Raw genomic sequence first — 72,089 nt, forward strand, 5'->3', positions numbered from 1 at the left:
AAAAATGATTTTAACTTATAATTATATATTTTAATGGTTATGTTACTATATAATTGGTTGTAGTTGCTTCGAAAAAGAATGTGGCATCCTTTAGCTTGGACCCGGCGTTTGGGTCGGACAAGGGGTGTTACACACCATGTATTTTAGCAAAAGAAAAGGGGAGGATCAGTAGAATTTAACAAAGAACTTCAAGGACTTTAAAATGAAAGAATGAAAATTTTATAAAATTGGAAAATACGTTTGACGAAGTTGGCAACTTGAATATTGAAGCAAAAGCCCATTCCCCCCAAATACTAGGCGCTTTTTTATGCTTAAAAATATTTTAATAAAAACCTTAAACAGGTCTACAAGTGATTGATTTGCCCATGATCAACCACCCAAGCGAGCAAGTTATGGACAAGTTGAATCGTACAAATTACTCTACTCTTGGAAACTAAACATTTGGTAGATCATGAAATAAGTATTGAGACTTCAGTTTTTCTTTCGTGATAATATGAACTCAAAACCCATGTTCCTTTCCATTTAATGGAACCATTAAAGCATATAGTATATGATAGATAATTAGATATTAGATAAGACATGGAAGATACAAAATATAAAAACGTGAACCAAATAATTGAATTTACTTTTAATTTAATAAAACTAGTATATTTATATATAGTCACCTATTAGAATAAAAAATAAAATAAACCCTGAGAACTTCTATCTCATCAATGTTAGTTTGTACGTCTCAAAATTCAAACTAAAAAAACCAAACTCTTAAACAGTCACCACATAAAGGTTTTGCTATAAGTATCGATATGATTACTAATAAATTTGGTTTAATTTACAATTTACAAAGACAAATATTGGTATAAACAAACATTAACTATTAGATTAGATTTTGATTTCAAATAAAAAATTCATAAAAAATAGAAGTTAAACAATCCTAGTAAACAATAGAACAAAATCTTAATATAGTATTATGAGATGTTAAAGGATCAATTTTAGTTCATAAGAAAAGCACTTCTCTTACATACACTTGTTATATATATATATCAATCTTTTAATAAAAAAGATAACAAGTAATAAGAAACTATTAAAAAGCAAAAGTGAATGATGGCATGCCAAGATCTTGTTGTTGTTGCATTTGTTTTCATGGTTGTTGTGGTATTTGCTGTCGAATTGTCACCTTCACCAGTCTCTTCCAAGGCATCTTCACCTTCGGTGTCGCCATCTGCTTCTTCTTTAGCTTTTTCACCCAAGTCCCCTTCCATTAAGTCACCGACACAATCCTCCAATAACTCCTCTTTTTCACAATAAAAATCCGACGAATGAGCATCCAAGTCATCTCATCCTAGAGCCCCAAAGAGCTCTTCAAGCTCATCTTCCCCTAGCCCTAGTCAAAGTGACAAACCTAACGCCAACAAAGGATACTTTTCTGAGTTTGAGTCTCCTAAGGAGGTCTCATCCCCTCCTTCACCAACTGCCAATGATGAAGTTTTTGACTCCCCTTCTCCTAGCCCTAAAAGCACAGGTGATGTTGTTGATAGTGATAGCTCTGCACTAGCACCAACACCCTCTAATTCCATTAAAATCAAGGCCACCATTTGCATTGTCAATGTTGTAACTATTTTCGAATTCTTCCTCTTTTAAGTTTCACATGTATAAGTCCATGGAAGGCCTTGAGATGTGCTTTCTAGATACCTTTAATTTTTTTAAAAAAAGCCATATTTATATGTTAATTAATATTGTACTCTTGAGGCCTGAAATGAAATTTATAATTTACTTTTTTTAATTAATGTACTAATCGTGAATCAAAACCCATTACATTTGGTATCAGATAAGTGCTAAACACTAATTAAGCTTGTTTAAGAATTTTCAAAGTTAAGCTCGAACTTGAGGTAGATAAAGCTTGTGCGTAATCAAGCTCAAGCTTAGCCTAATAATTAAGTTTAGGGTTAATAATATATATTAAAGATGAAAACATAATTTAATAATATAAAAACATTTAAAACATGTATTAAAAATGAAAGGCTCAATAAGGCTCATGAGTTGTTCGAGCAAGTATTTCTAAGCTTGAATTTTACTCAATCAATAGCTAAAGCTCAGCTCGTTAATTACCGAATCAAGTTCAAGTTTTTTTAGTCAAATTCATTGTAATGAATGCTATGTTTGAAGATGTTTGTAACACTCTAGGCAAATCCCACATTGGCAAAGCACGAGAGAGACATTTGCTATATAAAGGGGTAACAACACTTATGTGGTAAGAGGCCTTTTAGGGGTGAATGAGCGCTCCCGAGAACAAAACTGTGAGGGCCATGTGCCTTGCCTATTCTATACTAGTTGAATGCATGTATACGTTTACTTAAGTTGATCGAATATGTCTATTGGCTTGTTTGCTATAAACGAATATGTGTAATCTGCTAATGTACACTACTGTATTGCTTTCTCATATCTTGAATGCATGATTACATGCTTGTTGTTCTGACTTTTTGAACATATGAAAAACATACATGTGTTACTAATTTATAGATCCATGCCGCTGCACTGTACGATAGTTGTTTCTATCAAGCATGATCATGCTACATACATGACATATTATATTGCGTTGCATGGGGATTGAGATTGATTGGTGACGGAGGAGTGTCCTGGAGTATTGGTGGTATATCCATAATATTGTTGTCAATATACTACACCCCGGAGTATTATAGGAGTTATTGGATATTGGTTGCTTGACCATATCATTGGTAGCATCGTCTACATCTTATTGGCAACTTGTCTACATTATTAGCAGTTTACTGTAATTTACTGGCAGTTTATCTACAGTTTTGGTGGCTCGTCCACGTTACTAACAACTTACTTGAAAACTGTTATTGTTGGTTTATCCACACTGGGCTACGACTCCTAATTATTTTGGTGATTTGGTAGATAGGTTCTGGGGAACTTGTGGTGTATAACAGATGGATGGGTAGGACCTTTTGCATTGTCATTCAGAAGCATGCATACGAATTGTGGCATGGGATTGGTTTTTGGGTATATTTAGTTATTGTAAGCATGAACAGAAAGAATTGGATAAGTTAAATAATTGACTCAATTAATAATTGGTCATTAAAGTTAGTAATTACGATTTTAGAAACTAATTGTGAATACTTATTTTTCAACTGTGAAACTGGATTTTTTTGGCAACTCAGAACAGCAATTAATGATCAAATATGTAATATGTTTTTAAATTTAATGAAAATATTTTTAATTTGAATTTTAATTGAACTTGGAAAAATTACATTTATGTAAAAAAATATAAAGATATGCCTAATAGGGTTTCTTGAAAAATAAGCGAATGTTTTGAAAACAAGTTTATGAGAGTCTGCTTGTTTCTTTTGGGCCATTTCGGTGGCGGATATGACCTTCAAAATCTAGTCTTAACTTTTGGGCTAGGGTGGGGAGGTTATATTAGAAAATAAATGGAATGGTAAGTTGAATTAGATGGTGAATTGAATATGATATAGATTTGGCGATATACATGTAATGTTATTGATTGGATATGTTTTTGGTATCCTAATACCTTGTTCTATATTATGTATACATGTTTTGGCATAGGTGACTGTGAATCATAAAAGTGTAAATTGGTTGGTTTGTTTGGAAACCTGAAATAGCTATAAAATGACTCAAATTTTACTAAAAATAGAGCCCACGACCAAACGACTAATCATCCCCATCGAAACTTTAGCCGACATGAGTCACGTCGTGACTTCGAGTGGACCACGACATGACAAACTATTTGGCGATGTCACGACGTCAGCCATGAGATTTTGACACCTTACATTTTGGTCTTCTTTTATGTTTGGGTCAACAAAAAAGCTTTCTTAAACCCAATTAAGTCTCAGATTTGATTATGTATCATAATGCAAATATGTTTAATTTATATTTGTATATTTGAATGATTGTGATTCTGGATAATTGACGATTCTGGATAATTGACTATAGTTTCTCCAGCAACGAATGTGACATCCTATAGCTCGGACCCAACAACCGGGTCAAGCGAGGGGTGTTACACAATGGGTATTTTAGCAAAAGAAAATGGGAGGATGAGTAGATTTTAACAAAGAGCTTCAATGGCTTTAGAATGGAAGAAGGAATAAATTTTAAAATAGGAAAATAGGTCTAACCAAGTTGGCAACTTGAATATTGAAGGTAAAGCCCATTTTCCCCCCAAATACTAGCCGCTCTTTTAGGCTTAGAGATATTTAAGAAAAAAACCTTAAACTGGTCTACAAGTGATCGATTCGCCCATGATCAACCATACAAGCAAGAAAGTTATAGATAAGTTTAACCATACAAATCACTCTAATCATGGAAACTCAACATTTGAGATATCATGAAAAAAACCTTAAACTCGTGTTTCTTTCCATTTAATCGAATCATTGAAGCATATAGAATATGATAGATAATTAGATATTAGATAAGACATGGAAGATACAAAATATAACAAATCAACCGAATAACTGAATTTACTTATAATTTAAAATTTTAGTTGTATTTATTTATATTTTGAATTTAAATTTAATATATATCATAATTTAAATAGTTTTAAATATATTTTATAAAATTATGAAATGATAATTTCATATGTGATAATAAAACTAGTATATTTATATATAGTCACCAATTAAAAAAAAGATAAACCTTGAGAATTTCTATCTCATCAGTATTACTTTGTACGTCTCAAAATTCAAACTTAAAAATAAAACTCTTAAACAATAACCACATAAAGGTTTTGTTATAAGTATCAATATGGTTACTACTAATTAGAAGTAACCATTAAATTAGATTTTGATTCCAAAGAAAAAAATCATAACAAATAGAAGTTAAACAACCCTAATAAAAAATAGAACAAAACCTTAATATAGTATTATGAGATATTAAAGGTTCAATTTTAGTTCATAAGAAAAGAACTTCTCTTACATACACATATTATATATATATATCAATCTTTTAATAAAAAAAGATAACAAGTAATAAGAAAATATTAAAAAGAAAAAGTGAAGGATGGCATGTCAAGATCTTGTTGTTGTTGTTGTTGCACTTGTTTTCATGGTTGTTGTTGGGGCATTTGCTGTCGAATCGTCACCTTCACCAGTCCCTTCCAAGGCATTTTCACCTTCGAAGTCACCATCTCCTTCTTCTCCGGCTTCTTCCCCCAAGTCCCCCTCCATTAAGTCACCGTCACAAGACTCCAATGGCTCATCTTTTTCACCATTAAAATCCCACGAAGGAGCACCCAAGTCATCTCATCCTGGTGCCCCAAAGAGCTCTTCAAGCTCCTCTTCTCCTAATCCTAGTCAAAGCGACAACCCTAACGCCAATAAAGGATACTATTCTGAAGTTGAGTCTCCTGAGGAAGTCTCATCCCCTCCTTCACCAACTACCAATGATGAAGTTTCTTACTCCCCTACTCCTAGCCCTGAAAGCACGGGTGATGTTGTCGATAGTGAGACCCTTGCACCAGCACCCTCTCATGCTATTGAAATAAAGGCCACCACTTGCATTGTTGGTGTTGTAACTGTTGTCGGATTTTTCCTCTTTTAAGTTCCACATGCATAAGTTCGTGGAAGGCCTTGAGATATGATTTCTAGTTACCTTTAATTTTTATTAAAAAAATTCGTATTTATATACTAATTAAAATTGTAGTTTTGAGGCCTGAAATAAAATTTATAATATATATTTTAATTAATGTACTAATAGTGAATGAAAACCTGTTAACATCTGGCATCAAATAAGTTTTAATCACTGATTAAGCTTGTTTAAGAATTTTCATACTTAAGTCGAACTTGAGGTAGATAAAGCTTGTCCATATTCAAGCTCAAGCTTAGCCTAATAACTAAGTTTAGGGTTAATAATATATATTAAAGATAATAACATATTTTAATAATATAAAAACATTTAAAATATATTTTAAAAATGAAAGGCTCGATAAGGCTCACGAGCTATTCAAGCAAGTATTTCTAAGCTTGAATTTTATTTGATCGATAGCTAAAGCTCAGCTCGATAGATACCAAATCAAGTTGAAGTTTTTTTAGTCAAATTCTTTGAAGTGAATGGTATGTTTGAAGATATTTGTAACACCTTAGGCAAATCCCATATCGGCAAAGCACGGGAGAGACCTTGGCTATATAAAGGGGTAACAAAACTTATGAGGTAAAAGGGCTTTTAGGGTTGAATGGGCGCTCTCGTGAACAAAGCCATTAAGGCCATGTGCCTTGCCTATTCTATGCTAGTCGAATGCATGTATGTGTTTATTTAAGTTGATCGAATGTGTCTATTGGCTTGTTTGCTATAAACAAATATGTGTAATCTGCTACTGTACGCTATTGTATTACTTTATGATGTTCTAAATGTGTGATTACATGCTTGTTGTTCTGCTTTTTGAATGTTTGACAAACATACTTGTGTTACTAATTTATTGATCGCATGTTATAACATGCCACTTCACAGTATGGTAGTTGCTTCTATCAAGCATGATCATGTTACTTACATGACATATTATATTGCATTGCATAGGGAAAGGAATTGATTGGTGATGGAGGAGTTCAGTGGAGTATTTGCGGTATATCTGCAATATTGTTGTTAGTATACTACACCCGGAGTAATGTAGGAGTTATTGGATATTTGTGGCTTGAGCACATCATTGGCATCATCGTCTGCATCTTATTGGTAGCTTGTCTACATTATTAGTGGTTTACTGCAATTTACTGGCAGTTTATCTGCATTTTTTGTGGGTCATCCATGTTACTGATAGCTTGTTTGCAAATTGTTAATGTTGGTTTATGCACACTAAGCTATGGCTCCTAATTATTTTGGTGATTTGGTAGTCTGGTTCTGGGGAACTCGTGGTGTGTAACGAATGGATGGGTAGAACCTTTTGCATTGTCATTCTCAAGCATTCATATGCATAACTATTGGAAGCACCATGAAACTATGAATTTTGTGTACTACTGTAATTATCGATAATCTATGAACTTTTGTGCTCAATTGTTAAGCGAGTTTCTTGCATGATTTGTAAGTTCTACATACTCTGTTCACTTTTGATTAAGACTCACACTGGGTTTTTTAAGCTCATCCTATTAGTTTAGCATTTCTCAGGTAGTCTGTAAGGTTAGAGCTTGGATTTGGCAATTTAGAGGTCTCGTCTTAATTTTATTAAATAAAATATTTAATTTTATATTTTTATTATTTGGTTTGTAATAATTTATATATGAATTGTGGCATTGGATTAGGTTTTGGGGTGTATTTAGTTATTGCATGCATGAACGCAAAGAATTGGATAAGTTAAATAATTGACTCAATTAATAATTGGTCATTAAATTTAGTAATAATTTGTCATTAAATTTAGTAATTATGGTTTTAGAAACTAATTGTGAATAATGATTTTTCACCTGCAAAACTGGATTTTTTCTGGAAACTTAAGATAACAATTAATGATCAAATATGTAATATGTTTTTAAATTTAATGAAAATCATTTTAATTTGAATATTAATGGAACTTGGCAAAATTAATTTTATTTAAAAAAATAAAGAGATGCCCAGTAGGGTTTCTTGAAAAATAAGAGAATGTTTTGAAAACAAGTTTATGAGAGTCTGTTTATTTCTTTTGGGCCATTTCGGGGGTTGCTATGACCTTAAAATTCTAGTCTTAACTTCTGGGATAGGTTCAGAAGGTTATATTAGAAAATAAATGGAATGGTAAGTTGAATTAAATGGTGGATCGAATATGATATAGATTTGGCTATATACATGTAGTGTTATTGATTGGATATGTTTTTGGTATCCTAATACCTTGTTCTATATAATGTATACATGTTTTGGCATAGGTGACTATGAATCATAAAATGTAAATTGGTTGGTTTGTTTGGAAACTTGAAATAGCTATAAAATGATACAAAATTTACCAAAAATAGAGCCCACGTCCCAAGGACTAATCATCATAATCGCAACATCAGCCGACATGAGTCATGTCACGACGTCGAGTGGACTAAAGTCACGACGTGACAAACTTTTTGGCGATGTCACAACGTCGGCCATGAAATTTTGAAACTTTACGTTTTGGTCTTTTTTTAAGTTCGGGTCGACAAAAAAACTTTCGTATACCTGATTAAGACTCAGATTTGATTATGTATCATAATGCAAAAATGTTTAATTTATAATTGTATATTTGAATGATTATGTTTCTGTATAATTGACTATAGTTTCTCCGGCAACGAATGTGGCATCCTATAGCTCGGACCTAGCGATCGGGTCAAGCGAAGGGTGTTACACAATAGGTATTTTAGCAAAAGAAAAGGGGATGACGAGTAGATTTTAACACAGAGCTTCAAGGGCTTTAGAATGAAAGAAGGAATAAATTTTAAAATAGGAAAATAGGTCTAACCAAGTTCGCAACTTGAATATTAAAGCTAAATCCCATTTCCTCCCCAAATACCAGGCGCTCTTTTAGGATTAGAGATAAACAGGTCTACAAGTGATCTATTCGCCCATAATCAACAATACAAGCAAGCAAGTTATAGATAAGTCCAACCATACAAATCACTCTAATCATGGAAACTCAACATTGGAGAGATCATGAAATAAGCATTGAGACTTCGACTTTTCTTTCATGATAATATGAACTCAAAGCTCGTGTTTCTTTCCATTTAATGGAACCATTAAAGCATATAGAATATGATACATAATTAGATATTAGATAAGACATGGAAGATACAAAATATAACAAGTCAACCGAATTACTGAATTTACTTATAATTTAAAATTTTAGTTGTATATATTTATATTTTAAATTTAAATTTAAATTTAAATTTAATTTATATTATAATATAAATAGTTTTCAATATATTTTATGAAATTATCAGATGATAATTTCATATGTGATAATAAAACTTGTATACTTATATATAGTCACTTATTAACATAAAAAAGAAGATAAACCTTGAGAATTTCTATCTCAGCAATATTACTTTGTACGTCTCAAAATTCAAACGTAAAAATCAAACTCTTAAACAAAAACCACATAAAGGTTTTGTTATAAGTATCAATATGATTAATAACAAATTTTTTAATTCACTATTTTAAAATAACAATGCAAGTATAAACAAACATTAACTATTCAATTAGATTTTGATTCCAAAGAAAAAAATCATAACAAATAGAAGTTAAACAAGCCTAATAAAAAATAGAACAAAACCTTAATATAGTATTGTGAGATGTTAAAGGTTCAATTTTAGTTCATAAGAAAATCACTTGTCTTACATACACATATTATATATATATATATCAATCTTTTCATAAAAAAAGATAACAAGTAATAAGAAAGTATTAAAAAGAAAAAGTGAAAGATGGCATGCCAAGATCTTGTTGTTGTTGTTGCACTTGTTTTCATGGTTGTTGTTGGGGCATTTGCTGTCGAATCGTCACCTTCACCAGTCCCTTCCAAGGCATCTTCACCTTCGAAGTCACCATCTCATTCTTCTCTGGCTTCATCCCCCAAGTCCCCCTCCATTAAGTCACCGTCACAAGACTCCAATGGCTCATCTTTTTCACCATCAAAATCCCACGAAGGAGCACCCAAGTCATCTCATCCTGGTGCCCCAATGAGCTCTTCAAGCTCCTCTTCCCCTAATCCTAGTCAAAGCGACAACCCTAACGCCAACAAAGGATACTCTTCTGAGGTTGAGCCTCCTATGGAGGTCTCATCCCCTCCTTCACCAACCGCCAATGATGAAGTTTCTCACTCCCCTACTCCTAGCCCTGAAAGCACGAGTGATGTTGTCGATAGTGAGACCCTTGCACCAGCACCCTCTAATGCCAATGAAATAAAGGCCACCACTTGGATTGTCAGTGTTGTAACTCTTGTCGGACTCTTCCTCTTTTAAGCTTCACATGCATAAGTTCATGGAAGGCCTTGAGATGTGCTTTCTAGTTACCTTTAATTTTTATTATAAAAATGTCCTATTTATATGCTAATTAAAATTGTACTTTTGAGGCCTGGAATAAAATTTATAATATATATTTTTTAATTAATGTACTAATAGTGAATCAAAACCTGTAAATATCTAGCATTAAATAAGTTCGAAGCACTGATTAAGCTTGTTTAAGAATTTTCATGCTTAAGGTCTAACTTGAGGTAGTTAAAGCTTGTCCGTATTCAAGCTCAAGCTTAGCCTAATAATTAAGTTTAGGTTAATAATATATACTAAAGATGATAACATATTTTAATAATATAAAAACATTTAAAATATATATTAAAAATAAAAGTCTCGATAAGGCTCATGAGCTATTCAAGCAAGTATTTTGTAATAGCCTAATTTTAAGGGTTAGTCAAGACAGTGGTTTTTGGACCAAAATATGAGGTCAAAATAATTATTTTATTATTTTATTAATGTTTACAGTATCATAGAATGTTCGTGTAAAAATTTCGTAAAGAGATTTTATCGTTTAAGTGTTTAATTGGTAAAAAGGACTAAATCGCTTAAAGCATAAAAATTGAGTTCTAATAGCTAAAAGTGTTTAAATTCTCTAGAATTTAAAGGAGGAAGTCCTTATGTGTTAATTAGTCCAATTATGAGATAGTGGCTGAAAATGGTTTGGTAATGTGGTAAATTGAATTGATTTTTAAGGTTAAATTTGTAATATGGAAATTAAGTAAAGTAAAAATAAAATAAACAAAGGTGTCATCTTCCACCCATTATATTTCCACCAAAAAATGAGAAATAAAACACCATGGATATGGCTTCAAAGGTTTGGCCATCTTAAGATTAAATTGTAAGTTCATTTTTGACTCGGTTTTTAATAATTTCTACGTTTTTTAGATCATTTCTTCGAAATCTAGCTAGCCCGTATCTCTGATTTCAAAACTGTTAAAGATTTTGATAGTTGTCATTGTTGAATATATGTTTTATTTGAAGTTTGATGATGAAATATGAAATTTTGATGATAGTTTTACATGTTCGGTAAAGTGATTTTGAGTAAAAATGTCAATTTTGGACTAAATTATGAAAAATGATAAATCGTGTGGTAAAAGTGTGAATAAATGAAAAATATTGGCTTTTATGGAAATAATAAAAATTCAGCTAGCTTGGGTTTGTGTTTAATTTTATGAAATTGTGATTTTATGTGACAAGGACTGAATTGCAAAAATGTTAAAGTATAGGGGCAAAAGTGTAAAATTGCCATAATGTGTAAATTGTGTTAAATTGAGTGAATTAGTGATTAAATAAGGTAATTTTTTATTATATAGATTGAGAAAAACAAGATTTGGACCTAGAAATGGGACAAAAACTATGTATTGGATTAGTCGACCTAATTCGTCGTTTCAACGAACGAGGTAAGTTCATATGTTAAATAATGTTCTTAAATTGTGTTCTAAATGTCCATTTATCTTTGAATTGATATGGATATTGATTGGATGAGTACAAGCATGAAATGAAAAAGTTACGACATTTGAAAGTCCCGGACGAACATTTGGAATAGCTTAGGATACTAAGATGTGATTACGTGTAAGACCATGTCTGGGACATTGGCATTCTTACGTGATTCATGTAAGACCATGTATGGGACATTGGCATCGATACGAGATTCGTGTAAGACCATGTCTAGGATGTTGGCAGCGGTATGAAATTCGTGTAAGACCATAGTTGGCTATTGGCATTGATATGTGATAACATGTAAGACCATATCTGGGATATGGCATTGTGCGAGTTATACGAGATTTTTGAGTATCCTTAGCAATTCTTAATGGTTCAACGGGGAAATTCAAGACGAGAATAAAAGTGTAAACGAAATAAGTGGTACAGGTATGTACGATACTCATACGTATATTGAATGAAAGAAGATTGATAAATAGATGTGAGCTTGAGTATATTAAATGGAAATGTTTGAGTTTATGTAAGTGTTTGATTTATATAAATGCTTATTGAGGATATCGAATTTCACATTATGAGTAAGTGGATAGTTATGAGAAATCCATATAGTTGGTTTATGTGGCATGTATAGGCTAGTTGGTTTATGAAATGTATAAGTGACCTTTGGCTATTTATGCATATGTGTTTGATATGTATTTAGCCATGAGATTTGGCTTAATAGTGATGTAAAGTTTAATGTGTATAAGTTGTGTTCATATTTGTTTGGTATGCAAATTTCCTAGTGAAATGGTATATCTTGGTATGTTTGATTATGGTTCAAATGGCTCAATAGACATTTGGTAAGTGACATGTATATGTTTGGTTATTTGTGGCTTGACCATGAATGCAAATGTAGTGGCAATGTGGCTTAAGAAATGGTATGTTTAAATATGAATTTGAAATGATACTTTGGTATGCCTTGGTTTGGTTTTAGACTGAATGATTCGGTTGGATATTTAGTTTGAATTTAAGGCATGTGATAAATGCAATTGATAGTAAGTGGTGAATGATGAATCATGTGGAGTTGGAGTGCTTTGAGCTAGTTGATGGGCATTTGATGAGTAGTAAGGAAATGGATATACAATTGCATGAAATGTACATGAAATGGTCATTTTTCGTTGCCTATTAGATGTTAAATTGATGCCGAAATGATGTGGTTTAGGTATGCATGTGAAAGGTGAGAAATGTGGCTTAAACTAAGTCTATTTTTGTGCCACATGGTCTGAGCACACGGACGTGTGACTCGACCGTGTGACCTCTGTTACTTAGAAAATTTTTACAAGTTTCAGATATTTTTATATGTGATCAGTTTAGTCCCGAACCTTCTCTAATGTTTGTTTAAGGTATCGTAGACCTCTAAAAGGGAAAATATGTGTGTGATTGAATGATTATGTATCATAATGCAAAAATGTTTAATTTATAATTGTATATTTGAATGATTATGTTTCTGTATAATTGACTATAGTTTCTCCGGCAATGAATGTGGCATCCTATAGCTCGGACCTAGTGATCGGGTCAAGCGACGTGTGTTACACAATGGGTATTTTAGCAAAAGAAAAGGGGATGATGAGTAGATTTTAACAAAGAGCTTCAAGGGCTTTAGAATGAAAGAAGGAATAAATTTTAAAATAGGAAAATAGGTCTAACCAAGTTCGCAACTTGAATATTAAAGCTAAATCCCATTTCCTCCCCAAACACTAGGTGCTCTTTTAGGATTAGAGATATTTAAGAAAAAAACCTTAAACAGGTCTACAAGTGATCTATTCGCCCATAATCAACAATATAAGCAAGCAAGTTATAGATAAGTCCAACCATACAAATCACTCTAATCATGGAAACTCAACATTGGAGAGATCATGAAATAAGCATTGAGACTTCGGCTTTTCTTTCGTGATAATATGAACTCAAAGCTCGTGTTTCTGTCCATTTAATGGAACCATTAAAGCATATAGAATATGATACATAATTAGATATTAGGTAAGACATGGAAGATACAAAATATAACAAGTCAACCGAATTACTGAATTTACTTATAATTTAAAATTTTAGTTGTATATATTTATATTTTGAATTTAAATTTAATTTATATTATAATATAAATAGTTTTAAATGTATTTTATGAAATTATCAAATGATAATTTCATATGTGATAATAAAACTTGTATACTTATATATAGTCACCTATTAAAATAAAAAAGAAGATAAACCTTGAGAATTTCTATCTTATCAATATTACTTTGTACGTCTCAAAATTCAAATGTAAAAATCAAACTCTTAAACAATAACCAAATAAAGGTTTTGTTATAAGTATCAATATGATTACTAACAATTTTTTTAATTCACTATTTTAAAATAAAAATGCAAGTATAAACAAACATTAACTATTCAATTAGATTTTGATTCCAAAGAAAAAAATCATAACAAATAGAAGTTAAACAAGCCTAATAAAAAATAGAACAAAACCTTAATATAGTATTGTGAGATGTTAAAGGTTCAATTTTAGTTCATAAGAAAATCACTTCTCTTACATGCACATATTATATATATATATCAATCTTTTAATAAACAAAGATAACAAGTTATAAGAAAATATTAAAAAGAAAAAGTGAAAGATGGCATGCCAAGATCTTGTTGTTGTTGTTGCACTTGTTTTCATGGTTGTTGTTGGGGCATTTGCTGTCGAATCGTCACCTTCACCAGTCCCGTCCAAGGAATCTTCACCTTCGAAGTCACTATCTCCTTCTTCTCTGGCTTCATCCCCCAAGTCCCCCTCCATTAAGTCACCGTCACAAGACTCCAATGGCTCATCTTTTTCACCATCAAAATCCCACGAAGGAGCACCCAAGTCATCTCATCCTGGTGCCTCAATGAGCTCTTCAAGCTCCTCTTCCCCTAATCCTAGTCAAAGCGACAACCCTAACTCCAACAAAGGATACTCTTTTGAGGTTGAGTCTCCTATGGAGGTCTCATCCCCTCCTTCACCAACCGCCAATGATGAAGTTTCTCACTCCCCTACTCCTAGCCCTGAAAGCACGAGTGATGTTGTCGATAGTGAGACCCTTGCACCAGCACCCTCTAATGCCAATGAAATAAAGGCCACCACTTGTATTGTCAGTGTTGTAACTCTTGTCGGACTCTTCCTCTTTTAAGCTTCACATGCATAAGTTCATGGAAGGCCTTGAGATGTGCTTTCTAGTTACCTTTAATTTTTATTATAAAAATGTCCTATTTATATGCTAATTAAAATTGTACTTTTGAGGCCTGGAATAAAATTTATAATATATATTTTTTAATTAATGTACTAATAGTGAATCAAAACCTGTTAATATCTGGCATTAAATAAGTTCGAAGCACTGATTAATCTTGTTTAAGAATTTTCATACTTAAGGTCTAACTTGAGGTAGTTAAAGCTTGTCCGTATTCAAGCTCAAGCTTAGCCTAATAATTAAGTTTAGGTTAATAATATATACTAAAGATGATAACATATTTTAATAATATAAAAACATTTAAAATATATATTAAAAATAAAAGTCTCGATAAGGCTCACGAGCTATTCAAGCAAGTATTTTGTAATAGCCTAATTTTAGGGTTAGTCAAGACAGTGGTTTTTGGACCACAATATGAGGTCAAAATAATTATTTTATTATTTTATTAATGTTTACAGTATCATAGAATGTTCGTGTAAAAATTTCGTAAAGAGATTTTATCGTTTAAGTGTTTAATTGGTAAAAAGGACTAAATCGCTTAAAGCGTAAAAATTGAGTTCTAATAGCTAAAAGTGTTTAAATTCTCTAGAATTTAAAGGAGGAAGTCCTTATGTGTTAATTAGTCCAATTATGAGATAGTGGCTGAAAATGGTTTGGTAATGTGGTAAATTGAATTGATTTTTAAGGTTAAATTTGTAATATGGTAATTAAGTAAAGTAAAAATAAAATAAACAAAGGTGTCATCTTCCACCCATTATTTTCCACCAAAAAATGAGAAAGAAAACACCATGGATATGGCTTCAAAGGTTTGGCCATCTTAAGATTAAATTGTAAGTTCATTTTTGACTCGGTTTTTAATAATTTCTACGTTTTTTAGATCATTGCTTCGTAATCTAGCTAGCCCGTACCTTTGATTTCAAAACTGTTAAAGATTTTGATAGTTGTCATTGTTGAATATATGTTTTATTTGAAGTTTGATGATGAAATATGAAATTTTGATGATAGTTTTACATGTTCGGTGAAGTGATTTTGAGTAAAAATGTCAATTTTGGACTAAATTAAGAAAAATGATAAATCGTGTGCTAAAAGTGTGAATAAATGAAAAATGTTGGCTTTTATGGAAATAATAAAAATTCAGCTAGCTTGGGTTTGTGTTTAATTTTATGAAATTGTGATTTTATGTGACAAGGACTGAATTGCAAAAATGTGAAAGTTTCGGGGCAAAAGTGTAAAATTGTCGTAATGTGTAAATTGTGTTAAATTGAGTGAATTAGTGATTAAATAAGGTAATTTTTTTAATATATAGATTGAGAAAAACAAGATTTGGACCTAGAAATAGGACAAAAACTATGTATTGGATTAGTCGACCTAATTCGTCGTTTCAACGAACGAGGTAAGTTCATATGTTAAATAATGTTCTTAAATTGTGTTCTAAATGTCCATTTATCATTGAATTTATATGAATATTGATTGGATGAGTACGAGCATGAATCAAAAAAGTTACGACGTTTGAAAGTCCCGTACGAACATTTGGAATAGCTTAGGATACTAAGATGTGATTACGTGTAAGACCATGTCTGGGAAATTGGCATTGTTACGTGATTCGTGTAAGACCATGTATGGGACATTGGCATCGATACGATATTCGTGTCAGACCATGTCTGGGATGTTGGCATTGATATGAAATTCGTTTAAGACCATAGTTGGCTATTGGCATTGATATGTGATAACATGTAAGACCATATCTGGGATATGGCATTGTGCGAGTTATACGAGATTTTTAAGTATCCTTAGCAATTCTTAATGGTTCAACGGGGAAATTCAAGACGAGAATAAAAGTGTAAACGAAATAAGTGGTACAGGTATGTACGATACTCATACGTATATTGAATGAAAGAAGATTGATAAATAGATGTGAGCTCGTGTATATTACATGGAAATGTTTGAGTTTATGTAAGTGTTTGATTTATATAAATGCTTATTGAGGATATCGAATTTCACATTATGAGTAAGTGGATAGTTATGAGAAATCCATATAGTTGGTTTATGTGGCATGTATAGGCTAGTTTGTTTATGAAGTGTATAAGTGACCTTTGGCTATTTATGCATATGTGTTTGATATGTATTTAGCCATGAGATTTGGCTTAATAGTGATGTAAAGTTTAATGTGTATAAGTTGTGTTCATATTAGTTTGGTATGTAAATTTCCTTGTGAAATGGTATATCTTGGTATGTTTGATTATGGTTCAAATAGCTCAATAGACATTTGGTAAGTGACATGTATATGTTTGGTTATTTGTGGCTTGACCATGAATGCAAATGTAGTGGCAATGTGGCTTAAGAAATGGTATGTTTAAATATGAATTTGAAATGATACTTTGGTATGCCTTGGTTTGGTTTTAGACTGAATGATTCGGTTGGATATTTAGTTTGAATTTAAGGCATGTGATAAATGCAATTGATAGTAAGTGGTGAATGATGAATCATGTGGAGTTGGAATGCTTTGAGCTAGTTTATGGGCATTTGATGAGTAGTAAGGAAATGGATATACAATTGTATGAAATGTACATGAAATGGTCATTTTTTGTTGCCTATTAGATGTTAAATTGATGCCGAAATGATGTGGTTTAGGTATGCATGTGAAAGGTGAGAAATGTGGCTTAAACTAAGTCTATTTTTGTGCCACATGGTCTGAGCACACGGACGTGTGACTCGACCGTGTGACCTCTGTTACTTAGAAAATTTTGATGATGAAATATGAAATTTTGATGATAGTTTTACATGTTCGGTAAAGTGATTTTGAGTAAAAATGTCAATTTTGGACTAAATTAAGAAAAATGATAAATCGTGTGGTAAAAGTGTGAATAAATTAAAAATGTGGGCTGTTATGGAAATAATAAAAATTTGGCTAGCTTGGGTTTGTGTTTAATTTTATGAAATTGTGATTTTATGTGACAAGGACTGAATTGCAAAAATGTGAAAGTATAGGGTCAAAAGTGTAAAATTGCCCTAATGTGTAAATTGTGTTAAATTGAGTGAATTAGTGATTAAATAAGGTAATTTTTTTATTATATAGACTGAGAAAAACAAGATTTGGACCTAGAAACATGACAAAAACTATGTATTGGATTAGTTGACCTAATTCGTCGTTTCAACGAACGAGGTAAGTTCATATGTTAAATAATGTTCTTAAATTGTGTTCTAAATGTTCATTTATAATTGAATTGATATGAATATTGATTGGATGAGTACGAGCATAAATCGAAAAAGTTACGACGTTCGAAAGTCCCGTACGAACATTAGGAATAGCTTAGGATACTGAGATGTGATTACGTGTAAGACCATGTCTGGGACATTGGCATTCTTACGTGATTCGTGTAAGACCATGTCTGGGATGTTGGCATCGGTATGAAATTTGTGTAAGACCATAGTTGGCTATTGGCATTGATATGTGATCACATGTAAGACCTTATCTGGGATATGGCATTGTGCGAGTTTTACGAGATTTTTGAGTATCCTTAGCAATTCTTAATGGTTCAACGGGGAAATTCAAGACGAGAATAAAAGTGTAAACGAAATAAGTGGTACAGGTATGTACGATACTCATACGTATATTGAATGAAAGAAGATTGATAAATAGATGTGAGCTCGTGTATATTACATGGAAATGTTTGAGTTTATGTAAGTGTTTGATTTATATAAATGCTTATTGAGGATATCGAATTTCACATTATGAGTAAGTGGATAGTTATGAGAAATCCATATAGTTGGTTTATGTGGCATGTATAGGCTAGTTGGTTTATGAAGTGTATAAGTGACCTTTGGCTATTTACGCATATGTGTTTGATATGTATTTAGCCATGAGATTTGGCTTAATAGTGATGTAAAGTTTAATGTGTATAAGTTGTGTTCATATTAGTTTGGTATGTAAATTTCCTTGTGAAATGGTATATCTTGGTATGTTTGATTATGGTTCAAATAGCTCAATAGACATTTGGTAAGTGACATGTATATGTTTGGTTATTTATGGCTTGACCATGAATGCAAATGTGGTGGCAATGTGGCTTAAGAAATGGTATGTTTAAATATGAATTTGAAATGATACTTTGGTATGCCTTGGTTTGGTTTTAGACTGAATGATTCGGTTGGATATTTAGTTTGCATTTAAGGCATGTGATAAATGCAATTGATAGTAAGTGGTGAATGATGAATCATGTGGAGTTGGAATGCTTTGAGCTAGTTTATGGGCATTTGATGAGTAGTAAGGAAATGGATATACAATTGTATGAAATGTACATGAAATGGCCATTTTTCGTTGCCTATTAGATGTTAAATTGATGTCGAAATGATGTGGTTTAGGTATGCATGTGAAAGGTGAGAAATGTGGCTTAAACTAAGTCTATTTTCGTGCCACATGGTCTGAGCACACGGGCGTGTGACTCGACCGTGTGACCTCTGTTACTTAGAAAATTTTTACAAGTTTCAGATATTTTTATATGTGATCAGTTTAGTCTCGAACCTTCTCTAATGTTTGTTTAAGGTATCGTAGACCTCAAAAAGGGAAAATATGTGTGTGATTGAATGATTATGTATCATAATGCAAAAATGTTTAATTTATAATTGTATATTTGAATGATTATGTTTCTGTATAATTGACTATAGTTTCTCCGGCAACGAATGTGGCATCTTATAGCTCGGACCTAGCGATCGGGTCAAGCGAAGGGTGTTACACAATGGGTATTTTAGCAAAAGAAAAGGGGATGATGAGTAGATTTTAACAAAGAGCTTCAAGGGCTTTAGAATGAAAGAAGGAATAAATTTTAAAATAGGAAAATAGGTCTAACCAAGTTCGCAACTTGAATATTAAAGCTAAATCCCATTTCCTCCCCAAATACTAGGCGCTCTATTAGGATTAGAGATATTTAAGAAAAAAACCTTAAACAGGTCTACAAGTGATCTATTCGCCCATAATCAACAACACAAGCAAGCAAGTTATAGATAAGTCCAACCATACAAATCACTCTAATCATGGAAACTCAACATTTGAGAGATCATGAAAAAAGCATTGAGACTTCGACTTTTCTTTCGTGATAATATGAACTCAAAGCTCGTGTTTCTTTCCATTTAATGGAACCATTAAAGCATATAGAATATGATACATAATTAGATATTAGATAAGACATGGAAGATACAAAATATAACAAGTCAACCGAATTACTGAATTTACTTACAATTTAAAATTTTAGTTGTATATATTTATATTTTGAATTTAAATTTAATTTATATTATAATATAAATAGTTTTAAATGTATTTTATGAAATTATCAAATGATAATTTCATATGTGATAATAAAACTTGTATACTTATATATAGTCACCTATTAAAATAAAAAAGAAGATAAACCTTGAGAATTTCTATCTTATCAATATTACTTTGTACGTCTCAAAATTCAAATGTAAAAATCAAACTCTTAAACAATAACCACATAAAGGTTTTGTTATAAGTATCAATATGATTACTAACAATTTTTTTAATTCACTATTTTAAAATAAAAATGCAAGTATAAACAAACATTAACTATTCAATTAGATTTTGATTCCAAAGGAAAAAATCATAACAAATAGAAGTTACACAAGCCTAATAAAAAATAGAACAAAACCTTAATATAGTATTGTGAGATGTTAAAGGTTCAATTTTAGTTCCTAAGAAAATCACTTCTCTTACATCCACATATTATATATATCAATCTTTTAATAAAAAAAGATAACAAGTAATAAGAAAGTATTAAAAAGAAAAAGTGAAAGATGGCATGCCAAGATCTTGTTGTTGTTGTTGCACTTGTTTTCATGGTTGTTGTTGGGGCATTTGCTGTCGAATCGTCACCTTCACCAGTCCCTTCCAAGGCATCTTCACCTTCGAAGTCACCATCTCCTTCTTCTCTGGCTTCATCCCCCAAGTCCCCCTCCATTAAGTCACCGTCGCAAGACTCCAATGGCTCATCTTTTTCACCATCAAAATCCCACGAAGGAGCACCCAAGTCATCTCATCCTGGTGCCCCAATGAGCTCTTCAAGCTCCTCTTCGCCTAATCCTAGTCAAAGCGACAACCCTAACGCCAACAAAGGATACTCTTCTGAGGTTGAGTCTCCTGAGGAGGTCTCATCCCCTCCTTCACCAACTGCCAATGATGAAGTTTCTCACTCCCCTACTCCTAGCCCTGAAAGCACGGGTGATGTTGTCGATAGTGAGACCCTTGCACCAGCACCCTCTAATGCCATTGAAATAAAGTCCACCACTTGTATTGTCAGTGTTGTAACTCTTGTCGGACTCTTCCTCTTTTAAGCTTCACATGCATAAGTTCATGGAAGGCCTTGAGATGTGCTTTCTAGTTACCTTTAATATTTATTAAAAAAAAGTCATATTTATATGCTAATTAAAATTGTACTTTTGAGGCCTGAAATAAAATTTATAATATATATTTTTTAATTAATGTACTAATAGTGAATCAAAACTTGTTAATATCTGGCACTAAATAAGTTCGAAGCACTGATTAAGCTTGTTTAAGAATTTTCATGCTTAAGGTCTAACTTGAGGTAGTTAAAGCTTGTCCGTATTCAAGCTCAAGCTTAGCCTAATAATTAAGTTTAGGTTAATAATATATACTAAAGATGATAACATATTTTAATAATATAAAAACATTTAAAATATATATTAAAACTAAAAGTCTCGATAAGGCTCACGAGCTATTCAGGCAAGTATTTTGTAATAGCCTAATTTTAGGGTTAGTCAAGACAGTGGTTTTTGGACCACAATATGAGGTCAAAATAACTATTTTATTATTTTATTAATGTTTACAGTATGATAGAATGCTCGTGTAAAAATTTCGTGAAGAAATTTTATCGTTTAAGTGTTTAATTGGTAAAAAGGACTAAATCGCTTAAAGCATAAAAATTGAGTTCTAATAGCTAAAAGTGTTTAGATTCTCTAGAATTTAAAGGAGGAAGTCCTTATGTGTTAATTAGTCCAATTATGAGATAGTGGCTGCAAATGGTTTGGTAATGTGGTAAATTGAATTAATTTTTAAGGTTAAATTTGTAATGTGGTAATTACGTAAAGTAAAAATAAATTAAACAAAGGTGTCATCTTCCACCCATTATTTTTCCACCAAAAAATGAGAAAGAAAACACCATGGATATGGCTTCAAAGGTTTGGCCATCTTCAGATTAAATTGTAAGTTCATTTTTGACTCGGTTTTTAATAATTTCTACGTTTTTTAGATCATTGCATCGTAATCTAGTTAGCCTGTACCTCTGATTTCAAAACTGTTAAAGATTTTGATAGTTGTCATTGTTGAATATATGTGTTAATTGATGTTTGACGATGAAATATGAAATTTTGATGATAGTTTTACATGTTCGGTAAAGTGATTTTGAGTAAAAATGTCAATTTTGGACTAAATTAAGAAAAATGATAAATCGTGTCGTAAAAGTGTGAATAAATTAAAAATGTGGGCTGTTATGGAAATAATAAAAAATTGGCTAGCTTGGGTTTGTGTTTAATTTTATGAAATTGTGATTTTATGTGACAAGGACTGAATTGCAAAAATGTGAAAGTATAGGGGAAAAAGTATAAACTACCCTAGTGTGTAAATTGTGTTAAATTGAGTGAATTAGTGATTAAATAAGGTAATTTTGTTTTTATTATATAGCCTGAGAAAAACAATATTTGGACCTAGAAACAGGACAAAAACTATGTATTGGATTAGTCGACCTAATTCGTCGTTTCAAGGAACGAGGTAAGCTCATATGTTAAATAATGTTCTTAAATTGTGTTCTAAATGTTCATTTATCATTGAATTGATATGAATATTGATTGGATGAGTACGAGCATAAATCGAAAAAGTTATGACGTTCGGAAGTCCCGTACGAACATTAGGAATAGCTTAGGATACTAAGATGTGATTACGTGTAAGACCATGTCTGGGACATTGGCATCGCTATGTGATTCGTGTAAGACCATGTATGGGACATTGGCATCGATACGAGATTCGTGTAAGACCATGTCTGGGATGTTGGCATCGGTATGAAATTCGTGTAAGACCATAGTTGGCTATTGGCATTGATATGTGATCACATGTAAGACCATATCTAGGATATGGCATTGTACGAGTTATACGAGATTTTTGAGTATCCTTAGCAATTCTTAATGGTTCAACGGGGAAATTCAAGACGAGAATAAAGGTGTAAACGAAATAAGTGGTACAGGTATGTACGATACTCATACGTATATTGAATGAAAGAAGATTGATAAATAGATGTGAGCTCGTGTATATTACATGGAAATGTTTGAGTTTATGTAAGTGTTTGATTTATATAAATGCTTATTGAGGATATCGAATTTCACATTATGAGTAAGTGGATAGTTATGAGAAATCCATATAGTTGGTTTATGTGGCATGTATAGGCTAGTTGGTTTATGAAGTGTATAAGTGACATTTGACTATTTATGCATATGTGTTTGATTTGTATTTAGCCATGAGATTTGGCTTAATAATGATGTAAAGTTTAATGTGTATAAGTTGTGTTCATATTAGTTTGGTATGTAAATTTCCTTGTGCAATGGTATATCTTGGTATGTTTGATTATGGTTCAAATAGCTCAATAGACATTTGGTAAGTGACATGTATATGTTTGGTTACTTGTCGCTTAACCATGAATGCTAATGTGGTGGCAATGTGGCTGAAGAAATGGTATGTTTAAATATGAATTTGAAATGTACTTTGGTATGCCTTGGTTTGGTTTTAGACTGAATGATTCGATTGGATATTTAGTTTGAATTTGAGGCATGTGATAAATGCAATTGATAGTAAGTGGTGAATGATGAATTATGTGGAGTTGGAATGCTTTGAGCTAGTTTATGGGCATTTGATGAGTAGTAAGGAATTGGATATAAAATTGTATGAAATGTACATGAAATGGTCATTTTTCGTTGCTTATTAGATGTGGAATTGATGCCAAAATGATGTGGTTTACGTATGCATGTGAAAGGTGAGAAATGTGGCTTAAACCAAGTCTATTTTTGTGCCACATGGTCTGAGCACACGGGCGTGTGACTCGACCGTGTGACCTCTGTTACTTAGAAAATTTTTACAAGTTTCAGATATTTTTATATGTGATCAGTTTAGTCCCGAACCTTATCTAATGTATGTTTAAGGTATCGTAGACCTTAAAAAGGGAAAATATGTGTGTGATTGAATGATTATGTATCATAATGCAAAAATGTTTAATTTATAATTGTATATTTGAATGATTATGTTTCTGTATAATTGATTATATTTTCTCCGGCAACGAATATGGCATCCTATAGCTCGGACCTAGCGATCGGGTCAAGCGATGGGTGTTACACAATGGGTATTTTAGCAAAAGAAAAGGGGATGATGAGTAGATTTTAACAAAGAGCTTCAAGGGCTTTAGAATGAAATAAGGAATAAATTTTAAAATAGGAAAATAGGACTAACCAAGTTGGCAACTTGAATATTGAAGCTAAATCCCATTTCCTCCCCAAATACTAGACGCTCATTTAGGCTTAGAGATATTTAAGAAAAAAACCTTAAACAGGTCTACAAGTGATCTATTCGCCCATAATCAATCATACAAGTAAGCAAGTTATAGATAAGTTCAACCATACAAATCACTCTAATCATGGAAACTCAACATTTGAGAGATCATGAAATAAGCACTGAGACTTCGACTTTTCTTTCGTGATAATATGAATTCAAAGCTCGTGTTTCTTTCCATTTAATGGAATCATTAAAGCATATAGAATATGATACATAATTAGATATTAGATAAGACATGGAAGATACAAAATATAACAAGTCAATCGAATTACTGAATTTACTTATAATTTAAAATTTTAGTTGTATATATTTATATTTTGAATCTAAATTTAATTTATATTATAATATAAATAGTTTTAAATGTATTTTATGAAATTATCAAATGATAATTTCATATGTGATAATAAAACTTGTATACATATATATAGTCACCTATTAAAATAAAAAAGAATATAAACCTTGAGAATTTCTATCTTATCAATATTATTTTGTACGTCTCGTAATTCAAACGTAAAAATCAAACTCTTAAACAATAACCACATAAAGGTTTTGTTATAAGTATCAATATGATTACTAAAAATTTTTTTAATTCACTAGTTTAAAAAAAAATGCAAGTATAAACAAACATTAACTACTCAATTAGATTTTGATTCCAAAGAAAAAAATCATAACAAATAGAAGTTAAACAAGCCTAATAAAAAATAGAACAAAACCTTAATATAGTATTGTGAGATGTTAAAGGTTCAATTTTAGTTCATAAGAAAATCACTTCTCTTACATACACATATTATATATATATCAATCTTTTAATAAAAAAAGATAACAAGTCATAAGAAAATATTAAAAATAAAAAGTGAAAGATGGCATGCCAAGATCTTGTTGTTGTTGTTGTTGTTGCACTTGTTTTCATGGTTGTTGTTGGGGCATTTGTTGTCGAATCGTCACCTTCACCAGTCCCTTCCATGGCATCTTCAACTTCGAAGTCAGCATCTCCTTCTTCTCTGCCTTCTTCCCCCAAGTCCCCCTCCATTAAGTCACCATCACAAGACTCCAGTGGCTCATCTTTTTCACCATCAAAATCCCATGAATGAGCACCCAAGTCATCTCCACCTGGTGCCCCAAAGAGCTCTTCAAGCTCCTCTTCCCCTAATCCTAGTCAAAGCGACAACCCTAACGCCAACAAAGGATACTCTTCTAAGGTTGAGTCTCCTGAGGAGGTCTCATCCCCTCCTTCACCAACTGCCAATGATGAAGTTTCTCACTCCCCTACTCCTAGCCCTGAAAGCACGGGTCATGTTGTCGATAGTGAGACCCTTGCACCAGCACCCTCTAATGCCATTGAAATAAATTCCACCACTTGTATTGTCAATGTTGTAACTCTTGTCCAATTCTTCCTCTTTTAAGCTTCACATGCATAAGTTCATGGAAGCCCTTGAGATGTGCTTTCTAGTTACCTTTAATTTTTATTCAAAAAAAGTCCTATTTATATGCTCATTAAAATTGTACTTTTGAGGCCTGAAATAAAATTTATAATATATATTTTTTAATTAATGTACTAATAGTGAATCAAAACCTGTTAATATCTGGCATTAAATAAGTTCGAAGCACTGATTAAGCTTGTTTAAGAATTTTCATGCTTAAGGTCTAACTTGAGGTAGTTAAAGCTTGTCCGTATTCAAGCTCAAGCTTAGCCTAATAATTAAGTTTAGGTTAATAGTATATACTATAGATGATAACATATTTTAATAATATAAAAACATTTAAAATATATATTAAAAATAAAAGTCTCGATAAGGTTCACGAGCTATTCAAGCAAGTATTTTGTAATAGCCTAATTTTAGGGTTAGTCAAAACAGTAGTTTTTGGACCACAATCTAAGGTTAAAATAATTATTTTATTATTTTATTAATGTTTACAGTATGATAGAATGTTCGTGTAAAAATTTCGTAAAGAAATTTTATCGTTTAAGTGTTTAATTGGTAAAAAGGACTAAATCGCGTAAAGCGTAAAAATTGAGTTCTAAAAGCTAAAAGTGTTTAAATTCTCTAGAATTTAAAGGAGTAAGTCCTTATGTGTTAATTATTCCAATTATGAGATAGTGGCTGAAAATGGTTTGGTAATGTGGTAAATTGAATTAATTTTTAAGGTTAAATTTGTAATATGGTAATTAAGTAAAGTAAAAATAAAATAAAAAAAGGTGTCATCTTCCACCCATTATTTTCCCACCAAAAAATGAGAAAGAAAACACAATTGATATGGCTTCAAAGGTTTGGCCGTCTTAAGATTAAATTGTAAGTTCATTTTTGACTCGGTGTTTAATAATTTCTACGTTTTTTAGATCATTGCTTCGTAATCTAGCTAGCCCGTACCTCTGATTTCAAAACTGTTAAAGATTTTGATAGTTCTCATTGTTGAATATATGTGTTAATTGATGTTTGACGATGAAATATGAAATTTTGATGATAGTTTTACATGTTTGGTAAAGTGATTTTGAGTAAAAATGTCAATTTTGGACTAAATTTAGAAAAATGATAAATCGTGTGGTAAAAGTGTGAATAAATGAAAAATGTGGGCTGTTATGGCAATAATAAAAATTCGGCTAGCTTGGGTTTGTGTTTAATTTTATGAAATTGTGATTTTATGTGACAAGGACTAAATTGCAAAAATGTGAAAGTATAGGGAAAAAGTGTAAAATTGCCCTAATGTTGAAATTGTGTTAAATTGAGTGAATTAGTGATTAAATAAGGTAATTTTTTTATTATATAGATTGAGAAAAACAAGATTTGGACCTAGAAACAGGACAAAAACTATGTATTGGATTAGTCGACCTAATTCGTCGTTTCAACGAACGAGGTAAGTTCATATGTTACATAATGTTCTTAAATTGTGTTCTAAATGTCCATTTATCATTGAATTGATATCAATATTTATTGGATGAGTACGAGCATGAATCGAAAAAGTTACGACGTTCGAAAGTCCCGTACGAACATTAGGAATAGCTTAGGATACTGAGATGTGATTACGTGAAACACCGTGCCTGGGCCATTGGCATCGTTATGTGATTCGTGAAAGACCATGTCTGGGACATTGGCATCGATACGAGATTCGTGTAAGACCTTGTCTGGGATGTTGGCATCGGTATGACATTCGTGTAAGACCATAGCTGGCTATTGGCATTGATATGTGATATCATGTAAGACCATATCTGGGATATGGCATTGTGCGAGTTATACGAGATTTCTGCGTATCCTTAGCAATTCTTAATGGTTCAACGGGCAAAGTCAAGATGAGAATAAAAGTGTAAACGAAATAAGTGGTACAGGTATGTACGATACTCTTACGTATATTGAATGAAAGAAGATTGATAAATAGATGTGAGCTCGTGTATATTACATGGAAATGTTTGAGTTTATGTAAGTTTTTGATTTATATAAATGCTTATTGAGGATATCGAATTTCACATTATGAGTAAGTGGATAGTTATGAGAAATCCATATAGTTGGTTTATGTGGCATGTATAGGCTAGTTGGTTTATGAAGTGTATAAGTGACCTTTGGCTATTTATGCATATGTGCTTGATATGTATTTAGCCATGAGATTTGGCTAAAGAATGATGTAAAGTTTAATGTGTATAAGTTGTGTTCATATTAGTTCGCTATGTAAATTTCCTTGTGCAATGGTATATCTTGGTATGTTTGATTATGGTTTAAATAGCTCAATAGACATTTGGTAAGTGACATGTATATGTTTGGTTACTTGTGGCTTGACCATGAATGCAAATATGGTGGCAATGTGGCTTATAAAATGGTATGTTTAAATATGAATTTGTAATGATACTTTGGTATGCCTTGGTTTGGTTTTAGATTGAATGATTTGGTTGGGTATTTAGTTTGAATTTAAGGCATGTGATAAATGTAATTGATAGTAAGTGGTGAATGATGAATTATGTGGAGTTGGAATGCTTTGAGCTACTTTATGGGCATTTGATGAGTAGTAAGGTAATGGATATACAATTGTATGAAATGTACATGAAATGGTCATTTTTCTTTGCCTATTAGATGTGAAATTGATGCCAAAATGATGTGGTTTAGGTATGCATGTGAAAGGTGAGAAATGTGGCTTAAACCAAGTCTATTTTTGTGCTACATGGTCTGAGCACACGGGCGTGTGAATCGACCGTGTGACCTCTGTTACTGTGAAAATTTTTACAAGTTTAAGATATTTTTATATGTGATCAGTTTAGTCCCGAACATTCTCTAATGTATTTTTAAGGTCTCGTAGACCTCAAAAATGGAAAATATGTATGTGATTGAATGATATTTATTAATGTTGGATTATTTCATTGAGAAATGAATATTGAATGTTGTGTTTCGATCGGTGATACCTCGTAACCCTATTCTGACGACAGACATGGGTTAGGGGTGTTACATATTTGTAAGCTTGAATTTTACTCGATTGATAGCTAAAGCTTGGCTCAATAATTACCGAATCAAGTTCAAGATTTTTTAGTCAAATTCATTGTAGTGAATGCTATGTTTGAATATGTTTGTAACACCCTAGGCAGATCTTACACCGACAAAGCACGGGAGATACCTTGGCTATATAAAGGGGTAACAACACTTATGTGGTAAAAGGTCTGTTGGGGGTGAATAGGCACTCTCGAGAACAAAGTCGTGATGGCCATGTCCCATGCCTATTCTATACTAGTCAAATGCATGTATGTGTTTACTTAAGTTGATCGAATGTGTCTATTGCCTTGTTTGCTATAAACGAATATGTGTAATCTGCAAATATACGCTATTGTATTGCTTTCTGATGTTCTAAATATGTTATTGCAAGCTTATTGTTCTTGCTTTTTGAACATTTGACAAACATACATGTGTTACTGATTTATTGATCACATGTTTTTACATGCTATTGCACTGTATTGTAGTTTTTTCTGTCAAGCATGATCATGCTACATACATGATATATTATAGTGCATTGCATGGTGATTGGGATTGATTGGTGATGGAGGAGTTTCGTTGAGTATTGGCAGTATATCTGCAATATTTTTGTTAGTATACTACAGTCGGAGTACTGTAGGAGTTATTGGATATTGGTGGCTTGACCACATCATTGGCAGCACCGTCTGCATTTTATTGGTAGCTTGTCTACATTATTAGCAGTTTACTACAATTTACTGGTAGGTTATCTACATTTTTGGTGGGTCATCCACGTTACTGATATCTTGTTAGCAAACTGTTATTGTTGGTTTATCCACACTAAGCTACAGCTTCTAATTATTTTGGTGATTTTGTAAACGGGTTCTGAGGAACTCGTGGTGTGTAATGGATGGATGGGTAGGACCTTTTGCATTTTCATTCTCAAGCATGCATATGCATAACTATTTGAAGCACCATGAAAGTGTGAATTTTTTTTGTCGAAACCACTTTTTTTTAAAAAAAATTTGAAAAAAACGGGGATCGACTTTGAAAATGAAAATTAGGAAAATGGGAGTCGCCACTGATCCTTTATTGGGGTGTGATCGGCTCACCTCAAAAACGATTTTGGTCTGCAAAATTTGAGAAAAAGGTTCGGGAGTCGGTTACGCACGAGGAAGGGTTAGCACCCTCGTAACGCCCAAAATTGGTACCGAATTGATTGTTTAATGTCTTAATGTCGAAATTTTGAAAAGACTTTAAAATACGATCCTTTGAAAAGAAAATTTGAATAAAGTGAATTGGATGATAAGACTACTTATTTCAAAGAGATAAATCATCACGCTTAAGTTAGAGTACAACATTTTAAATCCTCAAAATTAAGTTTTTCTCTGGACTTTTAAAACCTATGCATTTTGAGAAGGATATCTGATTATTTGGGTCAAATGAGAAAATCAAAACCCAGTAAGTTAGGGCTCGATTTCACAAAATTCCTAAATATCGAATATTGCATTTATTTCTATTTATTAGAAAATCCTCGTCTCGAGAAAATAACATGTCATTCCCGAGAATGAGCTTTTTACTTATATTTTAATTAAAAAGGATATTCGGTCTCTTAGATCCTGAGGAAGATTGGAATCCAGTAAGTTAGTACACAATCTTTTCGAGGATCCCAAATTTCAAGTGTCTCATTATTTTGAAAGACTTTTGTATAAAATGGTTTTGACATTTAAATAATATGAAACGTAACCTTTTAAGCAAATAAAACGCTATAGAATGATGATGTACAACGTGAAATGATAATTCGTAAGCCAAAATATACACTAATGAATACAAACAATCAATTGATACAAACAAACAATACCATATACATAAGAGCAATGGTTACATGTAAATACTAACATTTAAAAGGTAATGAATTAAAAATCAGTAATATATATTAATTTAAATAAGTAATACATTGGGATGAAAAACTTAATATAAATAATATATATATAAGAGTTGAAATAAATTAAGTGTATAATAAAATAAAGTTAAAAAAATAGGCATGCAAAATAATTAAAATAGTTGATAAGACTAAGTAAACGGTACACGTAAACATGTTTTAAATATTGAATATAAATCAATTTAGAGCAAATAGTATAGGTTAATTTTAAGATAAGTAATATGTAAAATAACATAGAATAAAATGACATATAAAGTAACTTAAAATAATAATCCATAAAGCAAGTTAAAATAATCATATACAAATTCAATATAATATATATATATATACATACGGGAAATTTTAAATAAAATAAATCAAAATAAACTAATTTTAAAATAACATATAAAATAAATGGCTTAAACTAAATAATATATAAAAAAAATATGAAAAATAGTATTTAATATTTAGAATTCTATAAAAATTACAGGATAACAAATAGCTAAATAAATTAATAAATAAAGCTTAAACAATTTAATTGGGTGAATAGGGATTAAATTTGAATTTAAAACGAAATTGAGAAAGAAAACATAAAATAAAATAAAATGAGGGGGTCAGAGCACAACGCGCGATTAATATGAGGGCCGAATGGGAAATATTCCCTTCCCTCAGAACACTACGTTTTTGCGCTCGTCAAAATGAAACCAACAAAAAATTACATAGCCAGAATTAAAAATAACAAGGGGGCTGGATCGGGTTTCGGCACAAAAGCAAATGGACTTAGCGTGCAAATATCCCTCCCCCTGCCGAAACGCGCGGATCTAGTCGCATTTGGGTCGGGTCATCGGGTATGGCTCAATACGGCACCGTTTTAGGGCCATTAACTCAGGCCCTAAACGGTGTCATTTTTCCTACTTTAAATAGCCCTTTTTAAACCCTAAAACCAGATACCGGAGGACTCACCCCCTTTCGCCGTTGCACAAGCCCGAACCCTATCCCAAATCCATTTCGAACGGAATCGGTAGGGCTCCGACGGTGCGCTTTCGTGAAGGTAAGAGTCTCCTTCCTCCTCCTCTTTTATTTTTCGTTTCTAAAGCAAGAACAAATCGAAGAAAACCGAAAATAAAAAAATCAAAATAAAAGATCAGACGAAAATCACCTAAACGATATGTTCTTTTCTGTTTTTTGAATTTTTTTGTAATAATTTTTTGTCTGTCCAAATACAAAATGTTTTCTCTCTGATCTTATAGCCGAACATTCAGAATGAGAAAAAATAAATAAATAAACAAAAATACAATATTTGTTCTCTCTGCTGCGTTGCGTTTGTTGCATTGCAGGTACGGGTACGGAGACCTACGTGGAGGTACGGAGGTGGCCGTACAGAGGCATGCGTGGCTGGGGAGAACGGCGCTAGAGGTTGCTGTTGCGGCACTCGTGCTAGGGTTGAATGCCTAGGGTTTCTTTTAGTTGTTGGGCTACGTAGTAATTGGGCCAGGTGTAGTTGGTTTTAGGCTTGGGCTAGGTTAATTTATTTGGGCCACGTTGGGCCCATGTATTTGGATTGTGGACTGTTATTAATATTTTTTGGTTTATATATTTGTGCTTTTGGGCCCGGGCAAATTGGGCCTATTACATTGTCTACTACTGTAATTACCGATAATCTATTAGCTTTTGTGTTCTATTGTTAAACGAGTTTCTTGCACGATTTGTAAGTTCTACATACTCTGTTCACCTATGATTAAGGCTCACACTGGGTTTTTTAAGCTCATTCTATTAGTTTAACATTTCTCAGGTAGTCTGTAAAGTTAGGGCTTGGATTTGGGAATTTGGAGGTCTTGTCTCGATTTTACTAAATAAAATATTTAATTTTATATTTTTATTATTTGGTTTGAAACAATTTATTTACGAATTGTGGCATTGGATTGGTTTTTGGGGTATATTTAGTTATTGCATGCATGAACGCAAAGAATTGGATAAGTTAAATAATTGACTCAATTAATAATTGGTCATTAAAGTTAGTAATTATGGTTTTAGAAACTAATTGCGAATAATGATTTTTCACCTGCAAAACTGGATTTTTTTTTGGAAACTCGGATTAACAGTTAATGATCAAATATGTAATATGTTTTTAAATTTAATGAAAATATTTTTAATTTGAATTTTAATGGAACTTTCCAAAATTACTTTTATGTAAAAAAATAAAGAGATTCCCAGTAGGGTTTCTTGAAAAATAAGTGAATGTTTTGAAAACAAGTTTATGAGAGTCTGTTTGTTTCCTTTGGGCCATTTCGGTGGTCGATATGACCTTCAAAATCTAGTATTAACTTTTGGGCTAGGGTAGGGAGGTTATATTAGAAAATAAATGGAATGGTAAGTTGAATTAGATGGTGGATTGAATATGATATAGATTTGGCTATATACATGTAATGTTATGGATTGGATATGTTTTTGGTATCCTAATACCTTGTTCTATATTATCTATACATGTTTTGGATTAGGTGACTGTGAATCATAAAAGTGTAAATTAGCGAGTTTGTTTGGAAACTTGAAATAGCTATAAAATGACTCAAATTTTACCAAAAACAGAGCCCATGTCCCAATGACTAATCATCCTCATCGCAACTTCAGCCGACATGAGTCACATCGCGATGTCGAGTGGACTGAAGTCATGACGTGAAAAACTATTTGGCGATGTCACCACATCGACCATGAGATTTTGAAGCATTACGTTTTGGTTTGGTCTTCTTTTATGTTCGGGTCAACAAAAAAGTTTCGCAAACCCGATTAAGACTCAGATTTGATTATGTATCATAATGCAAATGTGTTTAATTTATAATTGTATAGTTGAATGATTATGTTTCTGTATAATTGACTATAGTTTCTCCAGCAATGAATGTGGCATCCTATAGCTCAGACCCAGTGATCGGGTCAAGCGAGGGGTGTTACACAATGGGTATTTCAGCAAAAGGAAAGCGGAGGATGAGTAGATTTTAACAAAGAGCTTCAAGGGCTTTAGAATGAAAGAAGGAATAAATTTTAAATTAGGAAAATAGGTCTAACCAAGTTGGCAACTTGAATATTGAAGCTAAATCCCATTTTCCCCCCAAAATACTAGGCGCTCTTTTAGGCTTAGAGATATTTAAGAAAAAAAACCTTAAACAGGTCTACAAGTGATCTATTCACCCATGATCAACCATACAAGCAAGCAAGTTATAGATAAGTTCAATCATACAAATCACTCTTGTAATAGCTCGAATTTTAGGCTAGTCGGAATAGTGGTTTCGAGACCACAAATTTGACGAGAAAAAAAATTTATTTTCATTATATTTTTATGGTCTACGATTTCACAAAGTGATTTCGTGAAAATTTTGTTCAAAAATTTTGACATTTGGGCACTCAATTTGGTCAAAAGGACTAAATTGTAAAAAGTGAAAAAGTTGAGTTCTACATGTTAGAAGTGTTCAATTTTAAATTGGAGGTCCTTAAATGTTAATTAGACCATTGGTTAACTTTTTGGACAAAAATGGACAGGAGATAAGTGAAATAGGAAATTTTTAAGTTGGGGGCACTTTGGTCATTTAGTAATTAAAAGAATTAAAAAGGCCAAAATAGTCAAAAATTTGTCCATATTCTCCATGGTGAACGAAATAAGCAAGGTGGAAGCCATATTTAGGGTTTTCAAGCTTCCAAGCTCCATAGTAAGTGATTCCAAGTCCCGTTTTTAATGTTCTTTACGTTTTTAGAGTCTTGGTAACTTGATTTAGCTTATTCTAGCAATAATTTAATCTAGGGTTCATATTTGGAAAAATAGCCATATGTGAAATATGTTTATTTTGATGTTTTATGGTAGAATATGATGCTTTAAATTATGTTAAATAACTTTTGCTAGCCGATTTTAAGTGAAAGCGAGTAAATTGACACAATCGGTAAAAATACCTAATGTTCATAAGTAAGTGTTAGAGTGAGAATTTGATGTTTCCGTAGAAGGGAAAAATGTTCAGCATGTTATAAAACATAAGAAATAGGAATAAAGTTTAATTTCTGAGCCTAAGGGTAAAATCGTAATTTTATGAAACTTTAAGGGCAAAAATGTAATTTTACCAAAATGTGATTTTTGGACTGGATTGAATAATTTGAGTGTTAAATAAGTTAAATGTGTTATTATAAGTCAAGAAAGACAAGGAATTGACTTTGATTAGTGAAAAGGAAGAAAATGAAAAAAAGTGAGAAATTTCCCGATTGAACATTCGGAATAAAAAGGGATACGAATGAAGTGACAGAAATGATCACATGTGTGGCATGGACTGTATGTAGGCCACTATGTGAAAGTGAAAGTGATGGTCACGTGTGTAGTACTATGTGCAGGCTACTACGTGTACCAGAATGATAGGTCGCATGTGTAGTACTATGTGCAGGCTACTATGCGTACCAGATAGCTTCGATCACGTGTGTAGTACTATGTGCAGGCTACTACGTGTATCGAATAGTGATGGTCACATGTGTAGTACTATGTGCAGGCTACTATGTGCACCGGTATCATTAATTATAAGGTGGTTGCTATGTGCTAATCCCACCGGATATCATTGATTACAAAGGGTGGTTGCTGTGTGCTGAATCCACCGTGTATCTGTTATTATTCCGAATTGTTCATCGAGAAATTGACTAAGTGAAAATACATGAGATCATGTAAGGATTAAGTGTGATTGAATGATGAATATATGTGTGGAATTGAATTGAATAATGATTGAAAGTGAAAAAGTGAAATTATGAAAAAGTAAAATCAGCAACAAAACAGTTTTGGACAGTAACAATAGTGTGACTTTGAAAAATCACCAAAAATGGTGGAAATTGAATTATAGAGTGAACAAGATATGAAATGAAATCTTAATGAGTCTATTTTTACATAAATGAAATAGAGCAAGCAAAAGAGTTATATATTTTGAGATATTTGAATTTTAGTGAGGCAGGGTCAGATTGATTTTGGAATCCCCTATTCCGACTTTCGAAAATAATTAAAAATTTTACAAAAATAATCATGAGTTATAATTTATATGCTCATAATACTTAATGAGTATATTTTCAAAAGAAATAAATGGAAATATCATCTGAATTCTATACAATGAGATAATTCATTTTTAGTGAAGAGAGGTCAGAGATGTTGAGCAGTGAAATAGGGGTGAATTTAAGGAATAAAATGTACTAATTATATAAGCCAAAATTTCTAAAAATTTTATGGTAAGAAGATATGTGAGTCTAGTTTCAGGGAAAATTAATGGAACTTAATTTGGAGCTCTGTACCTCTGGATAAAAATAATTTAGTGACTGTAACTCGACTAGACAGCTTTGAATTTAAATATAAGTGAATAGTGAAATTATGTATAATGCTATTTAAGCATGTTATATACATAAAGGATGTGGGATGGAGAGGAGTAGGAGGACAATAAAGTATATGAATGAATTGGGTATAATTGGTTAAATGTCTGATTATAATCGATAAATGTTGAAATAGGAGTGATGCTTATATTGGTGCGTTACTGGTCATGGTAAGCTCATGAGAGAAAATAAAGTTTCATAGTGGTATATTTCGCATGGAATGATGTCATGAGTGGCTCATGAATTAAATCATGTTGGTAAGTTGATGCATAATTATAGTATTCAAATATATACATATTTGTAATATTTTGCTATGTGATTCGAAAAAGGGGAATAAATAGCATACTGAAAATTCGGCCATGGTGCTAGTTTATGTTAAATGAGTGTTTTATGGCATATCTTAAGTAATGGAATGTTATGAATTTTGAGATTAATTTGCTACTCAAATAAATGACAAATGAATTGATTACGTATTCGTAATTTTGACATATGCTTGGTATATGAAACGTAATAATATATGCTTGAATAAACTTTAAGTATTCGAATGACATGGATTTGATGGTGATAAGATTCGAACATTGAATTCATGAAGCACAGGTGATGTATTATTGTTGTGTGATAGCTTGGTTCGAGAAATTGGTTAGGTAAATGGTAAGTGAAAGCATTTATGGATATAGAAGAAAATTTGGAGTGAATACGAAATTTAGCTCAATTAAATGATTTCATCAATTAAAATTGTGTATACCAGAATGTGTTAGTGAATTACATATTCGTAAATTGACATTCAAAGTTCACTTAGTGATATATGAAAATAACATGAAAAGATTTATGATTGTGATTAATATTGATTCTGACTTAAAGTGGATTCTTCAATATTGGATTGATTTAATGGATATATTGAGCAAATGAATGGCCATGTATTGGGCCTCTTAAACCCTAATTAGCAACTCGAAGATAATAATTTGAAAGTTTTTAATTTGGATGAAATTTTATAACTCGATTTAATATATTTATAAGTGCATTTATTCTGGTAATGCCTCATACCCTATTCCAGTGTAGAATACGGGTAAGGGATGTTACAATGTGACATCACCATATTCGGCCCTAATGTTTAGGCCGTCTAATCATGGAAACTAAACATTTTAGAGATCATGAAATAAGCATTGAGACTTCGACTTTTCTTTCGTGATAATATGAACTCAAAGCTCGTGTTTCTTTCCATTTAATGGAACCATTGAAGCATATAAAATGTGATAGATAATTAGATATTAGATATAGAATTTGATAGATAATTAGAAATTAGACGTGGGGAGTTTGATGGAGAGAAATAAGGGATTGAGGTGGTTATCAAATATTCTGTTCATTTTTTTTCTTCTTTTTACTTTCCTCAAAATCCCTCCACCCTCTTGTTGTTTTTCTCTTCATTGCTGCCGAATTTCTGCTCTCTTTCACCCTTCATCTTCTTGATTTTTATTTTCCCACTCTGCCTCGTGTCGCTCCACCTTTGTGTGGGATCGTTTGATAAGTTTTAGATAAGTGATTTGTCTCTGTTTTTTAACTTTCTTCTGAATTGTTTTGTTTATGCCAATTAGGGGAGGATTCAAGGGCTCGTAATCACCAATCGGAGTCTTAGTTTGTGTGGAAATTACTGTTCATCGGTTGAAGGTAAGGTTTAGTCGCTTATGGGTTAAAACCTCGATACGAGTTCAATTTAGGATCATGTTATGTGAGATTAAATTACTGTTTTTTGTTCAATTATAGACTTTTGAGTGCTCAGGGACTTTTTTAGCATCAAACGAAACCAAGTGTGTACCTAAAATGCAAAAAATGAGATTCGGTGAAAAGCCGAAATTGCTTACTATTTGGACAGTAACAGTAGGCTAACTTTGAAAAATCACCATAAATTGTGGAAATAAAATTAAAAAATATGGAATTAAATCTTATTGAGTCTAGTTTCTCATAGAAGAAACGGTGTAAGTAATGGAATTGTAAATCGTGAGATATAATAAGTTTTGTGAGACAATGTCAGAATGAATTCGGGTTCCCCTGTTCTGACTTTGGGAAATCATAAAAAATTGGAGAAAAATAATTAAGGGTTAAAATTTACATGTTTAAATTATTAATGATTCTATTTTTAATAAAAACAAATGGTAATAGTATCAAAATTTTGTAGTAAGAGATAATTAATTTTTAGCAAAGGAAGGTCGAAGCTCTCACACAGCAGAATAGGGGTAAGATTGAAGATTTTATTGTCCTTATGGGCTTAACGAAAAGTTCTGAAAATTTTATGGCAAAAAGATATGTGAGTTTAGTTTCAAATACATCAAGTGGACCTTAATTTGGAATTCTATAGCTTAAGATACAAATAATTTAGTAACAGTGACTCAAGTAGATAGCTTTGAAGGAACATATAAGTAAATAGTCAAAACATATATGAATATTTAGCTAGCACGGGTTACATTAAATATGGACCACACGGCCAAGGCCATATTGGGCTGAGTGGACCACACGGACGCGTGGGCCCACACGAGCAGACCACATGGGCGTGTAAGCGAAGGTTACACTGGTCGCCCAAGTCGACTGTGAACCTACTGTAGGGTCGGTAAGCATGACTTAGACCCCTAATTGTACAAACTAACTGTTTGATTTATATATGTGTTGATCATGACGATAGTATGCTTGTATACTGAACTGGTTATATGTACTGATGTCCTGAGATAGCATGTCATGACTTGTATGTTGCATTGCATGGGGTTGGGTTAATTATATTTAGAGAAAGTGTACTGAAAGGCTCTTAAGCCTAACATACTGGCAGCTCAGCTGCAAATTACTATTTTGTACCGCATTCGGTGTTACCTAGGGTGTAGGGATGGGTGGGTTGATTTGATCCCCACATGGTGTAATACCCATTTTTGCCCGGCCCATAATAAACCAATAACCAAAAAAATAAAAATAAAAGTCCAATTTTTTTTACAAACTCAAATAATAAACCCAATTAAACCTACGGCCCAAAACCCAACTCAGCCCAATACATAGCCCTAACTACACACACAGAAAAAACCCTAGCCTTCCTACCTCAGCAGTGCCGTAGGCGAACTAGGCACCCTCTGCACGCATGCCAGCCTTTCGCCCCAGCCCCACGTGCGCCTCCACACTAGCTGGCCATGTACCTGCAATGCAACAGACAAGGAAACAAGCAACAAGAAGAAATGGACTAATAGCAAAATGGAAGCAAAGAATTATTTTCCTTTTTGATATCTATTTTTCTTTTTCGTTTCGACTATAAAAGCCAATTAAAATCTGTAAAAAAAAGGGGAGGAAAGAAATCAATAAAAAGGACGAATAGCAGCTTTTTTTAAAGGTGATTTTCTGATTTCTATTAATTTTCCTTTGATTTTTTATTTTATTTGCAAATTAAAAGAGAGAAAGAGAGGAGATCTTACCCTTTCGAGACGTCGGAATCCTTGTTCACTCTGGCTAAATCGAAGTTGGAGGAGGTTCGAAATGATGAAGGAGACAAGGGTGTTGTTGCGGCTGTTATGGTGAAGAAGGGCCAAAAGTTTTCTGCCTAGGGTTTTGATTTGGATTTTATAGAGTAAAAAAATGACGTCGTTTAGGGCCTGCTTCAGTGGCCTTAAAACGATGCCATTTAGTAGCCGTCGATCCGCGTGTTGACCCGACCCGGGGGGATCCTCGTGTTTCGTGAAGATGGGTTATTTGCGCACGCGGTCCTTTCGCATTTCTAGCGTGTTTCGATCCGATCCTTTTTTTGTATTTTATCTCCTTTTAAATTTTGTCTCCCATTTTATTTCTATTTCAATTAAGTCCGCATCTAAACGCCGCATTTTGGGATTGGGGAAAATTTCCCTTTTAGTCCCCCATGTCATGCGAGCACTGCGTTTTGATCCCTGGACAGTTTTTAATTTTGATTTCTTTCCTTTAATTTCTGTTTTGACTTCAATTTAATCCTTATTAAATTAATATATTTAATTATTATTATTTTAAAATACACTTAAATATTTATTACTCCATTTTTATCTAATATTAAATCTAATATTATTTTGGTGTTTAAACTTAATATTATTTTAGTTTTATTATTAATATTGTTTAATATATTATATATTATTATCTTAGATTTATTATGCATTATTATTTATAATTTATCAATATTATTTTAAATTTATCATTAACTTAATATTTTTAATAATGTATTATTATTTTGAATGTATCATATATTATTATTTTAGAATTATTATCAAAATTTTTAAATTTATTGTGTATTATTATTTCAAATTTATTATATGTTGTTTATTGTAAATTACTCTATTCATTTTAAATCATGGATATTATTTGTATCAAAATACATATTCATAAATGTCATCTATATATATTATTATTTTAAATTATACACATTATTTTTTTAAATTTTACTTTGTTATTATTTTTCTATATAATATATCTTTTAATTCTTCTTTACACATCTTTTATTTAAATATTTTGTATATTATGTTTACGTATTATATGTGTTAAAATGTTTATATGTAATTTTGAATGATTTTTTATTCGTTTCATGTGTTTATTTTACTTCATATAGATTTGTATACTATTTGGTATTAGGTTTTGTTTCGTGTATTATTTTGAGTTTAAAAAACTATTATGTGCATTTGAGTTTGTATATTCATATTTGTATGGTAGTCAACCCATGTATATTATTCCATATTCATACATTTGTTTTCTAATTTCGAACATTACATTGTAGTGAAAATTTCCGATTTATTTACAAAAAATTGATCATTTTATTTCATTTCATTTCAAATAAATCAAATTTACATCTTTGTTAATATTGCATTGAACTGTCGCTTTAATTCAAATTCGTAAAAAGGAAAAATGAAGTTTGCAATGTGTCATCTTTGGAACGATGAGAAATCGGGCTCTAACTTATGGAGTTTCAATTTTTTTTGTCAAACTAAAACGGCTAAACATTTTAGTTTTCAAATACACAAAGTTTCAATAAAGATTTTTAAGGGTTAGCTTATGCTCGGAATTCAAACATTGTATCCTAACTTACAGGATACGATATTTTGTTGCCTCGAGATAAGAAGGCCTCTTTTACATTCGTTCAAATCTATTCAAGCATTGTTTTAAAATATGGCATTTATAAAAAAGGAAAATTGTCTTTAATCTTTTCAATTTTTGACATTTGACTCTAAGACATTAAATAATCAATTCGGTACCAATTTTGGGCGTTACGAGGATGCTAACCCTTCCTCGTGCGTAACTGACTCCCGAACCCGCTTTCTTACTAAAACTCGTAAACCAAAATTGTTTTCAAGGTGATCCGGTCACACCTAAAAAAAAGACCGGTGACGACTCCAATTTTTATTTTTAATAAGTCGACATTTTTTTTGTTTTCAAAAAGTGGTTCTGACACATGGAGTGTAGGGTTGGATGGAGATGGTGTGTAGAGGCTGGTTAGGTAGGATTTTGTTACTGAATACTGCATAACTGCTACTGATACTGTGATGGGCAAAGGCCCTACTGCATATTTGATACTGTACTGAGATGAGCTAAGGCCCAAACTGCTACAAATACTGAAAAAGGGCTTAGTCCCAAGACTACTTTAACTGTGCACTGTGATTTGCTATTGTTTGTTTTCTGTGGGATTACACACTGAGTTTTCGTAAACTCACCACTTTTGTTTAAATATGCACAGGTAATCCCCAGATCTATACGGATCGGTGCGGCGGAGGACTCAGCGGTGACCACGGTTTTGGACTTTCATGGTTTTTAACCCATATTTACGATAATTGGTTTTATTTCTATTCTATTTTTACTCGCTATGTTTTTGGGTTGTAATTGGACTTTCGAACTTTGGTTTTGGGTTTTAATTATCTTTACCTTTTGGATTACAACTGCTATAGTAGTAGGAATCCTTGATTTTAAAAATAAACAAATGTTTTTCCTAAATGCACGATTGTTTAATCTGTTTTAAAAGCATCCGCAAACAAATAACTTTTTGAAACTATCGATTCAATGAGCAACACAAATTTGGAACTAATTAGATATTAAGATAAGGAATTCAAGGGAAATGGTTTTAACACGACGACATGGTTTTCAAACACCCTATCATGTGACATCGCTAGATCTGGCCATAACGTCTGGGTTGGGTTTGAGGTGTAACAACTTTGTACATCTCAAAATTCAAACTTAAAAATCAAACTCTTAAATAATAACCACGGAAAGGTTTTGTTATAAGTATCAATATGATTACTAATATTTTTTTAATTCACTATTTAAAAATAAAAATACAAGTATAAACAAACATTAAGTATTCAATTAGATTTTGATTCCAAAGAAAAAAATCATAACAAATAGAAGTTAAACAAGCCTAATAAAAAATAGAACAAGATCTTAATATAGTATTATGAGATGTTAAAGGTTCAATTTTAGTTCATAAGAAAAGCACTTCTCTTATATACACAAATTATATATATATCAATCTTTTAATAATAATAATAAAAGATAACAAGTAATAAGAAAATATTAAAAAGAAAAAGTGAAAGATGGCATTAGGGGTGAGCAAAACTCGATTCGACTCGAAAAAATCGAAAAAAAATTCGAATTTCGAGTTAAACGAATCGAGTTATTCGAGTTAATCGAGTTATTCGAATCAACTCAATTTTTTTTTTGAATTTCGAGTTCGAATCGAGTTGAGTTTTCGAATTCGAATAACTCGAATAATTCGAATAACTCGAATAATTCGAATAATTCGAATATCAAACTATAATATTTTACATTTTTACCCCAAACTCCCACACTTTTTTACTTTTCCCTCAAAACTTTTACTCCTTCTCACTTTCTCCCCAAAACTTTTACTCTCCTCCCTTCCCAACCCCCCAATCTACCCAAAATCCATTTCCCACCAAAATTTTACTCTCCCATTTATTTTTTCTCAAAATTTTACTCCCAAAACCCTCAAAACCTTTTATTTTCCCCCAAAATTTTTACTCCCTCCCACTTTTCCCCTAAAACTTTTATTCCCTTCTCATCTCACCTCCCATCTATCCCAAACCCTCCCCCCTCCAATTTTTTTTTAATATTTTCCCGTCAAAATTTTACTCCCCCTATTTACTTTCCCTCAAACTTTTATTCCCCAAAACTTTTTATTTTTCCCCTAAACTTTTACTTCTCACCCTTTACTCTCAAATAAAAAATCAAAATTATCCAAAAAAATCACTAAACATAAATAGTAATAATTTATTTATATCTACTATTTATATTACTAAATTAAATTTCACATTTTATATTATTTTTATTATTGAATTGTTTAGTCATATTGAATATTTATATTAAAATTGAATTATTAATTATGTCATAAAATATTCGTGTTAAAATTTTATATTGGTATCAATTTCACATTTTATTTTTAAAATAACTTTTATTAAAAAATCATATTTTTACATTTAATATATTTTTTAATTCTAAAATACATAGTGACAAGAATCTAAAGATAATTGAAACAACTAAGCAAGCAAAGAAGCTAACCAGTATATAAAAAATTAATAAATAAATTATGAAGTGATGAAAGTTAATAAAAAAATTGATTAAGGTGGACAAATTTTATTACGATGGGTGACAATGGTTACAAGGACCCAAAATTATTTTTTAAAATTTAACTCGAACAAATATATTCGATTCGATTCGATTCGAATTCCATCTCACTCGACTCGATTCGAGAAAACTTCAAATAAAATTAGGATGATAAAATGAGATTCGAAAACTCGATTAACTCAAAAATTTTCGATTCGATTCGATTCAATTCGATCGAATGCTCACCCCTAGATGGCATGCCAAGATCTTGTTGTTGTTCTTACACTTGTTTTCATGGTTGTTGTTGGGGCATTTCATGTCGAATCATCACCTTCACCAGTCCTTTCCAAGGCATCTTCACCTTCGAAGTCACCATCTTCTTCTTCTCCGGTTTCTTCCCCCAAGTCCCCCTCCATTAAGTCACTGTCACAATCCTCCAATGGCTCATCTTTTTCACCATCAAAATCCCACGAAGGAGCACCCAAGTCATCTCATCCTGGTGCACCAAAGAGCTCTTCAAGCTCCTCTTTCCCTAATCCTAGTCAAAGCGACAACCCTAACGCCAACAAAGGATACTCTTCTGAGGTTGAGTCTCCTGAAGTGGTCTCATCCCTTCCTTCACCCACTGCCAATAATGAAGTTTCTTACTCCCCTACTCCTAGCCCTGAAAGCACGGGTGATGTTGTTAATAGTGAGACCCTTGCACTAGCACCCTTTAATGTCGTTGAAAGAAAGGCCACCACTTGTATTGTCGGTGTTGTAACTATTATCGGATTCTTCCTTTTTTAAGCTTCGCATGCATAAGTTCATGGAAGCCCTTGAGATGTGATTTTTAGTTACCTTTAATTTTTATTAAAAAAAGTCATATTTATATTCTAATTAAAATTGTACTCTTGAGGCCTGAAATAAAATTTATAATATATATTTATCAATTAATGTACTAATAGTGAATCAAAACCCGTTAACATCTGGCATCAAATAAGTTCCAATCACTGATTAAGCTCGTTTAAGAATTTTCATACTTAAGGTCAAACTTGAGGTAGATAAAGCTTGTTCGTATTCAAGCTCAAGCTTAGCCTAATAATTAAGTTTAGGTTAATAATATATATTAAAGATGATAATATATTTTAATAATATAAAAACATTTAGAATATATACTAAAAATGAAAGGCTCGATAAGGCTCACAAGCTATTCAAGCAAGTATTTGTAAGCTTGAATTTTAGACGATCGATACCTAAAACTCAGCTCGATAATTATCGAATCAACTTCAAGTTTTTTTAGTCAAATTCATTGTAGTGAATGTTATGTTTGAATATGTTTGTAACACCCTAGGCAGATCTCACATCAACAAAGCACATGAGAGACCTTGGCTATATAAAGGGGTAACAACGCTTATGTGGTAAGAGGTCTGTTGGGGGTGAATAAGCACTCCCGAGAGCAAAGCCGTTGATTTTAATGAAAATCTTTTTAATTTGAATTTTAATGGAAGATGGCAATATTAATTTTATTTAAAAAAAATAAAGAGATGCACAATAGGGTTTCTTGAAAAATAAGTGAATGTTTTGAAAACAAGTTTATATGAGTCTGCTTGTTTCTTTTGGGCCATTTCGATGGTCGATATGACATTCAAAATCTAGTCTTAACTTTTGGGCTAGGGTGTGGAGGTTATATTAGAAAATAAATGGAATGGTAAGTTGAATTAGATGGTGGATTAAATATGAAATAGATTTGGCTATATACATGTAATGTTATTGATTGGATATGGTTTTGGTATACTAATACCTTGTTCTATATTATGTATACATGTTTTGGCATAAGTGACTGCGAATCGTAAAAGTGTAAATTGGCGGGTTCGTTTGGAAACTTGAAAAAGCTATAAAATGACTCAAATTTTACCAAAAACAAAGCCCATGTCCCAACGACTAATCATCCTCAACGCAACTTCAGCAGACATGAGTCATATCGCAATGTCAAGTGGACTGAAGTCATGACATGACAAACTATTTGGTGACATCACCACATTGGCCATGAGATTTTGTAACGTTACGTTTTGGTTTGGTCTTCTTTTATGTTCGGGTCAACAAAAAACCTTTCGTAAACCCGATTAAGACACAGATTTGATTATGTATCATATTACAAATGTGTTTACTTTATAATTGTATATTTGAATGATTATGTTTCTGTATAATTGACTATAGTTTCTCCGACAACGAATGTGGCATCCTATAGCTCGGACCCAGTGATTGGCTCAAGCGAGGGGTGTTACACAATGGGTATTTTAGCAAAAGAAAAGGGGAGGATGAGTAGATTTTAACAAAGAGCTTCAAGGGCTTTAGAATGAAAGAAGGAATAAATTTTAAAATAGGAAAATAGGTCTAACCAAGTTGGCTACTTGAATATTGAAGCTAAAGCCCATTTTCCCACCAAATACTAGGCGCTCTTGTAGGCTTCGAGATATTTAAGAAAAAAACCTTAAACTGGTCTACAAGTGATCTATTCACCCATGATCAACCATACAAGCAAGCAAGTTATAGATAAGTTCAACCATACAAATCACTCTAATCATGGAAACTCAACATTTGAGAGATAATGAAACAAGCATTGAGACTTCGGCTTTTCTTTCGTGATAATATGAACTCAAAGCACGTGTTTCTTTCCATATAATGGAACCATTGAAGCATATAGAACATGATAGGTAATTAGATATTAGATAAGACATGGAAGATACAAAATTTACTTATAATTTAAAATTTTAGTTGTATTTATTTATATTTTGAATTTAAATTTAAATTTAAATTTAAATTATATTATAATAGAAATAGTTTTAAATATATTTTATGAAATTATCAAATGATAATTTCATATGTGATAATAAAACTAGTATACTTATATATAGTCACCTATTAAAATAAAAAAACAAGATAAACCTTGAGAATTTCTATCTCATCAATATTACTTTCTACGTCTCAAAATTCTAACTTAAAAATCAAACGTATAAACAATAACCACGGAAAGGTTTTGTTATAACTATCAATACGATTACTAACAATTTTTAATTCACTATTTAAAAAAAATTCAAGTATAAACAAACATTAACCATTCAATTAGATTTTGATTCCAAAGAAAAAAATCATAACAAATAGAAGTTAAACAAGACTAATAAAAAATAGAACAAAATCTTAATATAGTATTCTGAGATGTTAAAGGTTCAATTTTAGTTCATAAGAAAAGCACTTCTCTTACATACAGATATTATATATATATCAATCTTTTAATAAAAAAGATAACAAGTAATAAGAAAATATTAAAAAGAAAAAGTGAAATATGGCATGCCAAGATCTTGTTGTTGTTGTTGCACTTGTTTTCATGGTTGTTGTTAGGGCATTTGCTGTCGAATCGTCACCTTCACCAGTCCCTTCCAAGGCATCTTCACCTTCGAAGTCACCATCTCCTTCTTCTTCGGCTTCTTCACCCAAGTCCCCCTCCATTAAGTCACCGTCACAATCCTCCAATGGCTCATCTTTTTCACCATCAAAATCCCACGAAGAAGCACCCAAGTCATCTCATCCTGGTGCCCCAAAGAGCTCTTCAAGCTCCTCTTCCCCTAATCCTAGTCAAAGCGACAACCCTAACGCCAACAAAGGATACTCTTCTGAGGTTGAGTCTCCTGAGGAGGTCTCCACCCCTCCTTCACCAACTGCCAATGATGAAGTTTCTCACTCCCCTACTCCTAGCCCTGAAAGCACGGGTGATGTTTTCGATAGTGAGACCCTTGCACCAGCACCTTCTAATGCCATTGAAATAAAGGCCACCACTTGCATTGTCGGTGTTTTAACTATTTTCGAATTCTTCCTCTTTTAAGCTTCACATGCATAAGTTCATGGAAGCCCTTCAGATGTGCTTTCTAGTTACCTTAAAAAAAGTCAGATTTATATGCTAATTAAAATTGTACTCTTAAGGCCTGAAATAAAATTTATAATATATATTTTTTAATTAATGTACTAATAGTGAATCAAAACCTGTTAACATCTGGCATTAAATAAGTTCGAATCATTGATTAAGCTTTTTTAAGAATTTTCATGCTTAAGGTCAAACTTGAGGTAATTAAAGCTTGTCCGTATTCAGGCTCAAGCTTAGCCTAATAATTAAGTTTAGGTTAATAATATATATTAAAGATGATAAAATATTTTAATAATCTAAAAACATTTAAAATATATATTAAAAATGAAAGGCTCGATAAGGGTCACGAGCTATTCAAGCAAGTATTTCTAAGCTTGAATTTTACTCGATCGATAGCTAAAGCTTAGCTCGATAATTACCAAATCAAGGTCAAGTTTTTTAGTCAAATTCATTGTAGTGAATGCTATGTTTGAATATGTTTGTAACACCCTAGGCAGATCTCACATTGACAAATTACGAGAGAGACCTTGGCTATATAAAAGGGTAACAACACTTATGTGGTAAGAGGTCTATTAGGGGTGAATAGGCACTCCGGAGAACAAAGCCATGAGGGCCATGTGCCATGCCTATTCTATACTAGTGGAATGCATGTATGTGTTTACTTAAGTTGATCGAATGTGTCTATTGCCTTGTCTGCTATAAATGAATGTGCAATCTGCAAATCTACGCCATTGTATTGCTTTCTTATGTTCTGAATGCGTTACTGCAAGCTTATTGTTCTTACTTTTTGAACGTTTGACAAACATACCTGTGTTACTTATTTATTGATCGCATGTTTTTACATGCCATTGCACTGTATTGTAGTTGTTTCTGTCAAGCATGATCATGCTACATACATGATATATTATAGTGCATTGCATGGTGATTGGGATTGATTGGTGATGGAGGAGTTTCGTAGAGTATTGGCGGCATATCTGTAATATTGTTGTTAGTATACTGCACTCGCACTGGGTTTTTTAAGCTCATCTTATTAGTTTAACATTTCTCAGGTGGTTTGTAAGGTTAGGGCTTGCATTTGGAAATTTGGAGGTCTCGTCCCGATTTTATTAAATAAAATATTTAATTTTATATTTTTATTACTTTGTTTGTAATAATTTACTTACGAATTGTGGCATTGGATTGGTTTTTGGGTATATTTATTTATTGCATGCATGAAAGTAAAGAATTGGAGAAGTTAAATAATTGACTCAATTAATAATTGGTCATTAAAGTTAGTAATTATGGTTTTTGAAACTAATTGTGAATAACGATTTTTCACCTGCAAAATTGGATTTTTTCTGGAAACTCGGAATAACAATTAATGATCAAATATGTAATATGTTTTTAAATTTAATAAAAACCTTTTTTTATTTGAATTTTAATTGAACTTGCAAAAATTAATTTTATTTAAAAAAATAAAGACCCACGTGAAAAATAAATGAATGTTTTGAAAACAAGTTGATGAGAGTTTGCTTGTTTCTTTTGGGTCATTTCGATGGTCGATATGACCTTCAAAATCTAGTATTAACTTCTGGGCTAGGGTGGGGAGGTTATATTAGAAAATAAATGGAATGGTAAGATGAGTTAGATGGTGGATTGAATATGATATAGATTTGGCTATATACATGTAATGTTATTGATTGGATATGTTTTTGGTATACTAATACCTTGTTCTATATTATGTATACATGTTTTGGCATAGGTGACTGTGAATCATAAAAGTGTAAATTCGCTGGTCCGTTCGGAAACTTGAAATAGCTATAAAATGACTCAAATTTTATAAAAAACAGAGCCCACGTCCCAACGACTAATCACCCTCATCGCAACTTCAGCCGACACGTGTAAGATAGCAACAATGAACAGACCTAAGTCATGATGTGACAAACTGTTTGGCGATGTCACCACGTCGGCCAAGAGATTTTGAAGCTTTAAGTTTTGGTTTGGTCTTCTTTTATGTTCGGGTCAACAAAAAAGTTTTCGTAAACCCGATTAAGACTCAGATTTGATTATGTATCATAATACAAATGTGTTTAATTTATAATTGTATATTTGAATGATTATGTTTCTTTATAATTGACTATAGTTTCTCCGGTAACGAATGTGGCATCCTATAGCTCGGACCCAGTGATCGGGTCAAGCGAGGGGTGTTACACAATGGGTATTTTAGCAAAAGAAAAGGGGAGAATGAGTAGATTTTAACAAAGAGCTTCAAAGGCTTTAGAATGAAAGGATGAATAAATTTTAAAATAGAAAAATAGGTCAAACCAAGTTGGCTACTTGAATATTGAAGCTAAAGCCCATTTTCCCACCAAATACCAGACGCTCTTGTAGGCTTAGAGATATTTAAGAAAAAAACCTTAAACAGGTCTACAAGTGATCTATTGGCCCATACTCAACCATACAAGCAAGCAAGTTATAGATAATTTCAACCATACAAATCACTCTAATCATGGAAACTCAACATTTGAGAGATCATGAAATAAGCATTGAGACTTCGGCTTTTCTTTCGTAATAATATGAACTCAAAACTCGTGTTTCTTTCCATTTAATGGAACCATTGAAGCATATAGAATATGATAGATAGATAAATAGATATTAGATAAGACATGGAAGATACAAAAAATAACAAGTCAACCGAATTACTGAATTTACTTATAATTTAAAATTTTAATTGTATTTATTTATATTTTGAGTTTAAATTTAAATTTAAATTTAAATTATATTATAATAGAAATAGTGTTAAATATGTTTTATGAAATTATCAAATGATAATTTCATATGTGATAATAAAACTAGTATACTTATATATAGTCACTTATTAAAATAAAAAAACAAGATAAACCTTGAGAATTTCTATCTCATCAATATTACTTTCTACGTCTCAAACTTCAAACTTAAAAATCAAACTCATAAACAATAACCACGGAAAGGTTTTGTTATAACTATTAATATGATTACTAACAATTTTTTAATTCACTATTTTAAAATAAAAATTCAAGTATAAACAAACATTAACCATTCAATTAGATTTTGGTTCCAAAGAAAAAAATCATAACAAATAGAAGTTAAATAAGCCGAATAAAAAATAGAACAAAATCTTAATATAGTATTATGAGATGTTAAAGGTTCAATTTTAGTTCATAAGAAAAGCACTTCTCTTACATACAGATATTATATATATATCAATCTTTTAATAAAAAAGATAACAAGTAATAAGAAAATATTAAAAAGAAAAAGTGAAAGATGGCATGCCAAGATCTTGTTGTTGTTGTTGCACTTGTTTTCATGGTTGTTGTTGGGGCATTTGCTGTCGAATCGTCACCTTCACCAGTCCCTTCCAAGGCATCTTCACCTTCAAAGTCACCATCTCCTTCTTCTTCGGTTTCTTCCCCCAAGTCCCCCTCCATTAAGTCACCGTCACAATACTCCAATGGCTCAATTTTTTCACCATCAAAATCCCACGAAGAAGCACCCAAGTCATCTCATCCTGATTCCCCAAAGAGCTCTTCAAGCTCTTCTTCCCCTAATCCTAGTCAAAGCGACAACCCTAACGCCAACAAAGGATACTCTTCTGAGGTTGAGTCTCCTGAGGAGGTCTCCACCCCTCCTTCACCAACTGCCAATGATGAAGTTTCTCACTCCCCTACTCCTAGCCCTGAAAGCACGGGTGATGTTTTCGATAGTGAGACCCTTGCACCAGCACCCTCTAATGCCATTGAAATAAAGGCCACCACTTGCATTGTCGGTGTTGTAACTATTGTCGGATTCTTCCTCTTTTAAGCTTCACATGCATAAGTTCATAGAAGCCCTTGAGATGTGCTTTCTAGTTACCTTAAAAAAAAGTCATATTTATATGCTAATTAAAATTGTACTCTTGAGGCCTGAAATAAAATTTATAATATATATTTTTTAATTAATGTACTAATGGTGAATCAAAACCTGTTGACATCTGGCATTAAATAAATTTAAATCACTGATTAAGCTTTTTTAAGAATTTTCATGCTTAAGTCAAACTTGAGGTAGTTAAAGCTTGTCCGTATACAGGCTCAAGATTAGCCTAATAATTAAGTTTAGGTTAATAATATATATTAAAGATGATAACATATTTTAATAATCTAAAAACGTTTAAAATATATATTAAAAATGAAAGGCTCGATAAGGGTCACGAGCTATTCAAGTAAGTATTTCTAAACTTGAATTTTACTCGATCGATAGTTAAAGCTCGGCTCGATATTTATCAAATCAAGTTCAAGTTTTTTGAGTCAAATTCATTGTAGTGAATGCTATGTTTGAATATGTTTGTAACACCCTAGGCAGATCTCACATTGACAAATTACGGGAGAGACCTTGGCTATACAAAGGGGTAACAACACCTATGTGGTAAGAGGTCTGTTGGGGGCGAATAGGCACTCCCGAGAACAACGCCATGAGGGCCATGTGCCATGCCTATTCTATACTAGTGGAATGCATGTATGTGTTTACTTAAGTTGATCGAATGTGTCTATTGCCTTGTTTGCTATAAACGAATATGTGTAATCTGCAAATGTACGCTATTGTATTACTTTCTCATGTTCTGAATGCGTTACTACAAGCTTATTGTTCTTGCTTTTTGAACGTTTGACAAACATACATGTGTTACTTATTTATTGATCGCATGTTTTTACATGCCATTGCACTGTATTGTAGTTGTTTCTGTCAAGCATGATCATGCTACATACATGATATATTATAGTGCATTGCATGGTGATTGGGGTTGATTGGTGATGGAGGAGTTTCGTAGAGTATTGGCGGCATATCTGTAATATTGTTGTTAGTATACTGCACTCGGAGTACTGTAGGAGTTATTGGATATTGGTGGGTCATCCACATTACTGCTATCTTTTTAGCAAACTATTATTGTTGGTTTATCCACACTAAGCTACGGCTCCTAATTATTTTGGTGAGTTGGTAAATGGGTTCTGGGGAACTCGTGGTGTGTAATGGATGGATGGGTAGGACCTTTTGCATTGTCATTCACAAGAATGCATATGCATAACTATTGGAAGCACAATGAAAGTGTGAATTTTATGTACTACTATAATTACCGATAATCTATTAGCTTTTGTGCTCAATTGTTAAACGAGTTTCTTGCATGATTTGTAAGTTCTACATTCTGTGTTCACCTTTGATTAACACTCACACTGGGTTTTTTAAGCTCATCTTATTATTTTAACATTTCTCAGGTAGTTTGTAAGGTTAGGGCTTGCATTTGGCAATTTGGAGGTCTCGTCCCGATTTTATTAAATAAAATATTTAAATTTATATTTTTATTACTTTGTTTGTAATAATTTAATTACGAATTGTGGCATTGGATTGGTTTTTGAGTATATTTAATTATTGCATGCATGAACGTAAAGAATTGGATAAGTTAAATAATTGACTCAATTAATAATTGGTCATTAAAGTTAGTAATTATGGTTTTTGAAACTAATTGTGAATAATGATTTTTCACCTGCAAAATTGGATTTTTTCTGGAAACTTGGAATAACAATTAATGATCAAATATGTAATATGTTTTTAAATTTAATAAAAATCTTTTTTATTTGAATTTTAATTGAACTTGCCAAAATTAATTTTATTTAAAAAAAATAAAGACCCAATAGGGTTTCGTGAAAAATAAATGAATGTTTTGAAAACAAGTTGATGAGAGTTAGCTTGTTTCTTTTGGGCCATTTCGATGGTCGATATGACCATCAAAATCTAGTCTTAAGTTCTGGGCTAGGGTGGGGAGTTTATATTAGAAAATAAATGGAATGGTAAGATGAGTTAGATGGTGGATTGAATATGATATAGATTTGGCTATATACATGTAATGTTATTGATTGGATATGTTTTTGGTAGACTAATACCTTGTTCTATATTATGTATACATGTTTTGGCATAGGTGACTGTGAATCATAAAAGTGTAAATTGGCTGGTTCATTTGGAAACTTGAAATAGCTATAAAATGACTAAAATTTAAAAAAAAAACAGAGCCCATGTCCCAATGACTAATCATCCTCATCGCAACTTCAGCAGACATGTGTAAGATAGCGACATTGAGCAGACCTAGGTCACGATGTGACAAACTGTTTAGCGATGTCACCACGTCGGCCATGAGATTTTGAAGCTTTAAGTTTTGGTCTGGTCTTCTTTTATGTTCGAGTCAACAAAAAAGCTTTCGTAAACCCGATTAAGATTCAGATTTGATTATGTATTATAATACAAATGTGTTTAATTTATAATTGTATATTTGAATGATTATGTTTCTGTATAATTGACTATAGTTTCTCTGACAACAAATGTGGCATCCTATAGCTCAGACCCAGCGATCGGGTCAAGCGAAGGGTGTTACAGAATGGATATTTTAGCAAAAAAAGGGAAAATTGAGTAGATTTTAACAAAGAGCTTCAAGGGCTTTAGAATGAAAGAAGGAATAAATTTTAAAATAGGAAAATAGGTCTAACCAAGTTGGCTACTTGAATATTGAAGCTAAAGCCCATTTTCCCACCAAATACTAGGCGCTCTTGTAGGCTTAGAGATATTTAAGAAAAAAACCTTAAACTGGTGTACAAGTGATCTATTCGCCCATGATCAACCATACAAGCAAGCAAGTTATAGGTAAGTTCAACCATACAAATCACTCTAATCATGGAAACTCAACATTTGAGAGATCATGAAATAAGCATTGAGACTTCGGCTTTTCTTTCATGATAATATGAACTCAAAGCTCGTGTTTTTTTCCATTAATGGAACCATTGAAGCATATAGAATATGATAGATAGTTAGATATTAGATAAGACATGGAAGATACAAAATATAACAAGTCAACCGAATTACTGAATTTACATATAATTTAAAATTTTAGTTGTATTTATTTATATTTTGAGTTTAAATTTAAATTTAAATTTAAATTATATTATTATAGAAATAGTTTTAAATATGTTTTATGAAATTATCAAATGATAATTTCATATGTGATAATAAAACTAGTATACTTATATATAGTCACCTATTAAAATAAAAAAAAACAAGATAAACCTTGAGAATTTCTATCTCATCAATATTACTTTCTACGTCTCAATATTCTAACTTAAAAATCAAACTCATAAACAATAACCACGGAAAGGTTTTGTTATAACTATCAATATGATTACTAACAATTTTTTAATTCTCTATTTTAAAATAAAAATTCAAGTATAAACAAACATTAACTATTCAATTAGATTTTGATTCCAAAGAAAAAAAATCATAACAAATAGAAGTTAAACAAGCCTAATAAAAAATAGAACAAAATCTTAATATATTATTAAGAGATGTTAAAGGTTCAATTTTAGTTCATAAGAAAAGCACTTCTCTTACGTACAGATATTATATATATATATCAATCTTTTAATAAAAAAGATAACAAGTAATAAGAAAATATTAAAAAGAAAAAGTGAAAGATGGCATGCCAAGATCTTGTTGTTGTTGTTGCACTTGTTTTCATGGTTGTTGTTGGGGCATTTGCTGTCGAATTGTCACCTTCACCAGTCCCTTCCAAGGCATCTTCACCTTCGAAGTCACCATCTCCTTCTTCTCCGGTTTCTTCCCCCAAGTCCCCCTCCATTAAGTCATCGTCACAATACTCCAATGGCTCATTTTTTTCACAATCAAAATTCTACGAAGAAGCACCCAAGACATCCCATCCTGATGCCCCAAAGAGCTCTTCAAGCTCCTCTTCCCCTAATCCTAGTTAAAGCGAAAACCCTAACGCCAACAAAGGATACTCTTCTGAGGTTGAGTCTCCTGAGGAGGTCTCCACCCCTCCTTCACCAACTGCCAATGATGAAGTTTCTCACTCCCCTACTCCTAGCCCTAAAAGCACGGGTGATGTTTTCGATAGTGAGACCCTTGCACCAGCACCCTCTAATGCCATTGAAATAAAGGCCACCACTTGCATTGTCGGTGTTGTAACTATTGTCGGATTCTTCCTCTTTTAAGCTTCACATGCATAAGTTCATGGAAGCCCTTGAGATGTGCTTTCTAGTTACCTTAAAAAAAAGTCATATTTATATGCTAATTAAAATTGTACTCTTGAGGCCTGAAATAAATTTTATAATATATATTTTTAATTAATGTACTAATAGTGTAACACCCCAAACCCGACCTAGGAGTTATGGCTGAATCGGGCAGTGTCACATTGAGGTGGTTAGCGAAAAATTGACTCATTGGTAAAAGTTTGTTTCTAGGTTGAAAAACCTCGTAATTATTATTTAACAAATCATCTAACCAAAACGTTTGCCTTGTTGTCTACTTTTGATGTAAAAGGTTGATCTAAAAATGCGGACGCATTTGAAAACTCTAACGTTTAATGTTTGTGTCTTTGAAAACAATATTTATTTTGAAAAATTGTTTTCACCTAACTTGTTGTATAAAATATGTAAGCAAAAGCCCAATTAAAATTTAAAACCCAAATTAAAGGCCTTATTACAAAAACAAAACTCAAATATATAAACTAAGTTAAAATAAAAGAAAATGTAATCGAAGCAGTAGTGTGGCCACCTCCGAGTCCCTCGTAGCACCGAATTGTCTATGGCTGAGGATTACCTGAACAGTTAAAAGGAGAGGGTGAGTTTATGAAAACTCAGTGTGTAATCCTCTACCAAACAGTTAGCATACAACATGTAGTAATAGTATGGGCCTGAGCCTATTCAGTAGTAGTACAGTGTGGGCCTTAGCCCGATATAGTAATAATATGGGCCTTAGCCCAATATAGTAACAGTGTGGACCTTAGCCCAAAATAGTAACAGTGTGGGGCTTAGCCCAATACAGAAACAGTGCAGTGCAATAATGCAACCAATCCCAATCTAGCCAACACACCACTTCGTACCACCAACACATCATGTGGGGATAAAATCGACCTACCCAGCCAACACACCAATATCGCAGCAAAGCTGCCAATAATAGCATCGTAGTACAGCTGCCAGTATCAGTATCGCATCAAAGCTACCAATAACAGTACATGTGGCAAAGCCACCAATAGGTCCACAGTCGTCTTGGGCGACCCGTGCGACCTTAACAGTACAGTACACTTCCTCCAAATATTACAACCCAACCCTATGCAACATTTCGTGACATAATATCATGCGTGTATGCAAAATGTCATGTTCAATCATAGTCATACATATCATAGAGCAAATCTATCATACATAACATAATTCCATAATAGTCATTTTATCTCCTAGGGGTATAACAGTCATTTTACCCTATGGGGGTATTTTGGTCATTTTACCCTATAGGGGTATTTTAGTTATTTTACCCTATAGGGGTATTTCGATCATTTTACCCTATGAGGGTATTTCGATCATTTTACCCTATGAGGGTATTTCGGTCATTTTACTCTATGGAGGTAATTCAGTCATTTTACCTTGTGAGGGTAATTTAGTCATTTTACCCTATGGGGGTAATTCGGTCATTTTTCTCTGTGGGGGTAATTCAGTCATTTTACCCTGTAAAGGTAATTCTATCATTTTACCCTGTGGGGGTAATTCAATCATTTTATCCTGTGGGGGTAATACGATCATTTTATCCTATGGGGGTAATTCGGTCATTTTACTCTGTGGGGGGTAAATTTTATCTTGTGGGGGTAATTCGGTCATTTTACCCTGTGGGGGTAATTCGATCATTTTACCCTGTGAGGGTAATTCGGTTATTTTACCCTTTGGGGGTAATTCGATCATTTTACCCTGTGGGGGTAATTCGGTCATTTTACCCTATGGGGCAATTCGATCATTTATCGATCTCTCGAAAGGTCTGCAGTCGCCTTGAGCTACTCAGGTAATCTAAATGGTCATAACAGTGTAAATGGGCCCAAGGCCCATTACTCGGCCCAAGTGGGCCCACACTCTCGTGCGGCCTGTTTAGCCCAAATTCTGCCAATGCTATGATATCTACATAGCCTAGTCCAGGATTTGCCCCAATTCGTAGATTTCATCTGTGTGGGGCCAACGAGCCCATTAAGCCTACACGGCCCATTTCGGTCAAATGTGGCCCATTATAGCCTAAGCCCATGGAAATGCTCATGATGGCCTCTACAGTTTATCGCCCATGATTCATAGGTTTGGCTTTCTACACGAGTACCGTATTTCGGCTTTTCGGCTTTTGCTGTTCTACAATTACACTGGGGTGGTTACACACTTGATGCGATTTGTAGATTCCCTTCGTTCCGAACATACTTTTTTCGAAAATCAATGATCATCGCACCCTTGGTTCCCAGCCAATCAACCTCGACCACCACTAGTTAGGAATGGAAGCAATGCAGGTTGGAGAGAGCGACAAAAACCTTGAAAACCTCGCTGATCTCCCATCGAGAACAAGGAACAAATGAGATGTGATATATATCTCTCCACAACAACAACCTCCCCAAATCTCAATATTTTCTCATCAAATCTCTCCAAATATCCCTCCTCAATTCTCTCTATGACCAGTTCAAACTCCATTTAGCAGTATTTCAATCCAACTCTACCACCCACACGAATTAGGCAGCAAAATAAATACTCCCTTTTTGATAAGCCACCACTCAAACCTTAGACCCTATGTACACTCCACATGCCCCTTACCACTAGACCAACAACTCATTTGTATCATATTTTAACCACAATAATTTAAGAACCTACTATCTAGATCTAAGGATTTTATTCACTTAAAATAAAAATTTTGCATAAGCCAAGGCTTCAACCCCTGACTTCTCAGACACTTCCAAACACTCCTAAATCACTTAACCACTGAAGCAGACATTCACTTATGTCACTTCCTTGCACAACTAAATATTTATGTGCAGTCTCCTAACTGTTCCCTTGTTCAAAACCTATTTTTTCTAGGCCCAAAATTCGGGGTGTTACAAATAATGAATCAAAACTCGTTAATATCTGGCATCAAATAAGTTCTAATCACTGATTAAGCTTGTTTAAGAATTTTCATTCTTAAGGTCGAACTTGAGATAGATAAAGCTGGTCAGTATTCAAGCTCAAGCTTAGCCTAATAATTAAGTTTAGGTTAATAATATATATTAAAGATGATAACATATTTTAATAATCTAAAAACATTTAAAATATATATTAAAAATGAAAGGCTCGATAAGGCTCACGAGCTATTCAAGCAAGTATTTCTAAGTTCGAATTTTACTCGATTGATAGCTAAAGCTCGGCTAGAAAATTATCGAATCAAGTTCAATTTTTTTAGTTAAATTTATTGTAGTGAATGCTATGTTTTAATATGTTTGTAACACCCTAGGAAAATCTCACATCGAGAAAGCACGGGAGAGACCTTGTCTATATAAAGGGGTAAAAACACTTATGTAGTAAGAGGTCTGTTGGGGGTGAATGGGCACTCCCGAGAGCAAAGTCGTGAGGGCCATGTGCCATGCCGATTCTATACTAGTTGAATTCATGTATGTGTATACTTAAGCTAATTGAATGTGTCTATTGGCTTGTTTGCGATAAACGAATATGTGTAATCTGCTAATGTACGCTATTGTATTGCTTTCTCATGTTCTGAATGCATGATTACATGCTTATTGTTCTGATTTTTTAAAAGTTTGACAAACATACCTGTGTTACTAATTTATTGATCGCATGTTATATCATTCCACTACTCTGTATGGAGTATTGGCGGTATATCAACAATATTGTTGTTAGTATACTACACTCGGAGTATTGTAGGAGTTATTGGATATTGGTGGCTTGACCACATCATTGGCAGCATCATCTGCATCTTATTGGTAGCTTGTCTACATTATTAGCGGTTTACTACAATTTACTGGCAGCTTATCTGCATTTTTGGTAGGTCATCCACGTTACTGCTATCTTGTTAGCAAACTGTTATTGTTGGTTTATCCATACTAAGCTACGACTCCTAATTATTTTGTTGATTTGGTAAATGGGTTCTAGGGAACTCGTGGTGTGTAACGGATAGATGGGTAGGACCTATTGCATTGTCATTCTCAAGCATGCATATGCATAACTATTGGAAGCACCATGAAATTTTGAAATCTATGTACTACTGTAATTACCAATAATCTATTAGCTTTTGTGTTCAATTTAATTAAATAAAATATTTAAATTTATTTTTTTATTATTTGGTTTGTAATAATTTATTTACGAATTGTGGCAGGGGTTTGGTTTTTGGTGTATATTTAGTTATTGCATGCATGAACGTAAAGAATTGGATAAGTTAAACAATTGACTCCATTAAGAATTGGTCATTAAAGTTAGTAATTATGGTTTTAGAAACTAATGGTGAATATTGATTTTTCACTTGCAAAACTGGATTTTTTCTAGAAACTCAGAATAACAATTAAAGATCAAATATGTAATACATTTTTAAATTTAATGAAAATATTTTTAATTTGAATTTTAATTTAACTCGTCAAAATTAATTTTGTTTCAAAAAAAACAAAGAGATGCCCACTAAGGTTTCTTGAAAAATAAGCGAATGTTTTGAAAACAAGTTTCTGAAAGTTTGCTTGTTTCTTTTAGGCCATTTTGATGGCCGGTATGACCTTCAAAATCTAGTCTTAACTTCTGGTCAAGGTTGGGGAGTTTATATTAGAAAATAAATGGAATGGTACGTAGAATTAGATGGTGGATTTAATATGATATAGATTTGGCTATATACATGTAATGTTACTGATTGGATATGTTTTTGGTATCCTAATACCTTGTTCTATATTATGTCTACATGTTTTTGCATAGGAGACTGTGAATCATAAAAGTGTAAATTGGCTGGTTTGTTTGGAAACTTGAAATAGCTATAAAATGGCTCAAATTTTACCAAAAATAGAGCTCACGTCCCAACTAGTAATCTTCCTCATCGCAACTTCAGTCGACATGAGTCACATAGCGACATTGAGTGGACTGAATTCACGATGTGACAAACTGTTTGGTGACGTCACGACATCGGCCATGAGATTTTAAAACTTTACAATTTGGTCTTCTTTTATGTTCGGGTCCATAAAAAAGCTTTAGTAAACCCGATTAAGACTCAGATTTGATTATGTAGCATATTGCAAATGTGTTTAATTTATAATTGTATATTTGAATGATTATGTTTCTGTATAATTGACTATAGTTACTCCTACAACGAATGTGGCATCCTGTAGCTTGGACCCAACGATTAGGTCAGGCAAGGGGTGTTACACGATTGGTATTTTAGCAAAATAAAATGGGAGGATGAGTAGATTTTAACAAGACCTTAAGCAGACTTACAAAAACACTTAACCACATAATTAAATCAACTTACTTGACACACTTGCACAATTTTAAATCCAAGCAGATTGGCCTCAAAATTTTAGGACTCTACAATTTGGTCCTGAAATTTTGAAACTTTACAATTTGGTCCAATCTCATGCTCAAGTCAACAGAAGAGCCTTCGTAAACTCGGTGAAGAATCAAATTTCATTATGTATCGTAATGCAAATGTGTTTAACTTATAATTGTATATTTAAATGATTATGTTACTATATAATTGAATGAAATTGCTCCAGCAATGAATGTGACATCCTGTAGCTCGGACCTTTGATCGGGTCGGACGAGGGGTGTTACACACCAATTATTTTAGCAAAAGGAAAGGGAGGATGAGTAGATTTTAACAAAGAGCTTCAAGAGATATAGACTGAAAGAAAGAAAAAATTTTATAAAATAGAAAGATAGGTCTCACCAAGTTGGAAACTTGAAAATTGAAGTTAAAGCCAATTTCCCCCCGAAATACTAGACGCTGTTTTAGGCTTAGAGATATTTAAGAAAAAAAACCTTAAAGAGGTCTACAAGTGATCTATTCGCCCATGATCAACCATATAGGAAAGTAAATTCTAGATAAGTTCAACCATACAAATCACTCTACTTATGGAAACTCAACATTTAAGAGATCATGAAATATGCATTTAGAGTTTAGTTTTTCTTTCGGGATAATATGAATTCAAAACCCATGTTTACTTCCATTTAATGGAACCATTGAAGCATATAGAATATGATAGATATTTAGATATTAGAGAATACATGGAAGATACATAATATAACAAATTCAATCGAATGAATAATTGAATTTACTTTTGATTTAAAATATAATATAATATAAATAGTTTTAAATATATTGTATAAAATTACCAAATTATAATTTCATATGTGGTAATAAAACTAGTATATTTATATATAGTAACTTATTAGAACAAAAAAAACAAGATAAACCCTGAGAATATCTATCTCATCAATCTTAGTTTATACGTGTCAAATTTCAAACAAAAAATCAAACTCTTAAACACTAAACACTGAAAGGTTTTGTTATAAGTATCAATATGATTAGTAATAAATTTGGTTTAATTTACTATTTACAAAGAAAAATATCAGTATAAACAAACATTAGCAATTAAATTAGATTTTGATCTCAAACAAAAAAATCATAACGAATAAAAGTTAAACAAGCCTAATAAACAGTAGAACAAAATCTTAATATAGTATTATAAGATGTTAAAAGGTTAAATTTTAGTGCATAAGAAAAGCACTTCTCTTACGCATTTTGTGTATATAGATATCAATCTTTTAATAAAAAAAGATAACAAGTAAAAAGAAACTATTAAAAAGCAAAAGTGAAAGATGGCATGCCAATATCTTATTTTTGTTGTTGCATTTGTTTTCATGGTTCTTGTTGGGGCATTTGCTGTCGAATCGTCACCTTCACTAGTCCCTTCCAAGGCATCTTCACCTTCGAAGTCGCCATCTACTTCAAGCTCCTCTTCCCCTAGCCCTAGTAAAAGCGACAACCCTAGCGCCAACAAAGGATACGCTTTTGAGGTTGAGTCTCTTGAGGAGGTCTCATCCCCTCCTTCACAAACTGCCACTGATGAAGTTTTTGACTCCCTTCTCCTAGCCCTAAAAACACAGGTGATGTTGCTGATAGTGATAGCCCTAAATCTGGTAATGATAGTGCAGCACCAGCACCAGCACCAGCACCCTCTAATGCCATTGAAATCAAGGCCACCACTTGCATTGTCTGTAACACCCCACACTCGGCGTACACGTTATGATCAGATTCTAGAGGTTGTAACGCTTATGCAAAAAGAGACAAATGTTTCATTTGATGAAAACCACTTCAAAGGAAGGAAAATTCAATTGAATTACTCTTTTGGAAAACATTGCGACTTTTCGAAACCACGGTTTAATTTTGTATCTAAAAACAAAACCAATTCACTTGAAAATACTTGCGTGCTAAAACATTTTGAACAATTTGATTAACCTTGCAGTGAAATACCTTATAGTTCTTTGTATATAAAAAAGTGATTCATTTTAATTGTCTTAGGTTAAGCATCCTTAAATCATAAAACCTTCGCGTAGTGAGGATAAAAAATTGTCCTAACGAACTAAACAAAAACAAAAATTAAAATGTCCAGCCAAAAATAAAAACCCAAAACAGTCCAGAAATGTCCATGATCAAAACAAATGAAAAAGTTCGTAGTGCTTAATTGAAGAATTTATGAAACCCTAGTTCCTGAGTCACCGTCCATTCCTAGGTCGGAAGTTTACCTGAAACAAATCATACAAACTGTGAGCTTTAAGCCCAATGTGTGTTTTAACCCATAATCTTAGTACAAACAGACACATAATTCAGCTTGTCTTATAGCATATGTCATATTATTTCTTATCACAGATCAGTTTATAATATAAAGCATATTTTATCATATTTTACGTAACATATCATATCGATACATAACATGGCATATCGAATCATAACATAGCATATCTTATCAGATTTATATCAAGTCCTACGCTCATCTACTACAAACCATCTCTGTCCAACCAATCACAACGTATATGACTACTAAAGCCCATCCATCCAATCACACCAATAGGTGGCGGTGTGCCACTCATATAATTGCAACTAAGCTGCCATACATAAATTTGTGTTCTAGCCGCCATAAGTGCAATATAAACTGCCATATAGAACTTGGTCCATCATATCATAACCCACGCCGAAACACAAACAAATCATAATCATATATATATCATTCCTACATATATCATAAACTATACGCCAAGCATACTTACATATAAATCATAACATAACACATAATTTAATGGTAACATTTTCTACTTAACATACTTCCTAAGCCTACCCACACGACCTGCAAAAATTACACATTCATACCACCAGGTGGCAACACACAATCAGTCACATGGCCTACATACACGGTCGTGTGGCACTAGGCAGTTTCAAAATACAGCCTAGTTTTACGATTAAATCTAGTTTTTGGGTTGAATTCACACACCTAATAGCGAGATTGATCCTCCACACAACCGAACACCTAGAACCCTACAAACGGAATCAAAACTAAACGTTTACAACTTTGATTTAGCACAAAAATTTCCACTTAAATTCACTCTTTTCACAAGAAAGTAGTCCCTAAATCAATAACGAGCACTTGCTGCAACTTATAGCAACTCCTCTAAGAACTTAATTTGCTGGAGGATCGTCTATCACCACATGCTCTTTTCCTAAAACGAAAGATTCCGCAATAAAAAAAATTCATCACAAGGAGAATCAATTAACAAAATAGAAAAGAAAAGAACAAGAGAAAGAAAGAATAATCTTGACAGATGCCGCAAGACCAAGACCAACCCAAAAGCCAATTGAAAAGTAAAGAAAACAAAAGAATGAAAACAAGTAGCAGTGATAGCAAAAAGGGAGAATTTGAATGGTAGTGGGAAGGTAAGAAACGTGAGGAAGGGATTGGTATTGACCGAAAAGAAAAATGAAGGAATTATCTTGTATTTATTTTATAAAAAAAAACAAATAATAAAAAACAGATTTTAACAACCTATCAATCTCATATCAAAACTAACCACCAAGAATCCAAACTATACTACTAATAACGGCACAAAAGGAAAAATATTCCCAACTTGCAAACACCGAAATTCGAACACGAAACCTTAATTAAACTTACAAAACACTTAACCACATAATCAAATCAACTTATTTAACAAACTTGTACAATTTTAAATCTAAGAAGTTGGGGGTGTTACATTAACTAATTTTGGATTCTTCCTCTTTTAAGCTTCACACGCATAAGTTCTTGAAGTCCTTGAGATGTGCTTTCTAGTTACATTTAATTTCTTTTTAAAGAAAAGTCATATTTATGTGCTAATTAAAATTGTACTTTTGATGCTTGAAATAAAAGTTATAATATACTTTGTGTTTTAAATTAATGTAATAAAAACTTATAAAAACCCATTAACCACTAATTATGTTTGATTAAGAATTTTTATATTTAAGCTTGAACTTGAGCCGGATAAAACTTGTGTATATTCAAGCTCAATCTTAGTTTGAGAATTAAATTTAAGGTTAATAATATATATATTAAAGACGATAACATAATTTAATAATATAAAAACATTTAAAATATATATTAAAAATGAAAGGTTTGCTAAGACTTACAATCTATTCGAACAAGTATTTCTAAGCTTGAATTTTACTCAATCGATAGCTAAAGGTTGACTTGATAATTACCGAATTAAATTCATGTTTTTTTTAGGCAAACTCAAATAACTTGCAAACACCGATATCCCATTTACACCCTTACATTTAAGCTAAGAATTAAAAGTTTTCATTCTACAAAAAGTTGTTATAACTTCAACAAAAATAATTATATCAATTTACCTTTGAAATCCGTTTGCTACTAGATATAAGTTGCAAGCTTTTTTTGCAATTCTAAATAATGAATTGCAAAAAATTAACTTAAAATATTATAAATGAAACAAGATAGTCCGTTTACTTTGATTTATCAAAATTTAATGAAAATTTAAAAGTTACTCCAATTTGTTGGGAAACACGTGAATTTGAGCTAATTTGTTGCGTATAAATGGTTGGTTTTTTGTTAATTTTGTGCAAATAAATGACAAATGTGCTACTTTTTAAATCAACAAATTTTAACAGTGTTACCTTTTTAGACAAAGGCAATAGTTAATCATGAATTTTAACCCCTTGATTAACAAATTTTCTATTTTTACTCATTTCCATATTTTGTACTAAATTAAAAAATGGAATTTAAAAGTAGAACAATCTATTAAACATATAAACAACAATTTTGTAACAACAGGGCAAAGTTGAAGGACCCATTTGCCTTTGATTTTTGCCTCCCACAATTGCTGACTAATTGACCCACCTAACTTTAGAATGTTTTTTTTTTATTTCTAAAAAATATTTACTTCCATATTGTTACTAAAATTATAAAATAGATGGACTTAAGGTGGAATTTTTAAATTTTATAAGTATGATTAAAAGATTGTCATGTATCTAATTATATATTTTTATTTTTAAATATTAATTAAATACATTTGACAATTTTTTTACCACGCTTCTAAAGTTAAGAAAACACTTCCACCCATATATTAAATAATTATCCAAAATAAAAAAACTTTTTTATTTAATCCTAGTTATATTTGTACGAAATCAACTTCCTTGCTATCGATGAGAACCGGTGATAGGCTCAGTTGCAAACCTTGCCGCTCTTCATCATCAAAGCCACGTGGCGAAAATCAATGGTCTTCATCTCTTTAGCGTGTGGCCCACCGTACACAATTTTCTCCTCGCGGGCCCGCTTTTTTCCCGCGCTTTTCAACCACACCCCAAACAGTTTCAAACTTCCGTTTCCATCTTCGCCGCCGCCTTTTTCATCATCGTCGTTGTCATCGACGCCGTAGAAACGGCCAAGATCGTCGCCTTCAAGGGTGGAACCACCGTTTCCTTGCCGCATGATGCGATCTATTTGATCGGGCCCCACCTTCACGCACTCGGTTAAAAACGCGACCAGTTCGTCGCATTGCTTCTTGGCTTGCGCCAGCTCCGAGCTCAACATCTCATTATCCTTCTTCAGCTTCTCGTTCTCGTCTGATAGATCGGCGTACTGATTCGTGTTCGCTGCCGGCGTCGTTTCCACCGATCCCGGATTCTTCGATTCCGGTGATGTCGACGTGGAAGTTGACCCTAGGTCCTCACCGGAGTTAGTAGGGGAGGAAGCTCTCGCACCAGACGTTTTCCCGTTCGCGGGATTATTAGCCGGCGATGTTGTCACCGTCTTCCGGCGACGGATGTCGGACAAGAGCTCTTTTTGTCCTCGCTTGAAGTTCTCGTTCGCGAATTCCCATTTGTCTGGAACAACCTTTCGGAATCCCTGTAATAAAACGGCAAGTTCATGTTTTTAACAGTCCGTACGATTGCTTGAAAAAGGTCAAAAGATGGTTCTAACCCCTCATCCCTCACCTAATATTTTGTGGTTGGAAATCAATTTGCAAGTAAATCCCTTTCTTCAAAACAACAATTACGATGAAGGATTAATTAATTCCTTAAATTAGTTCACCAATCCCTATCATAATCAACCCTATTATTCAAACTTTTATTAATTTTTTAAAACAATCCAATCAATTTCACTTCCTTTAAATAGAAAAAATCCTAAAGAAATTACCCATCTTTTTCCTTGAAGAAATGGTCTACCATATAAGTTATTAATGTCAACTTTTAGTTTGAATTTAATCTTATATTTTACTTTCTCATAATTTGGTCTCTTCACTTCATAACATAGCTTAACTATTACGAATAAAATGCTCCAGCGAAGTTTTCTTTTAAAAAAAATCATTCCAACATTTAAAAAAAGGATCTTTTTTAAATCCATAATTAATGGTGTTATGTTATAAAGCAAAGAAATTAAACTAAGTATAAGGACTAAATCTTAAATTTAAGCATAATAAAAGAACCAAAATCAGTATTTAACCATTAATTAATTAAAAAAATGAAATTACTTACGTAAGTGTTGAGCTGACGGACAAAGCTGGAAAAGTTGTTGTGCTTGAAATAATTGGGAAGCAAATCTTTTGCAAAATCAGCAGTTTTCCAAACGACAAAAGACGTGCCGTTTTCATTCCATGAAATCACATCGTCGGTGGTCGGATCATCCACCAGCTGGTACGTTTTGATCAAGAACGGCGCCGGAACTGACCTTTGCGCCATATTTTCCGACTTTCCGATTGATCAAATCCCTCCCAAAGTACACGTAAACCCCCCAAAAAAAAGATTCTAACAAAGAATTATGATTACAAAAGTAAAAAGGAAGAACAAATTGAAAAACCTGGTCGTTTTTAGGCAGAACAACTAAAGAGAAGCAGAGCAGTCAAGAATTCCCAACCCCAGCAATAAAATCCAGAACGGAAGAATCGAGAATGAACGACGTTATCGCAGGGTTTGATCGTATCAGTTTCCATTAGTAACAACACCAAGCTTTTACTTTCTGGAATCGAAACAAGATCATAACTTTACCTTATTGTATTTTCTACAAAAGAAAATCAGAAAAACAGAGACTTGAAATTCTCTATCTTTTTTTGCAGATTTTTGATGATGGGTTGTTTATAAAAGGGGAAAAGCAAAAGGAAACCGATAATGGGTTCTAGAAAATTTTGAGAAACAGAGCAGCCAGAGAGGGCTTTTAAGAAAAAAAGTATTCAAAAGGGTATGCTTTTTTTTCTCCACTAGAGAGTCATTGTTTTCAAAGGTTAGGAAACATAACAACATGCTTTATTTATCTTTTAGGAGGAGAAAATGTGGACTTTTCTAATGGAAAAAGTGAGAAAATTGGGGGATTCTTTCTTTTTTCTATTGGTGGTTTCTTGAAAGGAAGCTTCGAATACATTTTTCTAAAGAGTTGATTTGAAGTGGGGAGGAAGAAGGGAGGGTTTTTCACATGGAACGCGTAAGTACACGTGCCTTTCACCATTTTTATTCAAGAAGCTCCTCTCCACCTACCCCCCCCCAATATAATATATATTTGAGATTGCTTCCATTCATCGCCATTAAGTAATTTAAATTTTGGATTAATTTCATCAGAAAACCTCGAATTTTGATGTCTCAAACATTAAACCATTATCAAAATATCTATATAGCATCAACCATGGACATAGATGGGCGGGAAGTAGCCTTGCCCCTCCAAATGGTAAAATTACTATGTAGCCCTTTAAGATTTTAAAAGTTACTACTTAACATATTGGTAAGTTTAAACTTTGACCCCTCTAAAATTTTATGATTCATCTATAACCTTTGTAAAACAATTTTCTTGCTTTGCCCCTAGTATCAACCAAGTTATTCCATCAATTTAGCCGCTAGTTTAGTTGTTGAACACCAACTCAAATCTAACATGAAGTATATTTAAAATACATGGATCAAATTGTAAACATATATATATTTACTATATGAAAATATATGATCCAATTTGTAAACATATATGATCCAATTTGTCCATGTAGTACATACATATGTATTTACAGTGTAATCTAAATGTTTTAAATATGGTCTACAAAATTTAAACTGATATTCAATGCCTAATTTGATAGCTATGTTGATAAAAGGATGTGATTGGTATAATATTGATACTTTGAGGACTTGATTATAATGTTTTGAAGTTTAAAAATTAATTTAAAATTAAAACAAAAATTTGAAGACTTTGTTTGCAATTAATTCGGTTAAAAGAAATGAAAAAAATATAAGGTATGGAATGCTTTGAAGGGGTAAAAGGAGAAGCAATGTTATTAACATAATTCATACATTTGTTTTCCTCCAAGAAGAAAAAAAACGAGTTTTGGTTTAAACGATTGGAAAATGGAAATTCGTGTTTTAGATTTGCTCTTTTATAATCGTGAAAATAGAGTGGACATACATCACTAAAAATTGACCAAAAGGCCACTGCTTAAAAGATTTTAGTAATTAGTAGCAATATACTAATTTTCTTTACCAGTACATTGGTCATATGTATTAATTAAATTATATTTAATTATTTATATATTTTTTTTATAAATTGTGTAACGTTTCATTAATAATAAGAATATATAACTTTAATTTTAAAAACATGATAATTGATATTAGATTGAATTTTAAATGAACAATGTATGATAATTATATTCTAACTGTATTCTACTTATGTGATTATGAATAAAATGATATGGAAAAGAGTGGATCACTTGTAGTTTTACCTCTGACAAATTTAATAATAAAATGATATGAAAAAAGATTCCTTTCATACAAATGCAGTCTTCTATGCCTCCAGGGTAGGTCCTCTTTCTAGTCAAATCAAATCGAAACCCATAGCTTAAGCCTTGATAATTAGTGTAATTAAGCAGCTTCATTTTAAATCAATTTTAAAAAAATATATATTTCCTACAAATATGAATAAAACAACCATCCACCAACCCATAGAAAGAAGTTTTTATTTAAAAGTTGACATGAAATTTATTAATATATTTATCTTCTCATTCATAATAAAGAGTCATTTTAAATTAGAGTTATTGCGTGATTATTAAATTTATTCATAAATTGTGGTAGTTATATTTTTGAAAATTTTAAAATATCAAATTTAAATCTCATCCTATGTTATATTTTGGTTTGTTCCAAATATGTTTTATTATTAGTCATTTGTAACAAATGATATATTATTATTCTAAAACATAATTTATGGGAAAATGATGAAAGAGTAAGTTGACCATTTGTTGAAAACATTACAAAAACAAAAGTTTTAATGCAATTATGCGACAATAACTAAATGGAGAATAATTTTGGAATTTGGAAAAGAAGAGTGAAGTTTATGGACCAAAATATCCTCATTTATTAGCTTACTAGGTGGTAGACCATCTGTGTTAGGTTAAGTTAGGTAATTCAGAGACCAAAACCTCTTATATTTTCCTCTCCTTTAGACAAAGTTTGTCCTTCCAAAAAGCCTTGCCTTTACTTTTATTATCAACATAATTGGGGGTTAAAATAATGGAGATATTATATGTATGTATGTATAATATAAAAGAAATTAATAATGACCTCACCCACCATCCGTTCTTGATTATATTCGTTTAAATCCGCCACATATATGTTTTTTATAGGGTTTTTTTACTAGAGATTCCTAATTATGCCTACATTGTATGCTGATTTTTATATTTCACCGATTGATTTCTCAATGTTCAAAATTTCAGTAGTGTATCAATTAGGTTTTTAATCAGTAAATGCTATCTTAAATTGGACATGAAGTATATTGAAAAAATGTTGGCTACATTGTAAACACGTCTTTCACTACTGTCACCATTGACACTACCTTTTAGGGTTATTGGATTGCCTAAACCGACACTAAAAGAAAAGGGGGAGGATAATGGCTAGTTGCTAGCAGCGAAGTAGTTGGATGCTTGAAGAGGTAGATGTAAAAAAAGTTTTTAAAGAGAGGTTGGAGAGTTTTCTTCGAGAGAGAGGAGTAAAAAAATAATTTTATAGTTGCAACACATGCTTACAATTTGATCTAAATCTTTTAAATGTGCTCGCATTAGATTTGAATTGACATTTAATGTTTAAATTCACATTAGAGATGGAACTAGGAACTTCTTGTAAAATGTAATTTCTCTCTCTTCCTGGGAGTTTTTCTCTTTTATGCTAAGAGTCAGTTTCTTGAGTCTTGAGATTTTCGTACCATTTTTTTCTTTGACTTTGTCTCATTTTCCCTAACATTTAATAGCTATAGTATTAAAAAGAGAGAGAGAGAGGAAAAGGGTTGAGAGGGAGTTGTCCTAACAATGGAGTGTTATTGAGGAGGGAGAAAAGGGAGTGCGATAAGGTTGCAAGTTCTAGTTTTATAAGGATGGAAGGAGGGGTTAAGGATGGGAAATGAAATTCGTGTGAGGCTTTTAATAATGTTAATGATGAAGATTTAAAGAGGACAATGGATGAGGAAGGAGAGTTTAATGGGAATAAGAGGAATGATAAGGTTAGAATAGAAGTAAGGGAGGGTGCTAATGGGATGTGTTGTGAAGAAAAGAGTATGGAAAAATATTGAATGGTTGGGGAGTGGAAATGAGGTGGGTGAGGAATTTAGAATTAAATGTGGGATGGTTGTTGAGTTTTGAGGAAAGTTGGGTGAGGTGTGAAAGGTAAGGATTGAAGGGAGTGGTAAGGCTAGTAAGGAAAGGATGAGGCCAAGAGAAATCAACCATACATTGTTGTATTACCCCCTCCCCCAGATGAAGAGATTAGGGAAAATGGGGGGAATGATAATAGGCAAAGAAGGTAGGTGAGGAACAAGAAAATGGTTTAACTACTAAGTTCGGAAAATTAGAATTGAAAAGAGGGAGTGTAACAGCTCGTTTCAGTGGTTTCGGGACAACGATTCCGACCAGAAAGTTAGTATTTTAATTTTTATTCAATGTTTACAAGTATTTATTAGGGTTGTATTAAAATTTGGTTAAGAAATTTTAATGTTTAATTAGTTAATTAATTAAAAAGGACTAAATCATAAAGGTTGCAAAAGTTAATTTCTATTAGAAAGAGGGGTCGAATGGCTATGGAATATTTAATTAATAAACTTAGATGGTAATTATATCATATATATATAGTGGACATTTTATGGACTCATGTTTATTATTTGTTAGTTAAAACAATTAAGGATAAAATGGTAATATGATAATTAAATGAAAATTAAAACAAACAAAAGACTAAAAAAAGCTATCATCTTCTCAAATTGGTTT

At 32.4% G+C, this 72,089-nt stretch overlaps 9 protein-coding genes across 9 annotated transcripts; 8 read left to right on the forward strand and 1 right to left on the reverse strand.

Moving 5' to 3' along the window:
• The first annotated feature begins 5,028 nt into the window (after positions 1-5,028).
• LOC107907792 (putative protein TPRXL) lies at positions 5,029-5,568 on the forward strand. The gene has a single exon (XM_016835108.1). It carries the CDS (start codon positions 5,029-5,031, stop codon positions 5,566-5,568), a length of 540 nt encoding a protein of 179 aa, XP_016690597.1.
• A 3,800-nt stretch (positions 5,569-9,368) lies between these two features.
• Positions 9,369-9,905, forward strand: LOC107908221 (putative protein TPRXL). Its single transcript, XM_041089472.1, has one exon. It carries the CDS (start codon positions 9,369-9,371, stop codon positions 9,903-9,905), a length of 537 nt encoding a protein of 178 aa, XP_040945406.1.
• A 4,139-nt stretch (positions 9,906-14,044) lies between these two features.
• Positions 14,045-14,581, forward strand: LOC107907791 (putative protein TPRXL). The gene has a single exon (XM_016835107.2). The coding sequence runs from the start codon at positions 14,045-14,047 to the stop codon at positions 14,579-14,581; it is 537 nt and encodes a 178-aa protein (XP_016690596.2).
• A 5,862-nt stretch (positions 14,582-20,443) lies between these two features.
• On the forward strand, positions 20,444-20,980 carry LOC107907790 (early nodulin-20). Its single transcript, XM_016835106.2, has one exon. It carries the CDS (start codon positions 20,444-20,446, stop codon positions 20,978-20,980), a length of 537 nt encoding a protein of 178 aa, XP_016690595.1.
• Positions 20,981-43,817: 22,837 nt separating this feature from the next.
• Positions 43,818-44,354, forward strand: LOC107907789 (pectinesterase inhibitor 10-like). The gene has a single exon (XM_016835105.2). It carries the CDS (start codon positions 43,818-43,820, stop codon positions 44,352-44,354), a length of 537 nt encoding a protein of 178 aa, XP_016690594.1.
• A 2,536-nt stretch (positions 44,355-46,890) lies between these two features.
• Positions 46,891-47,427, forward strand: LOC107907788 (early nodulin-20). Its single transcript, XM_016835104.1, has one exon. It carries the CDS (start codon positions 46,891-46,893, stop codon positions 47,425-47,427), a length of 537 nt encoding a protein of 178 aa, XP_016690593.1.
• Positions 47,428-50,748: 3,321 nt separating this feature from the next.
• Positions 50,749-51,285, forward strand: LOC107907787 (classical arabinogalactan protein 6). Its single transcript, XM_016835103.1, has one exon. The coding sequence runs from the start codon at positions 50,749-50,751 to the stop codon at positions 51,283-51,285; it is 537 nt and encodes a 178-aa protein (XP_016690592.1).
• Positions 51,286-54,968: 3,683 nt separating this feature from the next.
• On the forward strand, positions 54,969-55,262 carry LOC107907786 (anther-specific protein BCP1). The gene has a single exon (XM_016835102.2). It carries the CDS (start codon positions 54,969-54,971, stop codon positions 55,260-55,262), a length of 294 nt encoding a protein of 97 aa, XP_016690591.1.
• A 10,335-nt stretch (positions 55,263-65,597) lies between these two features.
• On the reverse strand, positions 65,598-68,336 carry LOC107909331 (heat shock factor protein HSF24). The gene is made up of 2 exons (XM_016836812.2): positions 67,354-68,336; positions 65,598-66,724 (listed from the first exon to the last, which is right to left on the reverse strand). The coding sequence occupies exons 1-2, from the start codon at positions 67,555-67,557 to the stop codon at positions 66,041-66,043; spliced, it is 888 nt and encodes a 295-aa protein (XP_016692301.1). The 5' UTR covers positions 67,558-68,336; the 3' UTR covers positions 65,598-66,040.
• Positions 68,337-72,089: the final 3,753 nt, after the last annotated feature.

The sequence above is a fragment of the Gossypium hirsutum genome, chromosome D03 (assembly GCF_007990345.1).
Source record: "Gossypium hirsutum isolate 1008001.06 chromosome D03, Gossypium_hirsutum_v2.1, whole genome shotgun sequence".
NCBI lineage: Eukaryota > Viridiplantae > Streptophyta > Magnoliopsida > Malvales > Malvaceae > Gossypium > Gossypium hirsutum.

What these genes read in the sequence shown, in the direction of transcription:
- LOC107907792 (XM_016835108.1), top strand. Translation starts at nt 5,029, where the DNA reads ATGGCATGTCAAGATCTTGTTGTTGTTGTTGTTGCACTTGTTTTCATG.
- LOC107908221 (XM_041089472.1), top strand. Translation starts at nt 9,369, where the DNA reads ATGGCATGCCAAGATCTTGTTGTTGTTGTTGCACTTGTTTTCATGGTT.
- LOC107907791 (XM_016835107.2), top strand. Translation starts at nt 14,045, where the DNA reads ATGGCATGCCAAGATCTTGTTGTTGTTGTTGCACTTGTTTTCATGGTT.
- LOC107907790 (XM_016835106.2), top strand. Translation starts at nt 20,444, where the DNA reads ATGGCATGCCAAGATCTTGTTGTTGTTGTTGCACTTGTTTTCATGGTT.
- LOC107907789 (XM_016835105.2), top strand. Translation starts at nt 43,818, where the DNA reads ATGGCATGCCAAGATCTTGTTGTTGTTCTTACACTTGTTTTCATGGTT.
- LOC107907788 (XM_016835104.1), top strand. Translation starts at nt 46,891, where the DNA reads ATGGCATGCCAAGATCTTGTTGTTGTTGTTGCACTTGTTTTCATGGTT.
- LOC107907787 (XM_016835103.1), top strand. Translation starts at nt 50,749, where the DNA reads ATGGCATGCCAAGATCTTGTTGTTGTTGTTGCACTTGTTTTCATGGTT.
- LOC107907786 (XM_016835102.2), top strand. Translation starts at nt 54,969, where the DNA reads ATGGCATGCCAAGATCTTGTTGTTGTTGTTGCACTTGTTTTCATGGTT.
- LOC107909331 (XM_016836812.2), bottom strand. Translation starts at nt 67,557, where the DNA reads ATGGCGCAAAGGTCAGTTCCGGCGCCGTTCTTGATCAAAACGTACCAG. An exon ending in TCCGTCAGCTCAACACTTAC is followed by an intron (nt 66,725 to 67,353) that starts GTAAGTAATTTC and finishes GTTTTATTACAG; the next exon opens with GGATTCCGAAAGGTTGTTCC.